The sequence below is a fragment of the Coenobita brevimanus genome, chromosome 27, assembly GCF_032717465.1.
Source record: "Coenobita brevimanus isolate Jiangsu-jjx chromosome 27, ASM3271746v2, whole genome shotgun sequence".
NCBI classification, from domain to species: Eukaryota; Metazoa; Arthropoda; class Malacostraca; order Decapoda; family Coenobitidae; genus Coenobita; species Coenobita brevimanus.
In genome coordinates, this window is record NC_136980.1 from 526,351 (window position 1) to 598,439 (window position 72,089).

The 72,089-nt window shown below is 39.7% G+C and overlaps 2 protein-coding genes across 2 annotated transcripts; one reads left to right on the forward strand and one right to left on the reverse strand.

Moving 5' to 3' along the window:
* Window positions 1-13,595: 13,595 nt before the first annotated feature.
* On the forward strand, window positions 13,596-23,232 carry LOC145394378 (divergent protein kinase domain 2A-like). Its single transcript, XM_080268249.1, has 8 exons — window positions 13,596-13,856; window positions 15,588-15,740; window positions 17,359-17,540; window positions 18,759-18,900; window positions 20,327-20,497; window positions 21,958-22,087; window positions 22,321-22,563; window positions 22,865-23,232. The coding sequence occupies exons 1-8, from the start codon at window positions 13,596-13,598 to the stop codon at window positions 23,131-23,133; spliced, it is 1,551 nt and encodes a 516-aa protein (XP_080124375.1). The 3' UTR covers window positions 23,134-23,232.
* Window positions 23,233-52,578: 29,346 nt separating this feature from the next.
* Window positions 52,579-68,602, reverse strand: LOC145394343 (photoreceptor-specific nuclear receptor-like). The gene is made up of 10 exons (XM_080268219.1): window positions 68,478-68,602; window positions 67,927-68,042; window positions 66,226-66,233; window positions 60,113-60,544; window positions 59,545-59,902; window positions 58,320-58,564; window positions 56,930-57,023; window positions 55,427-55,582; window positions 53,922-53,992; window positions 52,579-52,755 (listed from the first exon to the last, which is right to left on the reverse strand). The coding sequence occupies exons 1-10, from the start codon at window positions 68,600-68,602 to the stop codon at window positions 52,579-52,581; spliced, it is 1,782 nt and encodes a 593-aa protein (XP_080124345.1).
* Between the last annotated feature and the right edge of the window lie 3,487 nt (window positions 68,603-72,089).

Genomic DNA, 72,089 nt, shown 5'->3' on the forward strand with positions numbered 1-72,089 from the left:
TCATCATCATCCTGCCTCTTTGTCCTGCGGGCAGGTGGGGTGAGGTAGGGTACAGAAAGCCAGGAAAAGGAAAGAATGTCATTTAAAAAAAAAATTCAGGTATGTTTCTGTCAGTAAAAAAAAAAAAAAAAAGTCATTATCTGATTTAACCATATTTTATTGACTTAACATATTTTTGTGTATGGCACAGTAATAATCCCTTATGTATTATTTATGTAAATTTGCAGCATATTAAAAAGGTTGTTGTTGCTTCATCCCAGTCTGTCTGGCCAGGCAGACTCATTGACCACAGATAAGTAACTGCTTCTCTGGGGCTGTCCTACAGGTACAATACAGTACATACACTGTACACCATGCAGGGAACCAGTAGACCCCTATGGTAAACAGCCCCTCACCAGGGTTGGACTGGTATCCATTCCTTCAATGAGGTGCAGGAATATACAGTATCAGGAGGCTTGGGTCCTAAGTGGATGCTCCAACTGTTCCACCCAAGGTGCACAGCACCACCATATATAAGTTTTTCATTAACATCATTAAAAGGATATAAATAACACACTTGAGGATTGGAAAATTTATTAAAGAAGGTCCAGTATAAATAACATTCATTCAAATAGTAAGGTGCTGTATGCAAAATGATTAAGGATAAGATGCTAAGAACCCTCTTAGGCTAACATGAATACCGCTCTTTGTATAGTATACCTGTGTTCTGCTGTGGCATCTTCTGTTCATTCCTTTCATGTACATTCCCAGTGCAGAGATATTTTATCAAATATCAGAGGCCTTATAAAGAGAGTGTGTATTCATATTTTGTAGCTAGATTTAGGACCAGTATCACCTGTGGTTGTATTTTATTGCAGCGGGAGCAGTGATGTCAGCGAGATTTTCTGCACTACTCCTGAAATTAATTGTCGGCACAAAATAATGGGTCAGTTCAAGGTGTACTAGAAACACTGTAAGATTAATATCTGCTAATATCTGATTAGCAGTATACTTTCCCTTGTGATCTATGACAAAAGAAGTACATTACTGTATGTGAGTGAGGTATTCCTACATACTGAAGTTGTATTTTAGGATGCAATAGTTTCAGTTAAACTTGACCAACAAGAAGCACAGTTTCAGTATATGGGTATGAATCTCCTCTTTGAAAACTCATAACCTTGTGAAACAAGAAATAGTGATTGCATAAGTTGGAGAATAGTTTATCGATTCTAATGTACCATGTACATTTATTGCTACATAAACCAAGTGCCTTCAGTGCTGAAACAAACTCAAAAGTACAAAAATGGGCACAGTTTCTTTATTAATATACTGTACCAAAAAACTCAAAATTTGTGTGCTTCATGGTGCATACATATGTTAGTTTATGGTTTTGGTTGACTTACTTATTTATAATTTCTGTTGTACATCATGAATAAATGTAATGTTATGCAAGTTGAGAAGTAATTATGGTTTATGATTTTCATGTGAGGAATTCCTTCCCAGAACTATACAGATCAAAATTAATTGATAGGTCATTATTTTTATTTCACAGTTTTTGTACAAAGAATTATATGGAAAGTACAGTAAAAGTCCTTTAATCTGACCACCAGTAATCCGAATGTCCCAATACTGTACTCGGGATGTTTTGAGGCAGCAGATTTTTAAGTGCAATAATAAATTTAAGTGTATCAAGTGAAAATTAAGTGAATTACAGTAAGTTGCTATTCAGTGAAAACTAAGTGAATCTAGTGGATTTTTTTTGTGGGCTTTATCTGGGATTTATCTATGGATTTATCTAGCTTGGACTTGCTCTTGGACTCGGATGTACATGCTTGCAACTATTCAGCTACACTTCTATGCGTTTTTGGCGAGTAAAACAATAACTCATCATTTTAATTGTTTATTTAATGATCAGGGGCTTGAATGATGAGTGAATGGAAGTGTGGCCTATTTGATTTGGGCAAGTTTGTGCTGTCTGGACATTGCTACTCCTCACCCTGCCCTTGGGTGGGAAAGGAGGTCCGAATGATGATGATGATGATGAATGATGATGATTTCATGATCATGTACATATTTCTAATATTTTCAGATGCTCCTCCCAATAGTCTGAAAAAAACAATAGTTTGAAAGACCCATGGTCCCCGCCATTCGGATTACAGGACTTTTACTGTACTGCAGATATGTGAGGTCATCTCTGTCAAAGTCCTTTAGTACCAGAAATTAATGTCAGAAAATTGTTAAATTTGTCATGGTGGATGCACATTGTTTTGGACAACTGTTGACTTTATTTTTCTGTATTTTCATTTTATTATCTCTATTCCCAGCCATAAAGGAGAAAATATAAGGATTACAGAGATTATATTACATTCTTTCAAATTGCATCAGTGCTTATGGACTTGCAACAGGAATAACCTCATGTATATATACAGTACATTCATTTATGATTATACAATATGTGTCCTGTAATGTTCCATATTGGTGATGTCGACAAAATAGTTACAGTAGTTTGTACAACCCCTGTGTGAATAGATAGCCTGTGATGTGTGTGAAATAATATCCATTTGTGATAGAAAATTTATCCTACAGTACTTAGTATTTGTGCTGCGATTGATACATTTGACTTGTGTACCTAATCGTGATACTGGTATGCAATAGTTTGCAGTATTGAATGTGGTACTTGTTCTGATTGACATGATTGATTTTCCAAAAAGTGTTGTTAATACTGTATCAAATAATTGTAATAATATGTTTCTCTTATAAAATCATGGAGTGCTGAAAACCTTGAGCCATGGATGATTGCCTGTGTCTCAGGACTGTGGCAGTGTCTAATTTCAGTTATTTGATAATAAATATCAAAGTTCTGCAACCCCTTCCATGTATTTTGCTTCCAGTTTGGCCTTTGATGCCACTCAGCAATATCCTCAGGCTTAATTTATGGATAAAGGCATCAGTAAAACATGAAGTAAGTACAAGTTGGTAGGATGTGGGTTGCACTTTTGTTGAACAAAATTGTGGCAAAGTATGAAATATAATTGATACCCACCTTCCTCCCTATCTTGATAATTATCATCGTCCTAACATTTTGTCATGTACGATAGAGAGATCTAGAACAAAGCTTCTTGATCTTTTGAGAGACATAAATTGGAATTATACACAAGTGATTCCTCCTTCCCCCCCCTTTTTTTTTTCCTCTGTTACAGGAGCCATGAGGCTACCTGCACCCAAAGTGGTTGGCAGTGGACTGACCATATATTCATCAGTTATCACATTCTGCATTTTTTTAAAGTCCCTCATTATCCAGGCACAATTTCCTATGCTAATATTTTGGTAATGAAATGTAGTACCAGGCTCTCATACTGTATTTTGGTGAATGTAACTCAGGTCAGTAGGTTTTGTTAAGAGAAATATCTTTGATATCATTGATTATGGCTCACAAGGTGATGCAGCCATCACCCTCGTCCATTTTGACCTTGTCCAAAATTATTTCCTATTGTTCAGTGGTCAGTGGCAATCCATGAGTGCTAAGTGGAGGATGAATAATGTAGAACATGTTATATTACAAAATAAATCATAACATAACTATCCAATAATTCTGCCAAAATTGCCAAAGTGATGTTCAGTGCAGCAGGCACAACAAGGACACAAGAGAATGATTCTCTTCTTGTACTTACTCTGGAAATCAATATATTGTATTGATATATAAGTTACAGGTTGTACTGTGTCTGTACTTATTGGAGAGACAAGTATATAGCATGAACAGTGGTGAAAATTTTAAATTAATGTGTTTTATAATGATAGTATGTTGTTGAAAGTTGGCATTGTTAGGATGGCCTGTCAGTGTTACATGTCACTGTTACTGTTCAGAGCAAAGTGAAAAAATTAATTATTCTTTTATGGAAATGTGGGTTTTGTATTCAGTAATTTTTAAAAGATTTCCCTTGATTTCCTCATTCAGTTTCATTTGAGTACTCAGTCTCACTCTAAAATGGCAAAAGTACTCAAGGGTTAAAATGTTGGTCTTAGCTCTTTTGTACCAGAGATATCCCTCAACTGAATTAAATATCTTGGCATCAGCCAGAATAGAATTCATACATATCATCTGCATATTCGTAGGATTAAGAATAAAATGCTTGTACATAGTTTGTTAGTCAGTGTTTAGTACAGTACTAGGTTAGAAAAAGAACAAACTATGTACTGTGCTCTGTATTGTAGTGAATGCATCCTTGATAAAGGCTCATATATATGTTGGGTTAGGAGACTTTCTGGCCTGTCTTCCATACTGACTTATTTTGCATATTACTGCTGATCCTCGTGTGTATTATCTGTGCCTTTTTCATGGTGACATCAGTTGCAGAAATACCATGCAAGGCTAGAAACATACTAGAAGCAGAAGTAAACAGTAAGGAAGAGGTGTTTGGGAGCTTCCTTAACCTCCGAGAATATGAGCCAAAAATTGCTTAGATCTGATCAGCACAGTCATCATTCTGTTCTCTACATAACTGTAATCCATGTAACTTTTTGTATTTATGAGCAGAACTCATGATGTTATCTCATTATCTTTTTATATAGCAGAGTTATTTTTTCCTTGTTGCTTTTTCTTCCATCTTCCTGCTCCCCCCCCCTTTTTTTTCATATTATTTGTAATAAGTCCTACACTATAATGCAGTTCCGAGTATAATAATTGACTACTGTTCTGTATATAACCTTTTCTTTCTGTCATGTACCATTCCGTTCTAGGATTGACATGGGGTTGTCTGCATGGCTTCAGTAACTTCTGTGTGTTTGTTTAAAAGTTTTGCTACTAAATGCCTGGTGGATAAATTTATTGTGTGTTTCCAATCCTGCTGCATAGATGGCACCTGTGGTTTGTTTCATTCAGCACTGCTTGGGTATTTTCCTGTTTAAGCATAATGTTTCAGATTTGTTCTTTGTACTTTATGCTATATGTTACAAGGCTGTGAATCATCTGCATAACACTCACAACAACATTTTGCAGTTATTCATGCTCTTTGGAAACTAGAGCAGTCTTTCTTGTTTCATTTACTGTAGAAAATTACTTAATGCTGCATTTAAGTATAGTAATTTGGAAATAATGCACCTTAGTCTCTTGGTTAAGAGGTTACTCCAGTGTAATATAGTGCAGCTTCGTGTTTATCATGGCCTGTTCATATGCAGAGCAATTTGTGTAGCACATGTGATGTCAGGGAAGTAAGTGTGCTATATTCTGATTTATTATGAACACAGCGTATACAGTATGTTCAACTGTGCATGATGTTCCTGTGCTTTGTATATGTGCATAATAATCTCGTTTTAGTATGCTACACATTTTATGCTTGTGCTGTTTTTGATAATTTTACTCAGTTGTTCACATTTGATAGATACTAAAGATTATATACAGTACATATTTTTTTTCCTGTAAGTGCATAGAGTTATAAAGTAAGGTGCATTGTATTGAGTATATTCTAGATTATGTTTCCAGTAGAATGCTATCGAGTGTTCTTGTAGATGTTATTTTTGCTGCATGATTATAAATGCATCTGTGTTCAGAATATTAGAACAGCTTACCTCTCATAGATGCCATAACACGAGTCTTTCTACACAGCCCTATATTTTGTTTACCGTTTATTGAATATTTGTGGTTTTCCTTTATCGGTATATCTGGAGCAGCAAGGCATGAAGGAATGGACTTTGTTTTAGAAGATAATTTAAAAAGCCGTCTTGGAGTTTTAAGTCATGTTACCATATATATGACAGAAAATAAATTATTAAGAATTTTATGTTAAACAGAAAAGCAGTATGACTAGACCTATTGTGTGAAGCAGAAAGGAATCATGACAAGAAATATATTAATGTGAAACAGAAGAGAACTGTAACTGGAAATTTATGAAGAAGAGAAGAATTATCTACTGAAAATTTTGTGAAACAAGAAAAAAATATAGTTAGAGATTTTATATGGAACAAAAAAGAATTATGGTTTGAAATTTTGTGTGAAGAAAAATAATATATATGTAAGAGAATTGTGATTTTTTCTAGATTGTTTATATATAACTACATTTGTATTAAGTTTTGTTTAGCAAGCTTATGAACAAAGTAGATTTTGATGTGTAGTATATTATTAGCTAGGTGTCTGGTAGAGTTTTTTTTTTTTTTTTCTTTGTACAGCACTGTAATATGTAAGAATTGATCCTCATACCTTGTAGAACTCAGAATTGTTAGCATTATTTAATATTTGTGTAATTCTCTGTGTTTGAAAGTGCCTCATTGAGAAAAATGCATGTGTAATTGTAAGTGCTGTATTCTAAGTGGCTGTGGAGGTTTTGTAACACTTCTTCATTAGTGATTCATTCTGAAAATTACATCTTAGTTTCCTGTTGCATATTAATAATATTAGCCTATGGCACTGATGCAGACTATATCAGTGTTAAATCATCATCCAATCCCATTTTGCCCCATATAAGCAGGACTCAGGGACTTGAGGTGACGCTAGTCAGTCCAGACATTTAAAAGGCAATGATGACAAGTCTCACTCATCCCTGAGTGTCATTACACGAATGATAAACCCCAACCATCCCATGGATGGAACCCATGCAGGCTTCACCCAGTTGGACCATTTTAACTCACTTAACCACCAGGCATTATTTGGTTGTATGGGCAATATTACAACAGTATAGGTAACAAAATAAGATGTTTATTAGTCATTTATTCAGCAAATTATGTTAATGATAATCCTTTCAAGCACTAATACAGACTATGTCATTGTTAAAACAATATAAATAACATACAAAAAGATGTTGATGTATAAAATGCAAAATAAAGTTTGGAATAGTTGTTTCAAAGCCTCCTATACCACCTAGAATTTGGCCCTAAAATTTTAACATTGTGACAAATTCCACATGAAAGCTTTATAGTCATTAGGATTAAGGATCAGAATTTATTTATGCAGCATTGTGACTAATATGCCTGCCAATTCTTGCAACGGTTTTCAAGCTTATTACATTCCAGTATATTCTGTCCACTCATTCTTCAGTTTACGCTTGACAAGTAACTTTTGATGTGTACTATTTGCATGTTTCTGAGTTATTTTAATGATTGAATGCTTTCAGATACTCTCCATAGTAATTACATATTTTTGCAAAGTTTTATATTTTCTCCCACGTGTTTCTAACTTGAGGCATTCCATGTCAGTGAGGAGCTCACCCTGATTAGAGTTTTTTTTTTTTTTTTTTCCCCCCCCCCCCACAAAATGTGGTACCATGAATTAGTATAATAAGTCCTTAGTATGGTTGCTATTTTATATATAATATATATACTGTATATTTATATATACAGTATATATATATTTATATGTACAGTATATATAAAGTCCTTAGTAAGAGTGTTCGTTTTTGCCTCAGAACAGATTACTTGGTAAAATTCAATAGCTACCCGAACAAATTACCTGGTAAAATTCCATAGCTGCCAATTTAGCCCACTGGTCAATTTTTCCGTAGTTACAGTGTCAGTTGTATGGAATAATAATTGTACAGGTATTGTACTGTACCTAATATTGTGCCCATTACATTTTTTTATGTACTGTTTTGGGTGCTTGATCCTTGTTTCATGCCTATATTGTGTGGTGGAACAAGTTTGTCATTATCATTGATTATTTTTGGATTTTACAGATGTTTATATATTTATGTTGAGTGGGCTTGTCATTGCCGCACACAATGCTTCATAATGTGATTACTCTTTTACAAGGGCTTAGGTTGTCTGCCAGTTCCTTTGAACATTTTTCTCATTGCTGTTAAGATTTAAGCACCATGTTTGCCAAATCTTAAGTTAATGTTGGTGGTTATATATCAGAACTTTGCTTACATGGCAGAAGTGGAGACATCTGTTAAAGCTGCACATTTGGCAGTGTTCCTCCACAAGTAAATAATTTATGAGTCAGTCATCAAACAACACAGCGTAATCTCCAAAATATATAGTGAAATACCTTTATCTACCTGTATATCCTTTTTTATCTACAGGGTAGTTTGTTAACTTTATAAATTACAGGCTGCAATACTGTACATAAAAATTCAGTTGCCTTTTGTTATGTAAGCAGTACAGATAGAGTAGATATATTAAAGGATGAAACAGATCATAATCCATAAATACTGTACAGTATATGGTTTGAGTATTTTTAAAATTGTGCAGTATTAATACTGGATAATACATACTGTATAACTGTACCAAAATATCCCCATTTCACACTGAAAATATTATTGTCATTGTAATACAACAGAATATTGTATAATATGTTGGAAATGACATGATTCTCTGCAGTACATAGTTTCACTGAAATGTGTAATCCTTAGATTCTGAATACTGAACTCATCTAAAATTGGCATACAGGTATTTTATTTTCTTGGTAGCTTTCAGTACAATATATGAAACAGTTTATCCACACAAATAACCCAGAATCCAATCGGATACCAGGTAGAATAAACCAAGGATCAAAAATTTGAATGGGACAAAACTCATTATGGGATGCAGATAGTGACTGATCCATAGTAAGAGGTGAATAATATGGTGGAAAAGAACACACAGAAAAGAGGTTGATATTTTTATTTCTCCAAATCTTGTAAATGGGATGTGTGTAGTCCAAAGTATGAGAGATATAAAAGAATCTACCTGTAGGCCTCCTGTGTTTCCCCTCCCACCCACTTTGTTCAGATGCAGGAAAGGTGGATCGGCAAGACCTCAGTTGGTGCTGCCATGGTTATTCTAAAAAACACAGTTTCCAGTATCAATAATGCCACCCAAACTAATTCTACTGTGCATCTCCTTTGCAGGATAAATAGGACATAGCTATACAATGATGTAAATACTAGAGTTGTATCCAGTCCAGTATATCAATATTAAATCAAGATTTTATTATTTGTTAATGTATTCTCCATGCATGATTTGTAATAAATACAAATAGAATGACAGTGTGTTTCCTCTGTCAAACTGTTAAACCACAAATAATGAACATTTATCTCAGGTAAATAAGCACTGTACATTTTATAGCTATTAAATTTATTTATTACCAGTAATATTCCTTCAACAGAGTATTGCATTTTTTAAGGTACAGAACAACTCCTTAAATTGTCAGTTATAGTATTGTTTGAAGACTTCCAGTGTAATATCATTCTTTGGCAGAAATGAGCTATGTTATACTTCTGCACTGTGAAACATTATCCAAGTACTGTAATACTGTACTATGTATACTGTCACTGCATCCTGGCGAACCACAGATGGTCAACAAATACTGTACACTTAAAAGATACGGTCAGTATTGTTTAGTTGCCAGACGTTAAGTGTTTGTTTAACTTAGAGGCAGAATGGGCGGTGATATTCCTGAGGATGATTTAGAAAAGTAACAATGATGTGTATTTTATTGAAGATGGTATGAATTAACAATACATTTGGCTGTAACTGCAGAATAAGAGGAAGGTTGAAAGCTGGAGTCAAAGAGAGGAAAGATGAAAGGGAGTAAGTAGAAGGCCAGAAAATGAGCGATGTGGAAAGAGTAGGATGACTGGAGGTGGGGAGGTGGGAGATAATTGCTGGACTAGAGCACAGTAGTTGGTTTGTTCATCATATTTGGGAAGTATTATGGTAGAGATGCATGATTGATCTTGCTACATATCATCCCATCCTTTATTGTGCCATGAGGAGCATGAAAACCTGTGGTAAGGCTACATAGTCCCAGCATTTAAGGCAGGTCCCTGAGTGGTAGTATGTGAGCAATAAACCCCAGCCACTAATCAGATGTAAACCCTAATGAGCCACAACTGGATGGGGTATCTTAACCTACTAGACCAGTGGGAGTCCAGTTGGTTACGTAATTACCACCAAACGTAATGTATTGTAAATGGTTTTCTGGAGTCACCTGAAGGTGGTACTTCAACTTGTAAGTGGATGGGGAGTTCCCCAATCAACCACCTACCACTTAACTGGTATTGTAAATGTGTAGAAAACAGTGGGTTCTGGATAATGAAAAAACAAAAAGTTGGTGAGAATACATTTGGTGATGCACATAACAAAGGGTACTCCCCTTTTAACACAGAAACCAAGGAAATGGTTAAATCTGTCCACAGGTTTTAAGAGTGGTCAGTCAAGAATTTACTCCCTGAGGAGTGAGAGATTGGATGTGATCCATTTTATTAGGCAGTGGAGATTACAATGTCCTTGGTCATCACTTGTTGGTCACTCCTAATATGAGGCTTCTTGTTTATATTTTTAGTTAGTTGTTTTCCAGGGAGGGGCACTAGTCCTCTGCCAACCCACATGTTGACACGTAGGGAATGTGTTGGTTGGTTATAAGAGTACCACCCAACTTGTTAAATGATTTCCTGGTTTACAGGAAATCATTTGGCATGTCACTCAGTGTAGAGTTACCCAAATCAGAGTACCACTACACTGAGTGTGTGGATAATGGGCATCCCACCAACCACATGAAGTGCTTGAAAGGGTACTACAAGGAAGAAAGGTTGCCTTTTCTTTGAAAGCAGTGTTAAGAAATAGAGAAATGGGCATGGAAGCGAAAAGTTGCTGGATGATAGTATTGTGATACCATCTTTAACATATGGAAGTGAAGCTTGGGCCTTGTTGGAAGGACACACAAGTCAAGAGTGAGAGCAGTGGAAATGAGTTATGGAGTTACATGGAGTGACAGACTGATAAATGAGGAAGTGAAGGAGTGTTGTGGTGTGGATTTGATAGGCAGCTTTAGCAGAAATAAACTGAGGTGGTTTAGTTGTGTGGAGAGGATGGAGAGCGAGAGACTAATGAGGAGTGTATGTAAGTGGGGAGGCCGAGAATGAAATGGAGGGATGGAGTGGATAGGTATAAGAGAGAGGGGTGTGAGCTGGGGAGAGGACAGTGAAATGGTGAGGGACAGGGCGACATGGAGGGAATTTATTTGTGGGCACCCCTTGCAGTGTTGAGGCGTCTGGCAATAGATAGCTAGCTAGACAGGAATTATGATGATCTGTATCGCAAAGGCTTTCCCAGACAACTTCTGGGACGCGAAAAATTGCTTTGGCATATGTTCACCGTTAGGACTTGGGAGGTTGCTTTGACAGGCTGGTAACAACTTGCGAAATAATGAGTATCAGAAGAATAAGAGAGTTAGCTGTGAAAATTAGTTTTTTGTGATACAACATGAGTAAACAAAGTGCGACGACCGCTGTCCTAAACTCTCTCGACGAACAGTTTATTCCCCCGTGATTTTTATGCGTTATTTCTTATTCTATCATTTCTGTTACTACATTCAGAGTCGCATGTTTCTGTAATGCGATACTATAAATTACTGAACTAAGTATTATGCTCTGTGAAGGGTATTAGTGAAAAGGGAGCTTTTCTTAATTGTTCGTGAAGGGAGTTTGTGAAGACATTAGTGGGTGGGACGCCTCAGATGACCTCAAGATCTCAAGTGTGTCAGATTTATTGCATCCGTAAATGTTTGGAATCACCTAAAACTAGGAGGTGACAGCCGCTCTGGATAAGGAGAAGGCGGGAGGAGTTACTGATATTCTAACAAGTAAGTAGATTTTCAGAAACAACGGTCAAACGCACATATAACTAGGTTTCACTAGTTGTCATCAAGACTTGGGAGAGAAACCCGAGATGACAGTTGAAGTAATTTTTATGTAAAGGAGCTTAGATAGTTGTTTGAACGTATGTAGACGGGTGTGGCTTTGCATTTCTTTGGTAATGTATTGTGTGCCCATAGTGTTTCACAGAAATTAGGTCGGACTTTGATGAATATACTGTATCCACTCATGAGATCATGTTTGATGCCAAGTATTGTGAAGATCCATAGGCTTCTTTTTGGGACCTTCTGTAGGTGGTCAAAAATAAACAGAAAATCACAGTGTGATGAGGTGGAGGGTAGTTAAAACAGCAGGGATACAGTTAACTTAGGTGGTGAGGGAAGGGGAGAAAGTGTAAGGGAAGTGTTTTATTCAGTCATGCACCTCTGTGTTTTTAGTGTGTGTGTGTGTTTGTGTGTGTGTTTTATTCCTGATTGGATTAGGAGAGGTCTGTGTGACCTTCACATTACTAATTCTTCATTTAGTACAGTAGTATTTTGTTGGGTTGGGTGATTCTCCAGTTCCCAGCTCCATTGACTATTGTATCTACATTATAGTGAAGTAACCACACCTAACCTTACCTGACAAAACCTGTGTGTGTAAAATTTTATTATAATGATTTGTTTTGGTAAGTTAACAAGTGCCACTGTTTTTACCGGTATCTGTTAGACCTCAAGAAGTTCACAGTGGTTAGTAATATCATTAGCATTTGCCAGATTAAAATTGGCATGTTACTGTATGTCGTCAGCTGCGGTTTAGGTCAAGGGTTAAAGAAAATGGTAAATTACTTAAAGAAGAGCTTGTTACCACTGTTTGTAAATTACTTAAGCTGTTTACCACTGGTTGTAAATTACTTAAGGAAGAGCTGGTTAACAACTTTCTTTGTGAAATCCCATGCATTACAGTTCTGTCTATCTATATAAAGCCAGACGCCATAATCCTATAAGAGGTGGCCGTTTGTCTTTGAGTTAGTGGTTTTACAAGGAGGAGCACTAACCCACCACCAACCAACTCATTGACACGTAGGGAACACATATGGGTTGGTTATATGGTTACCACCCAGCATTGTAAATGGTTTCCTGGCTTACAGGAAACCATTTGGCTAGTCATACAGTGTAACACTGTTGAAAAGGAATGTCATGATCATCATCATTATCATGTAATCCTGTGTTGCCCCATGAGGAACGTAGGAGCCCAGGGCTAGGCAAGTTGTTCCTGACGTTTAAGATGAAAGTGACCAGCCTCACACATCCCTGAGTGGCATTATGTGAGCAGTAAATCCCAACCCCCCCTTGGATGTAAACCTACACAGGCTCAATCCCCATGTGCCGTACCGTAATTTGGTTATACTGTATAAAATTATTATGATGTGTAAGATTTTTCAGGTATTGATTCTTTTTTTTTTTTTTTTTTTTTCCTGAGGTAGCAGCATCTCTGTAAATACCATGTGGAATATCATTGTAACTTTTTGTTGCAGCACTGCAACGGAATGCTCTGTCAGTACAGTTGTAGTCTTAGGTGTGCCACCTATAGTATATTAACCACTAGAGAACATGAATCCAGGGAGCATAACCATTGTATTGTTCAGTTCTAAACTTGTTTAACACTGGCTTTAGTGCCCTATATGTTTAGAATTGTCCAGTGGGTGTGACTGTGCCTTTTGATGGCAGTATGTTGTTTGGTTTTTACAAATATTGCAAATTTTTATTACCATGAGCATTATAATTTATTTACTGAACTGAATACAGTATTTTAAACTGAATATATATACTGTGGTTACAGTTTGATGTATCGTACAATAAATAACATATTACTATACTGTACTTCAACAAAATTATCTTTACAGGTTATGGGCTTTTGACAGTGAATGGTAAACAAGTCTTCTCAAGGAAAGGCAAAGATATTGTTACCAGCCACTGACCACTGCCTTATGCTGTGCACAGAGGCCAGTCATGGTAACTTGTGGATCCCAGACAAATTGATATAGCAGCAGAGCCCAGGAAACCCAACACAATGCAGCTGTTACGCATCCACTACCAGAAGCTGTTCCTGTGTGTGTCGTTTGTGATGGTGGTTCTGGTGGTGGTGCGGGTTTGGGATGACGATGCCACCCAGCCCCACGCACCACCCGCCACACCGGACAAACGAATTGGTGGCGCACAGGAAAACAGTATCAATATTGACTCTCCGGTCTTGGCACCATTAAAGCAGAGTGCCAGTAAGAAGGCAGCTGGCACTAACATCTTTGCTGATTTGTTTCAAGAAATTTCCAGGGTAAGGTACTGTAGGTTAATTATGGTATAGTACAGTAGGTTAATATAGTAGTTTACAGTAGGTTAAGTATGGTACAGTATAGTAGGTTAATTTTGGTACAGTACAGTTGGTTAATTATGGTACAGTGCAGTAGGTAAGTTATGGTACAGTACAGTAAGTTAATTATGGTATGGTGCAGTAGGTTAATTATGGTATTATGAAATACTGTAATTTGTCAGCATTTTGATAGAGTCACTCATTAGACATCATTGTTTTTGCTTATGGAATGGAATTAAGTGTCCAGTAAATTACAGAAAAGTTCTATATCAGACCTCCATTGCCTACCTATAAAGCCAATTTGCCAGCCTCTCCTAATTCAAATAAAAAAAGGCTTGATGCCTGATATATTAGAACCCATACCTGACATAAAGGGAGGACTGATTGTACTCGTTCCATCAGTGCTGTATCTGATATCTTCATTATACTTTGGCTAACAAAAGATATGAGACTGTAGAGCTGTTTTCATTAGAAGACAGTTTCTTGTATGTACAGTATAGGTACACTTATCATAGTGTTTGTGTTGCATTCATGGATGGATGTATACCTCCTGAGCTGGGAACATTATTTCCATCTTAGAAAACTATAATTATTTCCAGCAGTGACAGACTCTTAAGACATAGTTGTGGAATGGGGGAATAATTTCATTGCCATATATGTTATCACATAGTGAGATTCTGGTAAATGCATTCTTAGAAGTCAAGTGGGCTGAGCTCCCACTGTAGTAGTGTTGATCCGAAACAGCATGGAGGATAGAAAGAGTGACTGGAATTGAACTGTATAAATCAGATAATCAGTTAATACTGTACAGATGTGTTTAAAATGTGTGTATACAAATAATAATAAAGGTTGAACATGGTAACTGATTAGCAACTGATACATGGTGACAAGTAGATAAATAGGTGTGAGGCAAAACTGGAAAAAGCTTAAGTTACATATTCCTCAGCTGTTTCATACATGAAAGTTTTCCTCCCTCCCTCATGTTTTATATTGGATTAACCTTCTCGGAATTTAGATTTTGGGTGAGCCAACATCAGGGTAACCAATATTTTGTTATACAGTACGCCCCTTCACAAAGCTATGAAAGCTAGTGCGGTACGACATAGTTCAAACTCTCAGATCTGAAGTGTTTGAGTCTGAAGGCCTTACGGATATTGAAATATTTTGGAAATTTGATTCATAGTGGTTGCTGTGAGAAAATCAAGTAAAAAAGAACCTACAATACCATGAACAGTAAATTAAATGATGTACTATGTATTAGTAATATATCATCTGCAGTTATATTTGTGGAGAGAATGGAGAATGAAAGACTGACTAAGAGGGTGTATGTAGGTGAGGTGGAGGGAGGGAGAGGGAGAGGTAGACCGAGGATGAGGTGGAGGGATGGAGTTGAGAGGTATATGAGGGAGGGGGGTGTGAGTTGGGGGGAGGGGAGTCAAATGGTGGGTGACAGAGTGACTTGGAGGCGTTTTGTCTGCGGCCACCCTTTGCGGGATTAGGGCATCGGGCTATAGATATATAGATAGATAGTTATATTTGTCTACAGATAAACTTTGTCTTTTGATATGCACTGATTGTGTGAGGACAGATGACTTCAACATCCTGTATTGCCTGAATTTGGGAAAGTGGAAATTTAAAAAGATCTGATGTTCAGATGTGGGAGGTTTTACCATGTACTGTAACCACAATTTTCAGGAGGAGACATGTCCATTGTGTTTAGGGCATGACCTGTGTGAGGATATTATGGCCGGCTTCCTCACCCTGACCTCAGACACCCCACATCCAACCCTGGATGGGGGAGTGATATATGAGGCAGCTCTGGGAGGCCACCACAAACTCAATGTTAAGGTGAGAGAGGTTTGGTACTCAAGGAGGAGAGGGTGTTGAGGTTTTAGACAAGGAAGAGACATGTGATAGGAGAAAGAGAAAATATTTAGGTTGTGTAATAGAGTGGTGTTAAAGGAAATATGGCTATATCTTTCAGTCCACTCTCTGTACTCCACATACATTCCTCAGCAGTCCCATCTCCACTGCTCTAACTCTTGACTTTTCATTTTCATGCCACACCATAGTCTCACATCCATATGTTAAAGTTGACACTAACACTCCTTCATGTAAGCCTCATGCACCTGCAACACACAAGCCTCTGTTTCTTATCAAGGCCTTCATAGCAGCAGCTACTTTCCCTCCTTGTGTCACTACTTTCCATTTTTGCACATTTTCCTCCCTTTTCTATCCCGTTTTGCAGATATTTGAACTCTCACCAATTCCAGGCTCTCTCTATTCACTGTAACATTGCACTGGGAATCACCTTCTCTCTCAGTAACCATCACTTTACTCTCTTCTATATTTACTCTCAAGGCGCAATGCTCAGAGACATCAACAAAACTCTGCACTAGTCTGCCAAGTTCTTGTCCGGTATTTGCAAGTAGTACTGTATCATCAGCATACAACAAATATGATATAGTCCATCCATCACCATTCATTACCAACGCCATCCCCCTCTCCATTACTAGTGTCTTTACTTCTCTCATCACCCCATTCATCAAACATGGAGACATAACACAACCTTGTTGCACGCCCACGCTAATTGTGAACTATTTACTTGGTGCCCATTTATCCTTACACATGTTTCACTACCATCACAAAAACTTGATGGCACCTAGCAGCAACCATCTACACCGTACATGTGCAAAGCCTTCCACAATCCATCTCTGTCTACTTTGTTGTATGATTGTTCCAGATCCATGAATGCCATAGACACCTTATAGTCTTTCTCATAAGCCTTCTCCACTATCTGTCTCATTGCAGATATTTGATCCACACATCTTCTGCCACTCCTAAAGCCACCCTATTCATCACTCACTAGGATTTCTGATATCTCTCTTACTTTCTCTAAATTGTAATCATTCTTCCATATCCCTTCCCTGCCACACTAGGTAAACTTATGCCACGATAATTCTTGCACTCACTTCGCTGACCTTTATAATTGTACAGGGGGTACAATCACAGCCTTTTTCCACTCTGCAGGCACAGTTTCACTCATCTATGCCTTCTTACGTGTATCCAACATTAATAATAATAATAATATCTTAAATATCGGGACCAACTGGCTAGCCCCGGGCTTCTATGCTCCTCATGGAGCAATGTAGGATTGGATGAATGAATGATGAATGAATAATAATAATAATAATGATATTGATAATAATAATAATACTGTAATAATAATTCACCCATCCATCATCCAATCCTATGCTGCCTCATGAGGAGTGTAGGAGCCCGGGGCTAGGCATGTTGGTCCTGATATTTAAGATGAGAGTGACCAGCCTCACTCATCCCTGAGTGGCATTATGTGAGCAATAAACCCCAACCATCCCTTGGATATAGACCTGCACCAGCTCAATCCAATGCAGTAATACTGTACAGTAATAGCAACAACAACAACCACCCATTCCTCCCCAACCAGATACCCCCAGCGGAATTGTTAACCAACCTGGATGCTGGTGTGTGTGCCAATGCGAGCCTAGAGGTGGGATGTAGTGTGGCCTCGGCTGCCCCTCGCTCGTTTCTAGCCAGTCGTGCGTCTCTCACCCCCACCACACTCACACATCTCCTGCACCTGGTTAAAATGCCTCGATCTCACTACCCGTAAGTGTTTGTGTCTCAGTTAAATTTTTCCTTCTGTTGTTACTGTCATTTTTTAACTTTCACTACAGAGAGAGAGAGAGAGAGAGAGAGAGAGAAGAAATAGAGAATACAACTACTGTATGAAAGTGAATGATAGAATATGAGAATGAGAATCAAATAGGTTGATGGATAGATAGAGATAGATTCATAGATAAATACAGTCAATTCAGGGGGGAGGCGGTGGTTCAATCGGTAGAGAGTTGGCCTGCAGTCCTAACGGACCCGGGTTCAAATCCCGCTGGGGCAGGGAACAGTTTAAGGATTTGAATTTCACAAATATCGGACTTTACTGATCTACCAGAAGACCCGCCGACATGTCATAAAAATACCCCTGCTAATACCAATACACCAATCCTGTATAAGACAGCCCTAGCATGTATTCTGTATGGACGGTGGGTGTTAGTGCCGAAGTGGTGACATGTAGAGAGGTGTATGTATGTAGGAGGACTACTGGGCCTTGAAAACAGGCTGTGAAGCCTATGCCCAGAGTTGGTCACATAAAAAAAAAAAAAAAAAGTTATTTTAGTCTTAATACCTACTGTGGCCTTGAAATTCCATGAATTATATATAACATAACGTATGAGGAAAATTACATATGAGTCTAACCTCATGGCAGAGTTGCCCCATACCACCATACTTACACCCGACTAGTCACCAGCAAACACTAACACCCTGTCAAAACAGTATGTAATGCATGTATTTAATGGGAATGAACAGTACTGTAAGGTTCTTACCTGACTCTGACTGACGTCAGTTTTTAATTGGACTGGGGAAGGGGAGGGGTTCCAAGGCTTGAGGCACAGCATGGCCTCTCATCATGAGGCGAGTGTGGTAGTAGCAGGAACAACAGGGCAGACTGGTGCGCCTGCTTGCCGCAAGGCATGGGTGGGAAGTGCTGTGATTGGCTTATCATGCTTGAATATGGTTGGCTTCCAACAACGAGCGTCAATGATGCCACGACCTGGAAAACTCATTGGAAATGAGTCACTTGTGATAGTGACCATGACAATCAGACTGGTTACCGCAACATATGAAGTGATCACGGTTTAGCTGGAAAAGTATTGTACTGTGAATTAGAAATTCATGACTAAGAAACCCATGATATATGCGAGTTGACTGTAGATAGAGAGTGAACGAGTGAGAGATGTAACCCATCCTTTCATCTTGATCACCGCTAAGCCTGCTGATGTGCCCAACCAAGCGGCTGCTGGCAGTGATGGAACGAGCGTTTGATGACAACGGTGATGGTAACCTCAGTACTGAGGAGCGTCTGGCACTCCTCACATCCCTCACTGCAGCTCCTGATATTGTCGTGCTTAAGGTGGGTTGTCTTGTGACCACTTGTGTCCCCCCCTTTCGATCTCTTCGAGTAATTTTTTTTTTTTTTTTAAATATATATACAGTGTGACCTTGAGGTTAAGGGACTGAATAGAGAGGCTGCCAGAGACTAAGCAGTGTGGAGAGCTGCTATTATGTAACCAAGGCTAGTGCATGGAAGCCTACTGGAGCTTTTATAAACAAATGAAGTGAATGAATGAACTCACATCTCTCACTGTACTTTCAGATATTGCTCTGTGTAGTTGATTTGTCGTCAAGATTCTTATTTGTTTTATTTAGGGTGAGATTCAGTTTTAGTTGCATGTTTACATTGTTTGGTTACAGATGCAGTTACCATTTCCTGCCATGTCAGAACCAAATGAGATCTTACCAAACTAATCAGCAGTAATCACAGTATATGAGTTGAAATTTTGCATCATTAGTTGACCAAGACTGGAGCTGGTGAATATGAAGTGATAGTAGGTTTAGGCCAGCTGTGCAACATTCATTGAAGATTAGTCCATATTTTGTTTTTGTCTCCCATATTGGATGTCAGCCTTTCTTTTTTTTGAATGGGAAATAAGGTTAAGATCGTGATTAAATTTGTAGATAGCTAAAAATGATGTAAATTATATGCTGGTACCTAACCACTTCAGTTTTTTTTTTTTTTTTTTTTTTTAAACACTCTTGTTCAGTTTAGGAATGGTTGACTCTGGCACAGCAAATGACTTGCAGTGGACTTAAAGCTTATCATATTCACTGAAAGGATGTATTTTTACTGTAATTCTTGACAACACTCAACAGTTTTATTCAGCCAAGGAGGAGCCTCTCATTGTAATGAGGTTAATGAAAGTTACATCTAACTCATCTGGTTTTAAAAATCAGTGCCACCATAAATAAAATCATCTGAACATTGCAATAATAAAAGTGAATATATGTCACTGGATTGAAGGGATCAACCAAGTACCAGAGCCTTGTAATTACTTCCTAACAGCTACTGGAAACTGTTAAGGAGATTAATATATGTAATAAGACCTGTAACAGAGTATGAGTCTCAGGTTTGGCTGAGTTGCATATAAAGTGACGATCATGTGGCTTGGTACCAAACTTTTTGTTGCAACACATCATATGCATGGTTAATAGAGCAGAATACTTACAGCTTACAGGTTTAGGTTGATGCCGTATACCCTTTTTACATTAATTTGGCCAAAATTGCCATCGCCCCATCGTGCATGTTCAGTAAGAATAGATTGACACTAGATATTGACACAAGTCACGAAGAAATGCTGCAAAAAGAACATAACTCCGTAGTACACGCAGCTGCATGAAATAGGCCGCAAAAGGATGAAAATCTTGACCAGGTTAAGTTAAAAAGAGTATAGTTGTGTCATTTTATTGAACACCTAACTTGCCTTTCTCTCTCATTTCAGCTTCTGACAAAAGCGAATCTCAAGGTGGGTCTGCCGCGTGTGGTGGGTGTGTGTGGTCGGGCGGGTGTGACGGAAGGAGAGTTGACGCCCCTCACCGGATTGCTGGATGAGACCTTCAGCGTACGAGCATCGCTGGCTGCACAGCTCCTCACTCTTGTTGATGATTTCATGGTGAGGCTGGCATGGTTGATCCCTTATGTACCATGATGTCATTTGCATTGTGTTATTGCCACCACCAGACACTTTTCTATAGGTAAGGAAAAGGCATGCCCCTCATTAGTTCTCCCTCTATCATGTTTTTCTTTTCTCTTGTTTTCTGGATCCTATCTAACCCCATCTTTAGGTGAAGAAAGGAGGTTGAGATGATGATGATGATGATGATGTTGATGAATTCGTGTACCGTGAATACATACAGTAAACATATGGGAAAAATTACATATGGGCGGCACCCCCTTTCATGGGCATCCCTTGAGACGCCTTCCAGACCTAAGTATTGTACTATACAGGGAAAATATGTAAGACATATTACCTAAGATAAAGTAAACCTACAAGATCATGGCTTTGCTAGGTAAATCATTGGTGGTAGGTGGTGGCGACCATCATCCACTCACTTGACGTAGTGTTGCCTACTTCTTCCTTAGCCTTTATCATTCTTTTTCTGTGCCTGCCCTCCTCTCTTCCTATATCTCCCATCTTTCCTGTCACTTCTTGTTGCTCTTCTTTCCTTTACAGGTGGCTTTACATCGAGTGACAAGCCAAATGGTTTCCTGTAAGCCAAGAAACCATTTACAGTGCTGGGTGGTAACCATATAACCAACCCATACGTGCTCCCTACGTGTCAACAAGTGGGTTGGTGGAGGGTTAGTGCCCCTCCCTGTAAAACCAATAACTCAAAGTCAAATGGCCACCCCTTACGGGATTGTGGCGTCTGGCAATAGATAAATAGATTTTGTGTGTGTGTGTGTGTAGGCCTAAAAGTATCACACACCCCAGATTTGGGCCACTTTTTGCTGCTCGTCTCGCTTACAAGGACTTTAAAAAAAAAAAAAAAAAAAAAAAAAAAAAAGGTCCTCACGTACAAGGGGGATCGCGTACTCGGAACTCGCTTACTGTGGGGATGTACGGTACTGCATATATATATGTATATATAGGCATGCTTTATCAGCTTGGGAGAGATCCTGCACACTGAAAAGATTGAATTAATATCCAGTGACCATTTGTGTGCAGTTACTATATTTTTTTTGCATACTGATGTCATTCTGTGTAGCCTAGGGGAGAAGACTCAGATTGGATTGGTTGAAAACTTGGTTAGGAAGATTAAACAGTGCTTTATAGTCCTTATACCATATATACTACTTTTAGTATTCAAGTTTATAGTTCATAGTTCTTATACCAATCATATTATTGAGGTTTGGGTTCTCATTTCTTATACCAGGTATAGTTTTCAGGTTTTTGGTTTTGTGTGATTTCTGTATTAAGTCGTCTTATACTGTACTGGTATATGTCACTGTACTGAAGCCTGTCGTTGTGCCTTTGTATATCTTGGTCACTCATTTGTCTGAAAGGTATGAAAGGGATTGATTTTTATCATTTGCCAGCATAGCTGATGCATTGAGTTGCATCATTGACAGGAGGAGGACCCTGACTGGTACCTGTTCAGTGAGTCATGGGTCAGTGGGGGTCTGGCAGTCAACAAGGATGGGGAGGTGGTGCTGACAGACCTGGCAGGGGTGGCTGTGGTGGACAAGTCTCTCTTCAGGGGTGAGTCATGCCCTTGTTTCTGAACTGTGTAGCAAAACTATGTGCAGTATTATAGTGTAGTTTGTGATTTTCAGAATAGGTTGATTTAAATCCTTTTCTAATTCCTGGCCTTGGTAGGTTAACCCTCTCTTTCTAGATGACATCTGTATTAGCTTATTTTTTTCACCACTGTATAACCACAAGAATAAGTTTAAAAGAACATCACCCAGATTCAGTAGGTTAAAAACTGACAGATGAGTACGAGGATGAGGGTGAGGTTGGGGGCAGTGAGGTGTGCAACAAGGCGTGCTTCCAAGCCTTCCGGACTGAGGTGTACAGCCAGGGGTCCGATCCAGACCAGACATGTGCACGCCTTGAAGATGTGGGCAGTCTCATGTATGCGGCTGTATGTGCAATGATCCTTAGTGACATGAAGCAGCACAAATACACGGACTTCTTCACCTCCGACACCCCTCAGGTGCCTCGCACCATCAAGGGTAGGTTTATTTCTTTTTATGCCCAGAAGTACCTTAGATAAATCCATTCATCCACTCATCCATCATCCAGTCCTTTGTTGCTCCACCCTTAAATAGATACAATATATACAGTATATAGTTTGAATGGTTTGCCTATGAGGTGGATGTGTGTAGTTTGAAGACTTGAGTAGTGATTGAATGTTGGTTTTACTTGACACTCCACGTATATTTTTCCAACTAATTCAACCCATCCCATGTATTAGTGAAAAAGATAATGATGATGATGATGCTATATAGCCATTGTTTTTACTTGGCTGCACAGGTCTGCTGCACTCCATCCCAGCATCAGATCGACCCACCATTGAGCAGCTTCTTTCCGAATGTGTGGAGGAGGTGTCACCAGGGGGCAGGTTACAGGCTGCCCAGGACCTGCGTGACTACCTCTCTGACTACCTGATGGATGAAGAAGAGGATGAGGAGGATGGGGAAGAGGAGGAGGAGGAGGAAGGGGAAGAGGGAGATGAGGATGTAGGGGAGGAAGGGAATGATGAAGGTAAGAATGATGATTATGATTATGGAGATGATAGTTGAGTGGAAGCAGAACAAAGAAGTTGTGAATCTGGTGAGAAGTGAATGAATGTGTGAGGGAGGGAGGCAGGAAGAACAGAAAAGTGAAAGAAAAAGAATGTAGGAGGAAAGGAGACAAAAGTGATGCAGTGGATTATGTAAATATATATGAACAAAAGAGTAAAAGAGAAGGGAAGTGAGGAGGAGAGAAGAGATAAAAAAGTGATAATAATGAATCATGTCAATATAGAAGAACAGAAAAGTAAAGAGTTGAAAAAAGACTAGGAGAAGAGAGAAACAGAAGAGTAAATGGAAAGAAAGATAGAGGAGGAGAAACAAGTGATGTGTGGAAGAACAGAGTATGCAAAAGAGTCTTTCAGAATAATAACAGTGGGTGAAAGAAGTGATGGAAGAAAATGTGGCAGGTGCAAGATTGTGTACAGTAGTTTGCAGCCTCACCATTACCAGGTGGTGAAAAATTTATTTAATCTCATTTTGTAAACTGTACAGGCACCTGGTGGTAAAGTGGTTTGAATTTCCCAGCCAGAGTGATTGCAGAGGTTCAGTCCCCATTAGATTATTCTATTTTTTTTTTTTTTTTTATACTAAAGGGAGTAGGCTGGTCATCTATCTTCAGTACACTGGACCACAATAGTCTAGCTTCAGACCCCTACACTTTGAAGCAGATACAAAGAGATTGGCTTTTTTAGTTTTTTAAACTGTATAATACTGTAGATATACATACTGTATGCCTTTTTAAATGGGTTTTTTATATTACTGAACAAGGTATTTTTCAGTTCTCGGGGACTGGGAGTATAACCAGTTGAATATGGATGATGTCTGTTTTAGTGTACTTTATTCTTGCTGCTTCCATATGATTTTTTTCATCTTAGGAATAACCTCTCATACTTAAGGAGTTAATATTGGCTGTATTAAACTCCTCTATGTACAGTCTTCCTTAAACTGAATAAATTTATCTACAGTAGTAGTCCCACATCCATCAGAAATGTAAACCTGGTGGACTGTAGGCTAAAGTTACCCTTTTCCTGCATTCCACCATCCTTGTTTTGGGGGATAAGGAGGGGTTGAGGGATGTTTTTATAACGGGGCAGTGGAGCTGCCCATTTTCATCAGTGCTGTCATTTGAAAGCATCCCTCTGCAGCACAGATCTGCAGGTAGTGAAATGTAAACAGAAAGTATATGCAGAGGCTGAAAGAGTTAACCTGTTGAGCCTGGGGTTACATTTTTTATATAATTCTTGCTCTGTATCTATTTGTCAAGTTTATTTAACTTAGGATAGCCTTAATGAACCCCATTAGTATTAGAGGCATTTCATGAGTTAAATAAAATTGTCTGGTTGCAGTAAGAGTATCTAAAAAGAATGTTGTCTGCATTCAAGAGATTAAGGATTGATGTGTTTTCATACCTTGTTACTGAATTCCAATTTGTCAGTAGCAGAGACTATTGTAATCTCAATTTTAGTAAATTTTCTATATGATGTGTATTTTTTGCAGTTGTTCTTGATACCTTCAGACCATTTTATTCAGCTTTGGGAACCTGTAACTGTGAATGGGTTAATGAAGGCTTTATCTCACCCATACACTTAGAAAACTCTGTCCCAAACTGAATGACACTGTGTAAAGATGACAAGAATGAAATTGAAAATACACATGATTGATGGAATTAAAAGTGTACTTGTTTATTGTGAAGTGCCATTCATAGTAGAATACACTGTAGTCAGCTCTGTATAGGCCCATTCTAGTAGAGGATGTCTTGTTTGGGTTAATTCTTGGTATCTCCAGAGAATTTTTAGTTTAGTGATTTCTTGTAGCAGTGAGGTAAGTAAAATCTCTGTTTAACCTTCCCATGTGGAGAGGATGGAGGGTGAAAGACTGACGAAGAGAGTGTATGTGAGTGAGGTGGAGGGGGGAAGAGGGAGGGGGAGGCTGAGGATGAGATGGAGGGATGGGGTGGAGAGGTATATGAGAGAGGGGGGTGTGAGTTGGGAGCAGGGCAGTGAAATGGCGGGGGACAGGACGACGTGGAGGCGATTTGTTTGTGGCCACCCCAAACGGGATTGAGGCGTCTGGCAATAGATAGATAGATAGATAGTTAGAAAAGTCTCTCCTAAGCCGAATAAAATCATCATGGTGGTAGTAGTAGTAGTGTACTAATCGTAGTTTCGTTTGAAATGTGAACCCAATGGACTGCAGGCTTAAATTCCCTTCAGCAGTTCACCTTCCTCCCTTTAGGGGACAAGGAAGTAGTTGGTAGCAAGAATAATATATAAAATACGCCACCTACCTCGTGATTATTTTATTTAGGGGAATTTTGTAGCAGAGAATTAATGAAGCCTCTGTTAAATGCATCCAGTATAAAAAGTCTCTCGAGTTGAATAAGTTTGTCTTGAGGAAGCAAAAATGACATAAATTATACATCAGTTGACTGAAAGTTATCACTAGAATTATTGTAGAATGCATTACTTCAGTGGTCTGGAAAAGTATCTTTTGAGAATATATACAGGTTGACAGAGTTCATCCTTGTAGTTAATTTCTAGATTTCAGGTTTCATTCTTCTCAAATTTCATAATGGCATTACAGTGTTTACAAATCCCTTGAATGCGATGGCGTCTTTTCTCGGTTTATATTTTTATTTTTTTCCAGACAGTTTCATTCACATTAGGAGAGACTTGTGAACCGGACTGAGTTAGACATAGCCATTATTAACCCGTTCACTACAAAATCTCTTCATTGAAATCACTAAAGCCATCAAGGGATATCAAGAATTAGCTTACAAAATGCATCCTCTTAGTGAAAGTTATAACTGAGAGAGCAAATCTGGATGCAAGTTCCCAGTTTCTGAGCATTTCTTCTAAAGCAGTAGTGAGCATAAGATATGTTTACTGTTTGCTATATTACAAAGTGTATTTTAGTAGTGAGGTAGTAGTTGTAACCCCAAGGTCATCAGAATGTGATCCCAGTGGACTGCAGGCTGAAATTCCCCTAGCCTTGAGACACTATCATCCTTTTGGGGGGATAGGAGGAAGTTGAGAGACATTTGCATAACTGGGTATCTCCATTGCCCAATTATAGCAGTGCCACCACCAAACGATATTCCTCTCCAGCACCTAGTAGCAAGGTGCAGAAGCCAGAAACACAGTGCTTTCATCAGCAGTTCCACAAATAACTGGTATTGACTGGGGCCTGCTTACATCTTTGCCCTCAGAGCTTTGATCGTATCCCCCCCCCCCCCCTTTTTTTTAATGGACACTAACTGGATAGTATGGGATTGGCTGATTTTTCTGTGGATGTAGTCTTTGTCAGTAATTTTTGTATTTTGTATTCCTGTACAAATTCATGATCTGATGGATTGGTGGGGTTATTGTAATTTGAGAAGTGTAATCTTGGAGGGTTGTGGTCTTTATCAGTAACTTTTGTATTTTGTATTCCTGTACAAATATATGATCTGATGGATTTGTAGGGTTATTGTAATTTGAGAAGTGTAATCTTGGAGGCTTATTGTAATTTAGTACATTGTCATATTTCGTGACAGAATCACAGTTTGCAATTTATTAACAATGTGTACCAAGAAACAGAATCTTATACAAGTATAAGAGGGTAAGTTGGTGAAAGGAACAAGTCTTGTCACAGGTGAGAAGTGTTGTAAGTGATGCAACTGTGAGAAAGTATATGGCAGTTTTTGTATTTAGTAGAATTGCTGGTACAGATAATCTGAACTTTATTTTGAATGTTGTGTGAATTTGAACCAGAGAGAGGTATGTGTATGATTCCTATTTTGAATGCAAATATGAGGAATGGTTGAAATTCTAATAAAAGAATGTCTGTCCAAAATATTCATTATGGATATGCGTTTAAACAATAACAGGAATGTGGCACAGTAACAAAACAGTATTTGTTTATTGCCTACAGTTGATGAATGTGTGTAAAACAGCACTGATACTGTATTAATCAAGTCATTCATAAGGTACATATCTCTGTGTGTAGTATGTGTTGCTCAAGTGTCCTTTGTGGCTAATTGTTTACTGAATTGCCTTTAAGTGTCATTTCGTTTATTTTAAAAATTGTGTCACTTCTTGTTCTGAAACAAACAGTATTAAGCACTTTACTACTCATGCCATGGTTAAGTAAGTGATCTTTTAAAAAATTTTGAAAGTTAAAGAGGCAGGAGCAGCAGCATAAGGACCCTATTTATTTATTTATTTTTTAGGGGAGGGAATAGACATGGGTTCTATCTCTGTACTTGATGTGTCACTCTCTTTTACTCTTGCAGCTGGCTAGTTATAAAATTTACAGCTACAGAGACCAGATTACAGTAATCATTCTTTGGCAATAGGTAGATTGTATTGTTATGAAGTCACAAACAAATAAGCTCACTGTAACATAGTAAGTGTACATTACAGTATAGAAAGCCTGACAGTTGTTAATCCCTTCAGTACATTTTTTTTTCTTTTTTTGCAGATAGTTCTCTTTGGCTTAGGAGAGAGTTTAAACTAGAAGGTTAGATAAAGCTTTCAGAAACCTCACCACATGTAAGGGTCTCTCCTCTGCCGAGTAGAGTTGTCTGGTAGTAACATGAAGTAACTGAAAGGAATTGGACATCCTCATTGTGAATGATTATGCAATACTGTAGTATACAGTACTGTTTATTGGGCAGTGCAAAACAGTATTTCAATCATTATGCTTCATTCAAGGATACTGTCATATGCTTACATAGTTGATATCACTTGTATTGAGTTGTTGTATTTGAGATACAGTTTTGTATAATTATAAATCCAGTTACAATATCTCTTGTAGCATTGCATAATTATGATTTCCTGTATTTACAGGTGAATTTATATGCAGTATGGCAAGATGTTTTGAGACGAGACAATCATGATGTGTGACTGGAGGTGCAAATGAATGAGTGTTGTAACATTTGTAGGTTTGGTTGTGTGGTGAGTTGTGAATGAGAGATATGAGATCTACTTAAATTTATGCATAGAGATTATTTAGCCCCTTATATATGCAGAAGTATATGCTGTATCGTTGTACATTGTAAGTGTCACTGTGTGGTAAACAAAAGAAAGCAGTTTTTAATATCTTCTCTTTAAGGATGGTTATTCATCCATCCATCATCTAATCCAACGTTGCCCCATGAAGATCGTAGGAGCCCGGGGCTAGGCAAGTTGGTCCTGGCATTTAAGAAGGATGGTTATTACAGCTTTTAAAAGTTAAATCTATTTATCATTCTGTCTGTCTGTTTGTCTATCCATTAGCATATGCAGCTGTTTATCAGTCTTTCTATATCTAGCTATTTGTTTGTTTGTTTTTATAGAATTTTTATCTATTTAATTTAGTATTCCATATTTAACTAATACTGTGTAGGTATTAAAAAAGATTCTCCAGGGTGATTTAGATAAATTTCTCTTTGATCAGCAAGAGATATATAGAGTGGGCCACCGGCATATGTGAGTCTGCTTCCACTCCTCTGCACAATTTCTCATGTGTTGCAGCGACAGTTCAGTCAAAATTATAATTACCTAGCCTACATTTATACCCACACCAGCAGACTGAGCCATTCCTGCTGCACATAAGATCCTGGTGGGCTAGTTTCTAGTGGAGTTTTATTTACAGACCGCCCAATATACGATACTCAGATAACTAAAAATTAAGTGATATCTGGTGACAGGCATTGGAATGGGAAAGGACACCGTGTACAGCATTACAAAACCAATGTAAAGTTAAATTATTGGTGTGACATTCATAGCACAAAGTGGCGTACAGTGTTTTTACCTTTTCAGTGTGGTGATGCTCTTATGTTATATTCTTGTTCTCCAGACAAGTTTATTTAGCATTTGAGGAACATCTCAGTTTATATTTAGCTTCAGAGGAACATTTCAAACTGGAGAGGTTAGATACAGCCCTCATTAACTTCTGTACTGGAGGGTTCGCCCAAGTAGAATAAATTTGTCTGGTTGTAACAGTAATGACTAAAAAAACTAAAAGTAACATTGTGTTGGGTATGTTTGTATTTTTAACTTGCATGTATAAGAATGTACACTGAGATGTCGCTGATATTAATAGTATATTGGCAAGCTAATATGATATTAACAACTAGTTACTATTGTGTAAGTGAATGCTATACTGTATATTTATACGAGTACAATGCAGTGCAGTATTGTTTGGTAGCTTTTGAGAAAATGTATGTAAAGTAAATTTTTCCCGGTTTGTTTATTGTCAATATGGGAGCTTGATTTGGAGGACTTATACCCACATGGTGCTGGAGAGGGATGCCTTCATGTGGTGGTACTGATATAGCCAAGTTACTCAATTGCCTGGGTATACAGACATCCCCCAGCTGCTTCCCTATCCCCCAAAAGGAGGGTGATGGACTGCAGGCAAAGATCATCTTAAGCCTGCAGTCCACCAGGTTCATGGTCCTGATGAACCAGGGGCTACAGCAGCTACTACTACTGCTACTTCTGCTGCTATACCTATGTAGTGAAGTTGTGTTTATGGTGAGGATAAAATCAGCAAAGCCAGGTGGTCTAAAGGTTAAGGCACTCCAGCCAGATGAGACATTTAAGGGTGTAAGTCCTAAAAATGGTTGGGATTATTGCTCTTACAGTGCAGCACGTGGGTGGGGTACTGATCACTCACCTTTAATGTTTGGTCTGAGTAGTCTAGCTGTGGGACCCAATGATCCTGTTAGAGCAATAAAAGAATGGTTGAAACTTCTGTATCCTCACAGTAAGCACAATAAACAGTACTGGAAAGGGATGCCATCTTGTGGAGGCAGTGATATGACTGGGTGTCTCCACTGCCTATGGTCCTTCCAATTTATCCAGATTGTTTGTGCGTTGTCCCTCACGGGACCTCCCCTACGTGTGACGTTGCCACAGTTTCTGCTGGGCCTATTATCGGGTTAGAGACAAAGGTTAACCCTCACTCCCAGCTCTCTCTCTCTCTCTCTCTCTCTCTCTCTCTCTCTCTCTCTCTGCATATAAAATCAACATTTTATGGAGATTTATTTCTTTAAAAAGTCTACTGTATACAGTTTTATGAATAATTAGAATTTGAGGAAAAGCCTTTTGACTTTGTCTCTCTCTCTCTCTCTCTCTCTCTCTCTCTCTCTCTCTCTGCATATAAAATCTACAGTTTATGGTGATTTATTTCTATAAAAAGTCTATACGTTTTTATGAATTATTATAGTTTGTTCTGGTGACTTTTGTGTAATGCAGGCTTGATTGAAGGAAGAGCAATTTCGTCTGACTGTTACTTCACTCACGTTGGTGGCCTTTGCTGTTCAAGCAACAGCCTTTGAGGGATCAATTATAGGTCCCCTGTTTGCCTTCTCTTCTAAAAAATACTTATTTACGCTGTAAATAAGTTCTTTTTCTCAACTGTGGAGCAGACAAGGGCAAGTAGTAGGGGTAGGAGCTTATCTTTTAATGGCGGTCAGAGAAAGTGACCTGCGGATTGACACCTGACCTACCCTCACTGACACCTACAAGCGCGACAACGTTGGAAAGCAACGTTGCCAAGTGTTGAGGTATTTATAAAAAGTCATTGTTATTATTAAATACAATAGGCATTTTCTTACACTAAATAGCCATATTAGAGAATTTTATATATATATATAATGTAAATAAATTTCATTTAGAAGTAGCAAATAGCTGACATGAGACAGAGAGGTGTGTTTTGGTACAGATTTGGCAGCGTCACTCGAAGGGGAATTCCCGTGAGGGACAACGCCCAAACAATGTGGATAAATTGGAAGGACCATTGTTGTGTAAACATCCCTCACTTCTCTCCCTATCCCCAAAGTGGAGGATGGTAATCTGCAGGAGTAGGGGAACTTCAGCTTGCAGTTCACTGGGTTCACCTTTCAGATGAACCTGAGGGTACAGCTACCACTGCTAACAGGTGCAACTGGCATAATCACACAGTTAAGACAACATCAGCATGTGAGTCTCTTTCCTCCATTTGAACATAACAAGACACATATACATAACAAGAACTTGGTTTATACACAGATAATATGTAAGGGAAGATTTGTGTATGCATTTGTAGCTGGTATGGAGTGAGGGTCAATCCTTTATACTGTAGTAATTAAGGTGCCTGGTGGACTTGCAGTTAACCCCTTCATGACAGTTATATATTTTCCATTTAATCCTTGCTGCCTCCAGATTATTTCACTCAGTTTAGGAGACTATTTTCAAACTGGAAGGGGTTAGCTACAGCCGTATGGTATTCAAGTCTGTCAGTACAGCACAACCTTGGTTTGTGAAAATTGATCATGTATTGATTGATCATATAATTAATTACTGATTTAGCAATCATACGGAAGAAAAACAATTGTACAATGGGCTCACACAGTGCACTAGTGGATGGGCAGTCCACAGCCTTGCACACTATGATTTTGCGTACTGTGAATACATAATCTTATGGTAAAAATAACATATGGGCGGGACCCCTCAAACCTTGATATTTTTTAACCTTAGAGTTATAATAAGGGGGAAATTTTTAAGATATGTACTACAGATACAGCTAAAATAACAAAAATATGGTCAGTCACCTTAAAAACAGTAGATGACAGGCCTGATGGACTTAAATAGCAGGGGTTCTGAGGCACAGCAACATGCTTAGAGTGCCCCCACCACACCAGCCACACCACTACATGTGTTTAACAGTTGCCAGTGTTGTATTATTCTAGGCTCTGACGAAGAAATGCAGCAACAGTCATTATGGTGGGGGTTGCAGGTATGCCAGGTGGAGCAGGTGAGTCAGGTGGGCTGTGGAGGTGGAGGAGGAGGCAGCTGGTGAGTAAGGTGGGGCAGTGGGGGTGGAGGGGATGGCAGTGGGCAAGTCAGGGAAGGTGGTGAGGGGAGGATGTTCCATCTGCTCTTCGCTGCTGCTCACATTTTCAGCAATTTCTGTCATGTCTTCCTGTTTGTTTCATTCCTCGTCTTGTTATGGACATATTTGCAGAATAACAACTTGGCGTTCGCGAAGTAACTGTTATTCAAGTGAATCCAAACATGATAGAAACTGGGTATCCATTCTAACATACCGTTATTGCCGAAAACGTTATTGTTGAAGTCATTATTGGCGAGATCTCACTGTAGACTCCTCTTGAGCACCTTCCCCATGAGCCCCTAATGTCACGATGTCACGATGGGCGTGTTGTGCGGGGAGGGGAGGTTGAGTAGTCTGGGAAAATAGCAATTTGGGGGCCACTTCTTGCCTCTGCCTTGTGTAGTGTGGGCTAAACTCGCGAATTCAAAGTTTTATGGTTATGACTTAACGTTCTCCCTACGTGTCAAGTGGGGTTGGTGGAGGATTAGTGCCCCTCCCTGTAAAACAGTTAACTCTAAGCCCTTGGCCACCCTGTTTGGGATACATGGCGTCTGGCAGTGAATGAAAAAAATTTTTGGTCACTTGTGTACTATATGATTCGCACACTGTTATCATGTGTACTGTGTGAGCCCACTGTATAGTGAAAAATTGGGCATCAAGGAGATTGTACAGGTATAAGCTGAAAAAAGTAAATTGAAAAAGGTTTAAATTCTTATTGATGCTATAAGTGAATAATTGTATATTGAGTGTGTGTGTAATGCAGGTTTACCAGATGTGACTAATGATGCTAAATAAAATCATTTGGTGGCAGTATGATTAAAGGACAAAGATGTCATCATAGTGAAGGCTTAAAGACACCAGCCAGAGTGATGAATTTGCCTTGCACACATGGTTCAAAAATTCATGAGAGATGGCTTGGGATTTTTTATTTCTGTAATGCCTCAAGGGATGTAAACTGGTCACCTATTGTTCCACATTGTAGTAACCACGACTCAACCCCCTATGCCTCAGAAGAAGTAATATTGGATTGGCTGTTTTGTTAAAGACTGTAGATAAACTAAGGAAAACTTAACATTCACATTTGTATTGATAGTTGGAAGCTGAGTTTGGTGGAGGTCAGGTTAAGGGAAAATATTTGAGAAATTAACTTATAAACCAATATATTCTGCATCATGTAATTTAGTAAATTTATATACAGTAGTATGTATTGTGTCAGTGGACAATACTATTGAAATTATTATATATTGAATGATTAAATATAAGTCCAAAAGTCTTCCAGGAGGAATAAATTGAAAATATTGTATGTAGAAAGGATGAGTATGGAATTTGTGGTATTGTAGCCCAGTATTTCAGTCTCCTTGGTTGCTTTAAGTACAACCATTCGCCATATCATCAATCATAACCTTGTCCTGCTTGTGAAGAAAGTGAATAGGATCCAGAAATAGGAAAACGTAAGCAACACTGGTAGTATAGGAATTGAGTACTCAGTGAAGTGGATTATATGTCTGTTTACTTATCATGCAGGCCTTCAGAATTCCTGGCACCATCATCTCTCAGGCAGAATTACTCTGTTATACTAAATGCAATACTTCCTTGTGACATTCCATAAAGTTGGGTCTTACCAAGATATTTGGGTAATGATTAGCACAGCAGAACATTATGTACTATATTTAAGGAGCCCCATGAAGACACTTTGAATGCTTCAGAATTGAAATAAGGAAAATGGAGGTTAGAATATAGAATTTTGGACATGTGGTGCCCTGGGAGTTCCTTTCTGTAGTGCCTCTTATGCTGCTGCTCCATGGAGGAACTGAGGCACCATGGGTAGAAATATTTGTCTTACTTTAATTATTGGTTTACTGAGTTCTGCGTGTTCAGAATTACTCCCTGGAGCTCCTTGTTTATTGTCATGATACAGATGTCAAAATTATTATGAATATAGGAAAATGCAGATATTCATTTTACAATATTTCTTCCTCCTCCACCTCCTCCTCCTCCTCCTCCTCCTCCTCCTCCTTCTTCTCATCATCATCATCATCATTGTCGTCGTTATCGTTGTCATCATCGTTGTTGTTGTCGTCATCCTGACCTTGTCTCTCTCTAATAAATGGGACGGCCAGGATTCAGAAATACAGTTTGCCACAGGGGTATAGGAAGTAACTCCATGTTGTGCAGTATTTTTGATAAGTGGAAGCATAAGAGATGTAGTGATATTAGAGGTAGTCTGGAAAATAATGTTGATTTTGTGTGTGTGGTGTGTTGGGGAGAGCATGTGGAGATTGTCAGGTGTGAAAAAATTGATCTTGCTGGTGAGTCTCTTGAGTGTGTGGAAAGGTTTTGTTGTTTGGGGGTCATGTTATGCGCTGGAGGTGGGGCTGGAGCTGTCTTTGTGGCTAGGGTAAGGAGTGGTTGGAGGAAGTTCAGGGAGCTGTTGTCACTCCAGACATTGAGACGGCATTCCCTCCGTGCTGAGGGGTCATTGTGTGTGATATGTGTTAGTGGAGTAATTCAGTTTGGTATTGAGACCTGGGCAGTAAAGGAAGAGGATATTCGTAGTCTCAGACATACAGAAATGACAGTGACTAGATGGAAGTGTTTGCATCCTTGAATGCAAGGCCTTTTAGGGCTAGGCTTATGGTGGAAGAGTTGAGAGGAAGGATGGGACTGGAGTGCATTGGTGTTGTGATGAGGAGGGGTAGATTGAGATGGTTTGGGCATGTGAAAAGGATGAAGGATGACAATTGGGTGTGGAAATGAGAAGTGTGAATGTTTGGGGTAGGTTGCAAGAGGTAGACTGAAAAAGACCTGGGATAAGGTCATAGAGTGTGACTCAAGAATAAGAGACTGAATAGGGAGGCTGCCAGAGATTGAGCAGCATGGAGAGCCACCATTAGGTTACCTAGACTGATGCATGCAGGGACGTTGGAGCCTTTATAAACGCTAAGAGTAGGAGAGCATAAAATTATGAGAACTCTCAACAGTTTCCAGAGATATTTTTGTGGCCTATGGACTGCAGGGACTTAAATGACGTGTGAATGATCACATGGTCCATTTCACGGGGTATTCAGTTTAGTCTTCCCATGTTTGTATTTTCAGTTTCCTTGGTTCTGGATCCTACTTCACCCTGTATCTTTAGATGTGAAAAGAAGGTGAACATGATGATGATGATGATGATGGTACACTGCTTGTGGATTAGAAAGTGAGAAGTCTACATGATGTATAAATTTATTAACACTGTTCTGTATTACCCCATAATTTAGCAGTATCCTATCTTTGGTACTCTTTGCACTTGGTGAATCATTATTTTTGGATGTTTTTGGTCAAAAGCAAAAATGGTCAGTAGCAGTGAATGGTAGAGAGGTTTTGTGAGGAACTGTGTACATACCACAAGTGAAATCACACCAGATGCAAATGTTCATCGCTTCCTTTTATACTTGTTGTAACCGTTGAGAATTATGGCCATATTATTAAGACTGAATGTATGAAGATGGAAGGTAAGCCCTATGTTTCTCAGAGTCTTCAGTGAGACGTGTGAGGAATTAGTGTGGTTAACATTCACATCTCGTTGTTGTGGCCCCGGCTGGTCTGGACGTAAACCTAGTGACCTGCAGATTAAAGTTGCTCCTCTTCTGTCCGCCATTCTCCATTAGAGGGATATGGAGAGGGGTGAGGGATGTTTGCTGTCTCATTTCATACCATTTTTAACAACAGAATAGCATGGCCAAACACATGCTGGTAATCTCTGTTATTCATTTTAATAATACAGTACTGTACTCATCAGATATTGAGGGTTTTTCCTTTTTCTTCATAATTTCAGTTTTAAAGAATATGACCATAAGTAAGAGAATAGTGAGGCATATGTCAATGCAGTGTATATAAATTTCCCATAAGATCTGAAGTATGTTACAACTTCCCTTTTTATATGCTGCGTGTTGTTATGCACTGTAATGGTCAGGGTTGAATTCATGTGAAACGATCGTGTTTTGCTGTTTTTCATACACATAAATGTTGTGATTCCCTTGATGTTTCATGAGGTCTGTCCCCCGTAGCCTTAACTGATATTAATACATACTGACCTATATAAGGCACCTGGTGGTATAGTGGTTAAAATGCCCAGTTGGAGTGCATGTGAGGTGACTGGAGGTTTTTTATTATGTATTACCACAAGGGGAATAGGCTGGTCATCTATCCTTAAACGCACTGGACTGCATTTGCCTAGCTTGAGCCCCTACACCCAGAAGTGGGTAACATGGGATTGGCTGTTACCATTACCATTAACACGTACTGACATAGTAAGTAAGAATGGCACATACTAGCTGAAAGGATGATACTTCATTTTGCTTCACTCAGCGCAAAGTCACAGACTGTGCAGATGCTTATGCTGAAAACCTGGATGTTTACAGTAACCCTTTGACAGCTATATGTTTCTCAGCTGAATAAAGTCATCTGGCATTACCTAGAAATAAATACTATACATACAAAGTTCTAAATCTTGTCCAGAATGCCATTTAAAAAGGTTTTGACGATTGTGCTGCACCAGAATTTGCTGATCTGAGTAAAATTACCTGGTACCTAATATCAGCCAGACTAAAATACCAGTACACAGTAGATAATATGCAGCTGATAGGTTGAGGTGTTGCAGCTTGTTCACTGATTGTAGCTTGACCCAGTTTTTTTATCCAGTAGATCAAGAACCTCATTGTTATTCTTGTGGGCGTAGAAGGTTTTTCTAGCACCCCTTCCATAGTTAACTGCTTCATGCACTGGAGTAGTATGATAGCCCAACCTTGAGCCTGTACACTTGAAGTCTGTAATATAGGAATCATTGTTATCATAGTGTTTACTTCTCAGTATACTTTTATAAATTATTTTCAATTCATAAACTATTTTTGTTTCGTATTTCCACCTTTTAATGTGGATACGGTTTATAAATAACATGTAAAAGAACATTGGCATGGCATTTTCAGATATAAACCGCTAAGGAAGAGATGCTTAGGAGCTTTCTATGCCAGCAAGAATATAGTCCCAGTTAATAATGATCCCATTGCACCTTAATTCAGTTTACAAATAATGCAATACATTACACAGGGCTGGGGATATCAGGTGGTTGTATGTTGTATACCATAATCTGTTTGTCTTCTTTAACACTCCAGGTTTTCTTACTCTTGCAAAGGTCAGCAAACAAATTCTCACCTGCATCCACTCAGTCATCCTCACCTGCAATCCATAGCCATTGTAGTGCAAAATGGTGACACTTTCAGCCACTACTTACGTTTCATTAACTCGAACTGTCCAGATGATGTCCTTTTTAGTTTGTTCATGCTGTCTTCTGACAATTTTATTCAACTTACGAGAGAATTATCAAACTCTTGGGGTTAGATATAGCTTTGTTAACCCTTTCTTAACTATAAATCTCCACTACAGTGAATAAAATTGGTTGGCAGCAGCAGGGGAAAAAAAAAAATCATCATTGGCTTGAAGGAGTTCACAATGTTGTAGCAACACTTGGGTTACTGAGGGAGCTTTAACAAGCTTTTTAAAGAGTGGAGTTCAAGATGTTGTGATATTAAGAAAAAAAAAAATAATTGTCCATAAGGTCAGGACAATAAACTTACAGTAGTTTCTTGTTCATGAGAAATCCTTCAGATAATGTTATGTCATGCGCAGCAGAGTACAAAAATGCTGTTTGAGTTCAAGAATACAGTATATATTTATTGTTACTCCCATGCAAACATTAGGCTTATATTGTAATTGAATGATCATAGTTACAGTAGATGCTCAATTTAAGGCACACCAATTTAGTAGAAGCCTGAGATAACGGATTTTTTTTTTTTTTTTTCCGGTATTTTTCCCTATTTAAGGGGATATTTCTGTTAAAATGAGTATAATTCCTTTAAGGAAATCATGTGTACAATAATGCATTTGTGGGGGTATTAATTATGGGTTCAGACAGCTGTGTGTAGCCTTGAGAGTTAGCATAGTTTGCTAGGTTTTTAGCATAGTTTGCTAGGTTTGGGTTGTCTTCAAGGGTATGGTGGAAAGTACAGTACCTCGAAGTACTGGAAAATTTCCCCTTATATTGAGCCTTGGTTACGAAAGTTGATTTAGCAGAAAATTTGAGATAATGGAACGGGGAATCGAGCATCTACTGTATTTATATCGTTCAGTTGACACCCATATTATGACTGGAGAACTTATATATTCCATTATCTTCCCTTCTGTAATTCCAAGTGTTCCAACAACCCCACCTGCTCTCTATGGCTGTTACATAGATGACAATAATTGATATTAAAGTTGGTGTAGCCCTGACAGTTATCAAAAGTACAGTGTATGGATATTAATACTTTATATTGTTGACTGTTACCCCATTCACACCTCGTGATATAGATCCACAGGCAGTCCTTGTTAACAGTATGTTGATTAACTTCTTTTCTATGAGAGATCTTTTGCAGTGATTATAATTGTCTGGTGGTAGCGAAGTGTAGTCATTCTGCCAAATGGATAGAGTGACTTTAATGAGTGACCTTTGTAAGATGATTAAATTGGATTAGTGGTACCACGAATAAATTTTTAAAAGCATTATTCTACCAAGGAAGTTAGTGGAGTTTTTCATAATCCATTTAGTTTACAATGTTTTGAGAGATACGTGCATACATGCATATGTGCTGTACATCATCTAATCTTGTGTTGCCTCCTTTCATTAAAAATTTGTCATTTTACCGAAGGGGTTAGTGAAGACTGTTTCCAAGACCATGATAAGTGATTCATGTGATAAAAAAAAAATCATCTGGTGATAGCAGAATCAAAATTGTAAAGACAGTATGGTTGCAAAGAAATTAAATTCTTCTCATTATGAAAATTCCTGATCCTCTAACATTACATAATCAGGTAAACTTGCTCATGTATCTTTGTAAAGTTAGTGTGAAGTCCAGTTTGGATACTTGATATACTTATAATCTTCCTAGCCATGGCACAGAAGCATTTTGATCACTTAAAATCAAGTCACTTAAAACATTGGCTCCAGGGATGTATTTTTTATTCATTTATTTAATTATTTTTTCATTTTCATTCATCATCATCTGATGGTTTTATTCAGTTTAAGATACTGTAGATTTTTCTAATTGGAGGAATTAGTTATAGCCTTAATAAACCCCTTCAGTATGAGATGCCTTTCCTAAGTTGAATAAAATTGTCAGTTAGCAAGAAAAATAAACTAAAAAAAGATAACATCTGAATTAAAGCAGCACTTGGATTACAGTAGGATTAAAGTAACATTTATCTTGCACATTTTCTGGATGTTACTGAGGACTGCCTGATTCACTCTTTCATTTTTGAGAAGTGCTAAGTCAAGTTTGTCCATTCTGTTTTGAGGAGAGTCTATTTTATGGATTGATGACTTTATTGAGATATGTATATTTGATAAAATTTAATTTTTTAATTTGTCATTCTTTTGCATAAAACTGTAAACAGTCTGTTCGTTTTTACTTGACCTTTATTCATCAGTACCATCACTGTGGTTGGTGAGGGTGTCCATCATCCACACATTCAGTGTAGTGCTGCTGTTTGGTGACTCTCTGCTAATAGATTGACAAGCCACATGGTTTCCCATAACCTAGGAAACCCTGTGATATTTGGTGGTAACACAGCCAACAGTTGGATGCCTGGTGTTGTAGTGATTTAAGGCACTCCAACTATATGTGGCTCATAAGGGTTTAAATCCAAGGACTGGTTGGAATTTATCACATAATGCCACCAATCTCTCTCTCTCACCCTGTACACACACACACACACACACACACACACACACACAATTCATGTTAAGATTAGCTTTTTATCTCCTTGCCTTATCTCATTATCACTGAAAGGTAGGGATGCCAGTCAGTTGTGGCGACATCTCAGAGGAAAACCTGACACCAAGTTGAGGGAAGAGTTGTTTGAAGGAGAACTGGGAAGAAAGACAGCAGTAAAAAGGAAACCATAAAGAAGAAGGGACAGAAGTGGGATGGAAAAAATCAAGAGGAAAGAAAACAGTGAGGTGAGCTAGGATGGAGGAAAACAAAGGAGACGAGACGCAAAAGAAAAGCAGTTGTAAGGAAAACCAGTTCGATGGAAAGCAGTGAGGAGGGCACCAGGAGGGAAAAAGGAAAGCAGCAAGGAGGAAGAAGAACCAAGAGAGAGGGAAGTGGCAACTAGAAGAACTGGGAAGAAAGGCTGCAGCTTGGAGGATAACAGAAAAAAGAAAAGCAACAGGAAGAAGAAAAACAGTAGGAAGGAGAACCAGAGAAAAGTAGTATTAAGAACCAGGAAAAACAGGAGGAAGAAAAAACAGGCCGAAGAAAGCAGTGGGTGGGAGAACCAAAAAAGGTGGGAAACCAGGGAGAAGAAAAACAGGACAGAGAACCAGGAAGAAGAAAATAGCAGGAAGAAGAAAAACAGTGAGAAGGAGTACAAGAAAAAAGACAAACAGTGGCTGGAGGAAGAACAGTAGAAAGTGGAACCAGGAAGAAGAAAAGTGGTGGCAAAAGAATAGAAGCAGGAGGAGAAAAAAATGTAGGAAGGAGAATAGGGCAGTGGGAAGGAAAGTTGAGAAGGAGAGAGAACCTGAGAGAAGTTCACCACCATGATGTCAATGGAGATAAGTGAGGGCAGTGATGATGGTGATTTTCGGATGGGCAGACGGTGAGTTACAAATGTTTTACCGGTGGTCGTAAAATCAGAAATCATGTTCATAAAACTCAGAAGTCATGTTTTTTGGTTTCTTAATCAACCATCTAATGCTTAACCAATGTTCATAATAACCAGAAATCATTGTTACTGGTTTATTCTTGCTCCAAAAATTTTACTGTTGATCATAAAAATCAGAAGTCTTTTTCTTTGCCAAATTTCTTCCTACTTTTTGGTGATTTTACTCAGCTTTGGGGAAACCCTCTTAAAATGGAAAAGTCTCACTGAAGTTTTAAAAAATCATCCTTAGATAGCAAGAACAAAATTATAAAATGAATATAGTCATCTCTGGTTATAGATCACCTATTTACCACTCTTGTTTGCCACAGTAAATTATAGATATGCGTATTAAAGTTCCAGGGCTACTTGTATAGCTGGATGAGTGTACCATTTCTCCCATTTTATTGTACCAGTTACAGTACATGGAAAAAGTTTTAATATTTTGCAACTCATCCTTCACTAGTAATGACTACATGTATCTTAATGAAGGAGTTAATCTCACACTTTAGCATCTTTTTTTTCTAACCTGACAAATATCTCTGACCTCTTTCAGTTCAAATGATCATCACGTGTTGTAACATTAGACAGTCAATTTGATCACTAACCAGGGAGACTCATTCTTACCTCATAGCTGCCTCATCAGATTTCATACAACTATAACTTAGTGTTCATGCTGTGAGAGTGGTTCAATTCTGTTTGGTAAAAAATATATATATATATATATATATGTACATACCATACCTTACCTTTTCCCTAGCCGCTGTGCGTTCCTGGTCAACTTCTGGCGGTCTCGGACTGGGATGGAACGCTGGATGGTGGTGGTGGTTGTGCTTGGATACCTCACCATCCTTGGCCTTATTATTAGCATGGCATGTCTTGGCAGTGAAGGTTTGTGTCATTATTCTTATGCTTTTGAGGACACTGCATCGCCTACACTTCCACTGTCTTTTCACATTTTAAGAATATCCCAGATGCATCAAATAGCAGAGAAACTTGGGCTGGCAAATATACCAGGCCTCTTTTAACTAATCAGTAAAGCAAAGTGAGAAGTAGTAGAGATAAGATATTGGACAAACTTTTGTCTCTTTTTAAAAATTGCCTTCAGCCATAGCTTTTTATTATTTTGAACAAAAGGCAAGGAAAGGAAAGTATAGAAGTTTCCCATATAGTTTTTCTTGCAAATAAAAAATCCTGAGTTATGAAAGTTGATTGTAAATTTGGTAATGAAATTGAACTGTGCTCTTTCTAATGCCAGTCTCGTTCACAGTGAACATACAGGATGACGAGATCTCCAGGCTCCAGCGTCAACTGGCCCAGTGTGAGGCTGGTTTGACCACAACTGTTTCACCCAACAATATCACCATCACACTGTTGTCACCGTCACCACACCTACATTGACCTCTGCTCCTACACCAGGGACATAGGCAGGTTACCAGCCCTTAATATCTAGGACTAATTAACTAGCCTTGGGGAATTTTCACATCAGAGTGAGTAATATAAGGTTATATGTTATCTTTTATACTGATGAATTATTGGATTAATTGACAAAGAGATACTTCAGAGCAACTTAAGTTTGACATGATAGGAAACAAGTGAAATATATGTTAAATACCCACAAAGTAAGAGTGTTGTACTGCATGTGTATTTCATCAAGTGTCATTGATTTATTGGAACGTTTAATACTTTATCAGTGGAGAGACTGAAGGAAGATAATTGTGGTAAAAAATTAGGAGTGTGGATGTGGATGGAAGTAGAAAGTAAGTCTGTCTTAATAAAATATGGGACCAGGTGCTGAGAGACAGTTTTAAAGGTTTGGGGTGTAATGAGGCGGTCAGTAAGTGATTGTACAGCACATCTTACAAATACAAGCTTGGAATATGCCAAAAACTTTGATGATAGTAAATAGGAGAATTTTAAAGGGTACTTCCTTCACCACCTTGCGGAAATATGGGACTGGTTGTTTAATTTATTAGCAAATGAATTTTGGAACGAAATATTCCTCAGTAGGGTGGAAGAAAGACTGAATGTTTAGAGTGAGCCCTGGATATGGAGGAAATAGAAAAGGGATATGTGGAGTGGATTTCAGGCATGTGCCTTAGTACTTCCATTGAATGCCAGAAAACTTTTCATTTTAATTTCTCTACAAATAAGTAAATATTGGATAGTTAAAGCCATTACCATAAAGGTTTTGCTTTAAGCTTGAGTTCCCTTGTGTTCAGCAAAAAAGAAATATTTTTTTATAATATTAGTGATAAATGATGATATATCCTTGTTTTTGTAATGTTTAGCTTGATATTATTGGATGTGGTGTAGTGTAAAGTACAGTACTCATCTCATAATTTTATATAGATGGTGATCTAGTGGTAGCTATATGCATTTTACACTAACTTTATATAAAGTTGTCATCCTTTTGTATTAAATACCGAGTTGTATGAAGAGATTAACACTAGATTGTGAAGCTTTTCCTGAAGTGTCATTTAAAAGTTGTAGAGCCATAGAATGGTCATGGTCTGCCACTGAACTATGTGAAATAAGCAGATGAAAATCTATGCCATGTTAAAATGAAAGAACTATCTTTGACCCTTGAGTGAAAGAAAGCATGATCCATCCTCAGGTGGGTCAGGGAACAGTTTGAATTTCATTAAAAGTTTCAGTGGATTTATCACCAAACCCACTGACATGTCTTAATAATGCGTCTTCTAATGCCTGTAATATCACACCAGTACTAGACAAGATAACTTTAGCAATTTTGGTGTAGATGGTATGGTTTCAATTTCCAGGTTATGACATCAGAAGGTGAGTGGTGTCCAATTTGGTGCATATAGTCTAACTCAGGGAATTATTGTCTAGTACTGTACTGTTTATGTCAAGAGTGTTGGACATAGAAAAATGTGTATGTACAGTACATAAATAATGATGTTATAAGTAGGTAATGTAGTACTTGTATGATAATAGATATGTGTTTTGTGCTCAAATGTTGCATGATCATGCACAGATTGGACAGACTGGGGTAGTGCAACAACAACAATAACTGTACAGTAATACTGACATCAGTAAACAGAATACGGTACTTGTATATTCTTGCGGGTAATTATACTTAGTGCTCACTTTATATATACGGTATGCAGTATTTTTTTATTACTTTTATATTCAGAAACTAAAACATATATTCAAATTTGCTCAATCTGTCACAACCAGTGTGCATGTTTAAAAAAAACCTTACCCACTGGCATCTTGGAGAAGGGAGGGGCCTTCTTTGCTCCCCCATCAGATGTATTGGTCAGTAAAGCTGTCAGGTTGAGATATGCTTATTCTGTGTTCAATTGCAAACATTAGTATTGTTCCACTTATAATAACTGAAATGAAACTTAACAAATTAATCACTAGTCTGGCCAAGATTCTATCCCAGGTCCCCGCACTCCAAATGCCCGCATGTTACCACTGAGCCAAATTGAGGATCCCCATTTTGCCTATGGGCAGTTGGTGAACTGCAGGAAAAGAGCAACTTCATCAACTGGGTTCATATCCAAATGAGCCTGAGATCACAACAACAACAACAGTAGCAACAAGAACTTAATGGAACAGGGTCATGGCTCCAGCTTGAATGCTAATCCGTGGTTGTGTTTTGTAATGCAGTCCCTCGCACTGACATACACACACACATGCACACACGCACGCACGCGCGCGCGCACACACACACACACACACACACACACACACACACACACACACACACACACACACACACATATATATATATCCCATGCACCTCACTCTTACAGCACAGACAAACCTTTAATATAACATCAGCAAAAGATATCTCTGGGAGCCCCTTGCTGAAGTGGGTGGTGTTTGAGAGTTCAGTTCACAACCAGTTGAGGTAGGGTCACCACCACCACCATAGAATGGTCACAGGTGAAGAAGCTTAAACTTATTTATGAACTCTTATTTTCATCATCAGCTAAGTACTATTCTGTTACTAATTTTTCTTATCATGGGAGTATTGATTTACTCTGCATGGTGATATGAGGCTGAGGATGACACATAATTATTATAAAGGAAAATTTTGCAATATTACTTTTCCTGAAGGAAAGGTAATACTGTACTGCAAAATTTTCCTTTATTATTTTGTGGTAGGTGGGGGCACTCACCATCCACTCACTTGATGTAGTGCTGCTGTTGGGTGTCTGCCCTTTCCTCTCCACCATTCGTCTTTCCTTCCATCCTCTTCTGTCTTTCTTTCCTTCATTCTTTCCTTGTCCTTCTGCCTACGGGTAACTTTACACTCCCTCCTCTGTCTTTCTTTCCTTCATTCTTTCCTCTTCCTTCTACCTGTGGGTGACTCTACATTGAGTGACATGCCAAATGGTTTCCTGTACACCAGGAAACCATTTACTATGCTGGGTGGTAGCCATAAAACCAAATTTTGGCTCCTGGTGGTTTAGTGTGTAATTATTGTGCTTCAGTCGGATTGAGCCGGTGAAGGTTTATATCCAAGGGATGGTTGGGGTTGATTGCTCGTGTAATGCCACTCAGGGATGAGTGAGGCTGGTCACTCTCATCTTAAATGTCAGGACCAACTGCCTAGCCCTGGGCTCCTACACTCCTCATGGGGCACTGTAGGATTGGATGATTGGTGGATGGACCTTTCCTTCAGTTATATCAGCCAGTCAGCTACAAAATGGGCTTTAAAATGGGCTATAGTTGTACCTCACATGCTACCTTCTGTACTCTACCCTATCCTACATCACCTTATCATACCCTGCCATACTATACTGTATTACCCAATGCTATGCTACTTTTCCTGCCTTAACCCACCTACCCTACACTATATTATGCTACCCAACCCTACTGTACACAGCCCTATCCACATCCAACATACATACACACTTACAACATACTTTTGTTTGCCCCCCACCTCCACCACCCCACTGCTTATGACCATCCTCACTCCATATCTCTACCACTTGGGTGATAAGCCCTATCTCCCCGGCTTATCACATTATCTTCCACATGTGAGCAAGTCAGTCAGTTGCAGCCAGATCTGAAAACAGAACCCTACATCAGTTTGAAGACACATCTTTGGGAAGAAGAATCAGGCAGAAGTAAAGAAGCCATCAAGATGTCGATGGTAATGGGTGACACCAGCGATCTGCTGACAGGCGGACAGTAAGTGATTTTAGATATACATGTACATTTCAAGGTCATTGACTGTACTAACGTATGTAGGTCCATTCATGCAATGGCAACTCTCCATGTGTTGCAGTCTTGAGTCATTTCTTGCTCCATCTCCCAACCCAGAGGTTCCGACAAAGGACCTCATCCCATGTCTTCCTTGGTTTTTCTTTAGACTCTTCCCTCTGTATTCAGACCTGTGACCATCCTCATCCAATTCACCTCCTCCTGTACTTTAATACACCCAAACCATCTCACTGTATTGGTTGACACCACCTCGCAGATATTTCTTGTGCCTTTCTTGCAGCACACTGTCTTTAGTTCTATCATTCACTGAAACTACCCATTCATCTCAACATCCTCATCTCTGTGTGGTCCAGTCTACATTTATGCTTTTCTCTTATAGACCAAGTCTCGCTGTCATACAACAAGACAATTAAACATAAGCCTTTCATGATTTCTTGACCATGTTTCATCCCATCCTCTGGTGAGAAAAAAGGTCAGGTTGATGATAATGATGAGTCAGAAACAATACATTGATATAGATTGCTGTATGTAATCTCATTCATGGTAAGATTATCCCACTCCTCAGTCAGTCATTACATGGAAGTCTTATTTCATTTGCTTTATATGATGATTCCTTGTTTGAGACAGAGCATGTAGTGGTAAGGAAATGTATATCATGATAGGTGATGGTGGAGTGTGTGTACCGGTACTGTATTCATTCTCCCTTGTATATCATGGTAGGTGATGTTGGAGTGTGTGTACTGTATTCATTCTTCCTTATCCCCATGTAAGGATGTAGTGACCTGTCTAGTGTTTAGCCAGACTGCTTAATCCATGAAGGGATGGCCACAAATGAAATGCCTTCATGTCACCCTGCCCTCTGCCATCAGCCAACCATCCTTCCAACTCACACCTCTCTCAGTCTCCATCTCATTGTCAGTCTCTCCCTCTTTCTTGCATCATATAATTTTTAGTGTATGTTGTTCTCTTTTTTTTATCTTAACAGTCTCAGTAAAGATGTGGGTCATTCACACACGTGATAAGACGGTCAGCTTTGGGTGTTTGTGATCATAATTATACTCCTCTCACTTTAACTTGGCCTAAAATTCCCATTTCTCCACCATGAGTGCTCAGTTTTAATGATAGATTAATACTGGAAAATGGTGCTAGACATGAAGAGGTGCTATGGAAGAGATATAGAGCTGTAGCATTATCTTATGTGAAGGAGCTGTGTGATGTGGACTGCAATAAAAACGAAAATCTATGCCATGTTAAGGTGAGAAAAATTTTATGTACTGCAATTCGTTTCAACCCCTTCACTATAAGGGGTTTGAACATGAAAACGAAATTAGCCTTGAAGTTCCGAGATTAATAAAAATACCATACATGTCATCATGCAAAAGAAGTTAATGGTAATTGTTTCGTACCCCTTCACTTCAGGAAATATCCAATAATTCTAGTAATATTGTCTTAAGGTAGGAAACATAAAATATAAACAGAGTAATCTTATTGAGAGGGATGGTAGAGACTATTTATATTCCTTTCTTTACAAGATGCTTTCTCTTAGCTGTATCAAACCAACCAGAATATAACAAAGCTGTATAAAATCAATAGTACTGTACTGTATATCAAAGCCATGATCATACTCAGCACATTAATAATACTGTACATATATCTAATTTACACCATCCTTTACTTTTCACCAGTCTCACGCATCCCCCATCTCATTGCCAACAGCACCTCGAGTCTGGTTAATTTCTGGCGTTCTCGGACTGGGATGGAGCGCTGGATGTTGGTGCTGGTTGCGGTGGAGTCCATGGCTCTAATTGGCTTCATTATTGGGGTGGCTTGTCTTGATGCTGAAGGTTGGTATATTTATATTTTTAGTTTTGTATTTACAGGTATAGTCTCAGCAGTCCTTTCCTTGAGGTCCAACAGCTCTGTTGTGTGCCACACCCCTTCACATATCACCCGCCATCCACATTCAATACACTACAAGCTGGGACTGTCTCATTCAGGACTGGTGTGGTGGTATTAGCAGAGAGGTTTTTGTAACATAATGGTGGGTCATGTGGAAGATCAGTAACGTTTGTTTGAACTTCATATCAAACTGTTCCCTGCCACAGCCAGGTATCAAACTTGCATCCTGATTGACACCAGACAGATTCTCTATCCACTTGACCATCATCTCTCTCTGTCATACTATTTGTACTGTTAACCCCATTCAGTATGATACCATCTTTTTAGTGTATTGTTGTTCTTTCACAATCCAGCATAAGAGAGGCTTTTCAAATTGGAAGGGGGTCAGATGTAGCCACACTTTATTAATCCAATCAGTGTGAGAAAGCATTTGTAAGTTGAATAAATTTTAATGAAGCATTATTCTTTATATTTCTTTCTATGTAGTCATAGGAATATTCTTAAACTGTGTGTTATTGCAAAGAACCTTTCTACAAAAAATGTACAATATTTACCAGCAGTGTTGCTATTACAGTGCCATGAATTGTTTATGTGAAATATAATTCTTCCAAATTAAGTATTGATTTTATTGTCTACATTTCTACCTTGTCCCAGTGATAAGAGAAAGAGTAGAATATTAATGTGACAGCATCTACATGCTACTTTGTTGTAATGTCAACAGAAGTAAAATGTTAACTTTGCAGTCCCTAAATTTGCATGTCATTCTAATGACAAGAAAAATAGTACAATATCAACTCTACAGTCTATGCATTTTCACCTTGTCCTGATTTTTTTTTTCCCCTTCGCAGTGCGCTCAAAGGACACAAAGATCTCACAGCTGCATCATGAACTGACCAACTGTGAGGCTCAGTTGACTACCCCTGCCGCGACTTCCACAACGACATTTCTCAGCACTTCCACCACTACAGTTTCTACACCCTCCACTACAACTGATCCAGTCTCCACCACAACCTCCTCCCCACCCAGCACAACTTCCACCCCTGAAACTTCACCCACCACTCTTTCTTCCACTACAGAACCCACTTTGACCAGTGACTACTCCACCAACAATACTTCTGAAACCAATGACTTAACCAGTGAAACCCCATCCCTAATGAGCACTCCCTCCTCTACTGAAACCACTACCACCACCATTTCAACTGACCCTCTCACAAGCACTCCTTCAAGCACTACAAGTTCTAGCACCAGTACTGCATCGAGCACCAGCGCCCCTCGCCCCCAACTCCACCAAAGTTCTCATATAATGAAGATGAGGTTGCAAGAAGTGCATGATCCTGCTCAAAGAGTTCTATATGTCCCTAAAGTCTGACACAGTAATTACATACAGTATACTGGGTCTTCATTGTGCTTTGCCACTTGTTTTTTGTCCTTTTTAAAGTAAATTACAAAACGACTGCCTATTCAAACGCTGATGCTATATACAGAGCTGATTTTGCCAGTGTTCCCCAGTTAACATATCACATGTATAAAAAGTTTCTGATAAGTGGGACACACCCGTGATATATAATGAGGACAGACTGTATTACTGAACCATGATTGTTGTGTGGTGGCTTTGAAGTAGTTAAGGCTAATATTGAATGAATGTACAGTATAATCATATTTTTATACAGTGTGCACTTTACTGTACTCTTTTAGTTTTTAAAAGGGCACATACTGTATTTAGATAAATAATTAATAAGCAAGTGGTAGGTGGAGCCACGCACCATCCACTTATTCAGTGTAGTGCTGCCTTTGGGTACCTCTGCACTGAGTGACAAGCCAAATGGTTTCCTGTAAACCAGGAAATCATTTACTAAATTGGGTGATAACCATACAACCACATGATGCCTGGTGGTTTAGTGGATTAATACACTCTAATCAGATGGAGCCTGTGAGGGTTTACGTCCAAGGGGTAGTTCAAGTTTGTTATTCACATAATTCCATGCAGGGGCAAGTGAGGCTGGTCACCCTTTCCATAATTATTGGGACTGAGTAACCTAGCCCTGTGTGCCTATGCTGATGGGGTAAAAAAGGGTTGATGGATGATTCAACGTACTCTTAATCAGATACTGTACTTCCATTTTATTAGTCAGTATAAAGAGGTTGTTAATAAATAGTTAACTCAAATATTCCTTCATAAAATACAGATGTGGATCTCTCTCTAGATATGCTTCTCTCTGATTTTATAGAGTATTCAAAGACATTATTATCTGGCATGGCTGATGTGTGAATGAACTGAATGGTCTATGTCACCGGGCAAGTTGTTTTGTAATTCTCCTACTTTATGTTTTTTTTTGTTTCTTAATTCATCCTCACTTCATCTCATAGGTGGAATTTTGGGTTGGGACGATGATGATGAATACTATATTTATTTTTTTATTTTTTTTATTTTTTTTTCATATCACAGAATACATAACTTACCTCATGAGACAGGAAGAAGCCATAACATCCATCCATCCATCCATCATCTAATCCTACGTTTCCCCATGAGGAGCGTAGGATCCCGGGGCTAGGCAAGTTGGTCCTGGCATTTAAGATGAGAGACCAGCCTTACTCATCCCTGAGTGGCATTACCTGAGCAATAAACCCCAACCACCCCTTGGATATAAACCTTCACCGGCTCAATCCAATTGGAGCACCGTTATTACCCTCTAAACCACCAGGCGCCAAAATTTGGTTATATGGTTACCACCCAGTGTAGTAAATGGAAACCATTTGGCTTGTCACTCAATGTAGAGTAACCCATAGGCAGACACAAGAGGGAGTGCAAAGTCACCTGTAGGCAGAAAAAAGAGGAAAGAATGAAGGAAAGAAAGACAGAAGAGGATGGATGGAAAGAAGGGTGGAGGAGAGGAAAGGGCAGACACCCAAGAGCAGCACTACATCAAGTGAGTGGATGGTGAGTGCCCCCACCTCATAAAAATATGTGAAATGATATTATGAATAGCAGATTATTGGAACCACAAATTGTATGAAGGCAGGGCTTTTCACCAAAACTTCAAGAATAATTATCAACTGAGGCTCTGCATGACAACAGTAATTCTTGATTTTGAGAGAGAGAGAGTGATAGTACTTGTACTGTAATGAATATAACAGAAACGATGAAAAATGTTTAATGACTGCTAAGTAATAGTACAGTAGCTGTGGCAGTTCTAGCAACAGCCTAGTAGTAGTAGAAGTAGTAGTCTAGTTGTGGTAGTAGCAGCAGCAACGGTACTGATAGCTGTAGCAGCAGCAGCAGCATCACTATTTTGGCAACAGTTCATCCAAGAATGCCTTCATGCACTGCTGTGAGAGGATATTGTGAGTATTTAACATAATTTTCTACCATTTTGACACTGGTGAATACTATACACATCTGTTTTATTTCCTTGTCCTCAATTTCATATTGGTATGGGTTACTCTAGTACATTGTTCTTAGTAATTTCTGATGCATACTACTCCTTTGGATGTATGTTATCAGTATCTCTATCAGTGTGGATATAGTTTGGAAAAATACCATGCAAGATAATATTATGCACCATGAAAGTATAAAGAAGTGCCAGGAGTATATGTTTATGAGGTAATGTCCCTAGGCAGAAATTGCTAATTTAAAAATATGTCTTGCCTTCCAGTTTTATTCCCTTGTCACACTGAAGTAAGTCATCATAATCATAAACCACACGAAGTAATACATGCTACACTGGTATATACATATATATGATTTTTATCACAAAATATAACTAATTTCACTAATGTATACAAATACCTACATGGAACTTCCCTAACCAAGTGATTATATACAGCAACACTTAAGTAGTTAACACAGTTATTAGACATATACATAAACACATCAATATCAGTATGTGGTGGAAAAGAGTAGTATATATATTTTTTAACCGGCCACATCACAAGTTCAAGCTACCCGCCAAATATTTGAATTACCAAGTTAATTCTGTTGCTGTTGTCGAATTACTTTCGTAGTTATATTTTCGTGAAATAGACTACAGGTATTTTTCAGCCGTAATTACGTTAGCAAATCAAATATTTGATTGGAAAACGGCAATACTTGAAGTTAGAGGAGCTAGAGAAAAGTTAGATATGACTCGTGGTGAGCTTAGAGGATAATAATATAAGGTGTTATTACGTTTTAGACTAATCTGACAAAGACTAGAATACGTTGCACGCAATGTTAAAACTAATCATTACTCATGTGGCTTTAATGAGACATTGCCTTAATATCTCGCCATGTTTTCATTCATTCATAATTAAAATGAAGCTTGACTTACAAGTTTACAACACAAAGCGACATGTTTACATATTCGTCAGTGGCTGAATCCCTTTTTTTTTTTCGTGTGACTAAAAGATGCTTCATCTTTGGCTTCTGCTGAAATTCAAAAGCCAGTCGTTAAGTGAAACTTCAGAGGTACTAGTAATATTGGAGGAACCAGATATAATCCATGACTTCAGATGGTTTATACGGATTTCGGCGAACTTGAGGTGAGTACGGCGTCAGGTGGACTCGAGACGGTTTCATATGAACTCGATACTGCTTCAGACAAACTTAATACGCCATCAGGTGAATTTCAGAAGCCAGGCAAAGTTAGCGCGGCCTTTATAAGGGCTTCAGGTGAATTTCAGAAGCCAGGCAAAGTTAACGCAGAATTTATGACAGCTTTATGTGAATTTCAAAAGCCAGGCAAAGTTGTCGCTGACTTTATAATGGTTTCAGGTGAATTTCAGAAGCCAGGCAAAGTTAACGCGGCCTCAGCTGGACTTGAACATGTCGCAAAGAACCCGCTCGATGGGTGTGTTTCCGACGGTGCGCTTGAAGAAGATTTCCTGTATGGCGGTGGCTGAAATGTGACAGAGGGCTGGGAGGAGGAGCAGCAGTTTCCCGGCCCTCACTCGACCCCCAGCACCGCACACCTTGCTGCCCAGGTACTGTTGAATCGAAGTTTATTATTATTATCATTATTGTTATTATCATCATTATTATTATTATCATCATCATTATTATTATTATTATTATTATTATAATTATTTAATACATTACCACACGGTCGCGGGTCGTCCGAATTTCCTGTTCAAATGGGTCTTTCACGGGTTGATTAGGATGATTAGGGGAGAGTTTTGGTCTCAGAAGAATTAGGGCTTCTAACTTTAAGTGTAGTGGCAATTCTGGGTGTATAAAATCATTGAGGGGTCTGGGGGCGAAGTCCCCCAGTTAGGTTAGGTTGGTGGGTTCGTCTGTAGACAAGCTGCCGCGGCAGTCCAGGCAGATTCCTTACATGCCCTAAAAGATGTATGTTTTTTCTTCATAAGTTATGTTGTGTGAAATTAACAAACAGTCATCAGTGTTGCTTATTGTACTAAAATTACTTTCCTTAAGATCGTGAGGAGTAAGAAGACAGGTGGAATTGCTGCGCCCGTGTGGTAAAGTTTTACCTATTTTCATTATTTAGCTTGTGAGTAGGAGTAGGATTGCATTATTACAGCTGAGAGTAACAGTGTGTGGGCAAGTTCCAACTTTCTGACCATAACTTCTTAAGCATTTGATGATAACTGAACATGTCTAACCTATCTGTAGCGTTGCTAAGCCTGTTCTGTAATATGGGATGAGGTAGAATAAAATCAACATTCACAGGAGTTCCACAGATAGAAAAAAAAAGAAAAAAAGTTTGCTCACACTTTCGCCTTCACATTTGTAATTCTACGACCGTACGTGTACAGGGAGACACAGACATAACCGGACTTGAATAAAAAGTGTAATAAACCGTCAATACCAAGGAGATTAATTTAAATTTGAGGTAAAAGGCGTAAATACAAGCAGGTTTAAAATAAAAAATATCACAACCCCCCTCTCTCTCTCTCTCTCTCTCTCTCTCTCTCTCTCTCTCTCTCTCTCTCTCTCTCTCTCTCTCTCTCTCACACACACACACACACACACACACACACACACACTATTTTCTACCCACTTCGCCGTACAATCCCCTATCTCATCCTGACCCCTGCCTCATCGTATCTGACTCTGGCTTACCCTGTTACCCCTCCTTCACCCAGCCTCACTTGTCTTATCCTGCCTTACCCCGTTCCCAGCCCTGCCTCACCTCGTGCAACATAAGCTGGGTTTGGTCTTGCAGTACCTCCACTCCGTACCCATCTCGTAGGCCTCTCGCTTCTGTGTGGAGAAATGGTTGGGTGAGAGAGAGAGAGAGAGAGAGAGAGAGAGAGAGAGAGAGAGACTGAAAACAAAGAAGGAATAATGGAAGCGATATGTGGGCTGATAGATATAGATAGAAAGGAATAGGCAGCTAAATTGACTGACTGATCGGGAGAGAGAGAATGAAAACAAGGAAGGAATAATGGAAGAGATATGGAGACTGTTAGATATAGATGGAAAGGAATAGCTAGCTAGGTTAACTAAGAGAGAGAGAATACCATCATACAAACCAAACAATACCATCCGCACGACCACAAATGATATAAATTACCGTACCCAATTCAGAGACATCCACACCACATGCTGTACACTGGCAAGTCGGGTAGATAACAGGAACAAGCGTTATATTTACATAGGTATGATTGTTAGCACCTTTAGCCTTTGAGCGTCCTTTGTACAGTGATCTATGTGTACTGTATGTTTCTCAGTTCCTGTCGATGGGGCGTCATGTGTGTGTCTGTGTGTGTGTTTTACTATAGATACTGTCAAACATTAATTTTAGTCAAGTCCTATAGTCTTTTCACCTAACCTGGGAAATTTTCTTCATGTTGCTGCTGATTTCCCGTAGCTCAGTGGCAGAATAAGACAACACTAAGGCCCTTCATGCTCTCCATAGCACTTTTTCGTGACTAGCACCGTATACAAGTGTCAATCTCTTGTAGCTCAGCACTCAAGATGGAGGGATGGCAAATTTACGCCTAGTAATGTGAAAAGAGTATAGATTGGAGATAAATATTCCGCTCCTTCGGCTTGCCCCTAGGAACCGGGAGCGTGTGTGTGCTGTTGCGTTAGGCTTTTGTTTTTACTTCTTTTTTTTTAAGCTATTTATATGAATTTTCGTACATGTGTTTCATAATATTTCATGTATATTATTGTACTTGGCTCCTTTGTAATGTGATCCTGTGGGCAGTGAATTTGTCTGTGTATCTGTCTGTTGATCTATCTATTTATCTGTCTGTTTGTCTGCTTGTCTGTCTGTGTCTGTCTATCCATGTATGTATCTGTCTGTCTGTGTATCTGTCGGTTTATCTGTCTGTCCGTCTGCCTGTCTATGTTTATGTATCTGTCCAAGAGTATGTGCGCGCTTGCGTTGTGTGATAAGAAATAGGATTATCAGCATTCACCTGGTTTGAATAGTTTAGACAGGTGTGTGTGTGTGTGTGTGTGTGTGTGTGTGTGTGTGTGTGTGTGTGTGTATTTGTTTTATTTCTCTGTACTAATACTCTGAACAAACACCATCTAATATTACTCGGAATTCACACACACACACACACACACACACACACACACACACACACACACACACACACACACACACACACACACACACAAGAAGACAAAGCATGACAGTATCCGAAAAATTTACCATGACCAAAAACAGAACCCCCCCACCTGGTCTGAAGAGGATAAGTGCTTTGAGGCAGGCGTACTCGGTGTGGTCCACTCTGAGGGCGTGTAGGCGTGTAATCACCTCCCTCATCGCCTCCACCGCCCTCACCAGACTCGCCTCTCTCTCACCACCACCGCCAGCGCTCCTCACAAGGCTGCCTGTACGTCCGAAGGGGAATGTAAGTTAGGGAGGGGTCGTAGAGGAGTTGAGGGAATGGAAAAGGTTAATGTTAGGATTTTAGAGCTTTTTTTCGTTGACTCAAGGTATGTTTAGATTTAATAGCCCGTTTCCTGAGGCCCAGCAGTCTTCTTAAGTGCCATACGCCACCATACACCTTACCCTGTCACCGTGTCAGCACTAATACCCACTGTCCATAATGGGTACATGTTATTGGTAGGGCTGTCTCATGCAAGGCTCGTGTATTCTGTTTGCGGGGGTGTTTATATGACATGTCGATGAGTCTTGTGGAAAATCTGTTAAGGTTTATTTTCACGAAATTCAAACCATCAGCTGCTCCTAGCCCGTCTTGGGTTGACCTTGTTTCAGAACTTTGACTACTACTCCAGTCTCTTAACCAGTCTCTTAGTTCTGCCCTCAAAATATTACTGTCACCAAAACGCGGGTTCTTCATTGTCGCGGTTTCTGCTGCCAACCTACTGTCATTCTTCTATCTCCGGGACGGGTATAGGATTTCTTTTAAATTAGCGTCCATGCATGATGCTAAGTTTGACACGTCTCTAGCGGTCTGCTTTAGGTCACACGATGAGTTCTACCTTACTTTGAGGTGAACTTTTCCACTAGATGTTTTTCGATTTATGTCACACAATTATTCGCCGGCCAAACACTTGTTCTCACAGGTGGAGTAACAAGTTGGCATTACGATAGTGCTTTTGTTCTGACTCCGGCCCCCCCAAATCGACCCAGTACAGCTCAGTTGATGGCCAAGTGTAGTCAGATTGGAGGGTCATTTTCATCAGTAACCATCCATTCCAACCTCACAACAACACTTATCGGATTTCATGCATCATTGAAGGTAGCCAGGTTGTATAAGTGACCCAGTTCCGTCAGGTAAACACAAAGGGAACTATACTGCCACAAGCGCTACATACAAAGGGAACTATACTGCCACAAGCACTACATACAAAGGGAACTATACTGCCACAAGCACTACATATAAAGGGAACTATACTGCCACAAGCACTACATATAAAGGGAACTATACTGCCACAAGCGCTACATACGAAGGGAACTGTACTGCCACAAGCACTACATACAAAGGGAACTATACTGCCACAAGCACTACATACAAAGGGAACTATACTGCCACAAGCACTACATACAAAGGGAACTATACTGCCACAAGCACTACATACAAAGGGAACTATACTGCCACAAGCACTACATACAAAGGGAACTATACTGCCACAAACACTACATACAAAGGGAACTATACTGCCACAAGCGCTACATACGAAGGGAACTGTACTGCCACAAGCGCTACGTACCTTCATCCAGGGGGAGGGACCACTGCGCCGCGGCCACTACAAACAGTTCACTCCAGGACTCCTCCAGAAGAATGGCCTGGTCACGGAAGGGTAACTGAACGGGAAAGAAATACCAAATGTAATATGCCCAGGAGCAGGCTTAGTGCAGACCCACAGGACAGGTGAGAGGAAGTACTGAAGCACCTTTTCAAGATAATAGGAAGTTTGGTTGCTGACTGTCTTCCTTTGTTGATCTGATACTACAACAAACTCTCATTTTTACTATACTTCATTCACTTTAACGAGGCGTAGGCTAAATGTGCAATCTCTCCATCTTGAATGCTGAGTTGCAACAATATATAAACAGCTATCCACGAAAAAGTATTATGGAAAGTATTAGCGTGGTATTATATTATTCTGCCACTGAACTACGAAACAGAGGCTGCACAAGGACGCCAATCCAAGCTAAATAAAAGAGTGAGGCAGAGTCCAACACCATTCACAGCAAACCTGGGTCTCCGTATTATTTCATAAACCATTGCTTAAATTGTATAGGCCTTTTGCATCATTTTCTACTTATATTCCCTCTTGTTAACTGTGTGCAAACGTGGGTAGGGGCGCGTCACTCCCCCAGATAAAGAAATTTGTGTTTTTGGGCCTTGTGGATCTGTTGTTATTCAGGAGCCTTTGAACTTGTACTGAACGTGTATGAGTTAGTTGTGCACCCAGGGATGAGAGAGAGAGAGAGAGAGACCCACTACAGTATTCCCTTCGTGACTTACGTGCTCAAACATAGATGAACATTGATTAGGTGGGAATGCTGGTAGGAGGAAATGTTGGTTGGAGGGAATGTTAATAGACGGGAATGTTGGTTGGAGGGGATATTGGTTGGAGGGAATGTTGGTTGGAGGGAATGTTGGTAGGAGGAAATGTTGGTTGGAGAGAATGTTGATAGAAGGGAATGTTGATAAAAAGGGGTGTTGGTTGGAGGGAATGTTGGTTGGAGGGATTGTTGATAAAAGGGGGTGTTGGTTGGAGGGAATGTTGGTTGGAGGGAATGTTGATAAAAGGGGGTGTTGGTTGGAGGGAATGTTGGTTGGAGGGAATGTTGGTTGGAGGGAATGTTGATAAAAAGGGGTGTTGGTTGGAGGGAATGTTGGTTGGAGGGAATGTTGATAAAAGGGGGTGTTGGTTGGAGGGAATGTTGGTTGGAAGAACTGTTGATAAAGGGAGTGTTGGTTGGAGGGAATATTTGTCTGTCTGTCATTCTCTTTATCTATCTGTCTGTCTACATGTATCTCAGTATCTATCTTTCTCCGTCCCAATTTAGCTGTCTTATCTACCTATCTATCCATCTATCTATCTGTCTGTCTATCAATCCATCTATCTGTCTATCTATCCATCCACTCACCTGCATAAAAGATGGAATTGACCTCGCCCACTTCACGCCCAAAAATAACAGCTTGGCGGCATTCTCATAAACGCTATCCGTGGGCGAGATGACAAGGGCGCCCGCCTCCACGCTCAGGGGCGGCGCTGGGTGGGGCGTGGGCGGGACCGTGGGCGGGCTGGAGGGCGGCGGGGGCGGGGTGGGCGTAGTCGTGGGCGCCGGACTGGGCGATGTGGGCGGGGAAGAGGAGGAGGTTTCACGTTTCTCTGCTGTTGGGAGAAGGGATGGGTTAGGATGAGATAGATAGATAGATAGCCAGATAGATAGATAGATACCGTAGATAGATAGAAAGATGGTGTGGTAGTGTGTTACAGTAGTATTGTATAGTAATAATAATAATAATAATAATGATGATAATAATAATAATAATAACTGCAATTGTAATGATGCTAATGCTGAAAATAATTGAAATCTAATAAAGTTCCATCTGACTTTTCCTAAAATTTTTTTCCCTCTCTGACTTGGCCCAAAATTACCACCTCCCCATCTTGAATGCTGCGTTATAACAAGGAAGCGTCACGAAAATATGATGCTAGTCATGAAGAAGTGCTGTGGAAAGATCGAAGGGCCATAGTAACCCTCTCTTCCTGCATAAAATAAGCCGCCAGTGGACGAAAATCTGGGCCAGGTTAAGGTGACAGGGGTGTAGTGACGGGACCAACGAAGGCTGTATCAAACCGTTAAATATCGTTAAATATGAACACCCAGGCTCCTCTGACTCACTCTCAGTTGAATAAAATCATGTGGCGGAGGAATAAAACACTAGAGTTGTCCCTAGAATGAGAGAGGTGGTGGAGGCCGTATTGAAACTCTCAGGTTTATGGCTCACTCATTTGAATACTGTACAATCGTCTGAGGTTAGATGGGATTATATTCTGGGAGAAACGGGAACTTCAAAGATACATCAGTTTAAAATAATCGGGATTTCCAGAGAGATAGCTATAAATAAATAGATAGATGGATAAAAAGATAAAGTAATAAATAAGTACATATATAAATAGATAAAGAAAAAAAGTCTAACCATTATTTCCTTTGTAATATGTTGAAAGGTAAATAATTGATGATGTTCTTGTTGAGGATGTTGTTGTTGTTGATGATGATGTTGATGGCGTATGTAAAAGATATTAAAATGGCCCGGACGTGGCAGGAATAAAATAAGAAAAATAATAAAAACCTCTGTTTTTACCATTATTTCCCTTACCATTATATCCCTTGTAGTACGCTGACGGAAAAATGGTGAGGGTGTTCTTGTTCAGGCTGTCGTTGTTGTTGTTATTGTTGATGGTGATAGTGGTTGTGGTGGCGGCTGTGGTGGTGGCGGTGGCGGCGTTGTCGGAGCTGCTCACCTCCGCCTCACCGCCGCTCAGGGGAGACGAGGGGGGACGGCTGAGGGAGGATGAGGGGGGGCGGCGTGGAGGGCTGAAGGCTGAGCGCTCATTGGCTCCCCTGCATGATTCCAGGACCCCGCTGATTGGTTGGCGCTGATCGACCGTTGGTGGGCGAAGGCTGTGGCGCTCCGGGATTGGCTGGTTCAATCCCTGGCGCTCTGTGATTGGTGGATTCAAGCCCTGATGCTCTGTGATTGGTGGATTCAAGCCTTGGCGATCTGTGATTGGTGGATTTAAACCGTGGCGTTCTGCGAGTGATGGATTTAAGCCTTGGTGCTCTGTGATTGGTGGATTCAAACCCTGGCTCGCGGGGATTGGTGGATTCAAACTTAGGCCTTCGGGGATCGGTGGTTTGAGTCCCAGGGCTTCAGAGAGAGGCGGCTTCAGCTCCAGACGCTCTACCACAGACTGAGGGAACTCGAGTCGTTCCCCAATGGGCGTCTTGGTGTCTGTGGGCGGGGAGGGTGATGGGCGTGGCGGTGGGTCTGGATATGGGCGTACTAGGGCGGCTAGATGTGGCTTAAAAGCTGAATTGTGGCTTAGGTGTAGATTTAAAGGCGCCATGGAGGGGGTTAATGGTAGAAATGGTGGCTTGAATGGGACTGGTGGTAGGAGGGCTGGGTAGTATGGGGGCAAGGGAGGGAGACCGCCACCCCCACCCACGGATACGGGCGTGAAACCTGCCGTCCCAGGGAGGTCCGGGGCGAACATAGGACGCTTCTGGCACGACCTGGGGGCTCTCTCGTGCTGGACGGCTGTAGGGGAAGGGAAAGGAGTTACCGGTATATCCTTTGTACGCTAACTTGGCCTAAAATTGCCATCTAGAATACTGGGCTATAACTAAATATTACCACAGGATTTCGGTGCTGTGCTTCCTTTACACTAACTTGGCGCAGATTTTCGTCCTTTTGCAGCCTATTTCACGTAGCTGACTGGCAGAAAAAGATAGTATTACAGCCCTATGACCTTTTCATAGTATTCTTCGTGACTAGCATCGTATTCTGTTGATAATCTATTGTTACAGCTCGGTTAGCTATGGAGTTGTGTTCTGGAAAGGATGTAGAGAGGTAGCATTATCTTTCCTGCCGTTGAACTACGTGCATTAAGTTACAGTAGAACAAAACCCTGGGCCAAGTTAATGTGAAAGAACTATAGTTTGTGGTATAGCGCTTGTCCCTTACCTGACGAAACAACTTTAACCTGTTTTGGTGCAGTTGATGGCCAGGTATACACAGATTGAATAGCTGATTTTTACGGTATTCTCTTCACTTTAACCTGGCCTAAAACTGACGTATGTCCATCATAAATTCTGAGCTTTATGAAGGGGCTGACACAAGACAATGGCGGGGTCTCAAAGAGGGGGTTAGGATTATTGATTTCAACTCTGCGCCTGCCTAACTTATCCTCGCCGTACCAAAGCACCATCCTGCCTTACTACCCTGCCTCACCCACACACCGCTCTGCCTGTCCCCTTTACGCCGCCTTAACCTATCCCGCCTCATCCTGCCTCACCCATTCACCACTCTGCCTTATTTTTTTACCCTACACTGCCTTATCCCGTCCTGCCAGACTCAACCATTTTTTATTTATTTTTTACAAGCTGTGTTTACATAGAGAAAAAGAAAAAATATCGTATTCTGTGGAGAAGATGGAGAATGAGAGACTGGCAGGGAAAGTGAATGTGAGTGAGAGGGAGAGATTGAGGATAAGATGGAGAGGTATATGACAGAGGGGTATATGAGTTGGAGAGAAGGCAGCGAGATAGCAGAGGACGGGGTAACATGGAAGCAGTTCGGTTGTGGCCACTCCTTATGGGTTTAAGGCGTCTGACGATATATAGATAGATAAACAGAGGTAGACAGATAGGTAGATAAATGCATAGACAGAAAGATAGACAGACAGATAATTAGGTAGACAGGGAGATAGGTACATAATCAGTAGACAGATATAAGTTACTAATGCAAACAATGTCAATATTTAAAAGAAATTAACGAAATGAAAGACAACACTGCAATATACATATCTAAGGGAGACATTATACAGTCTTATACAAATACTAATACTCCAACTGCTCATTAAATACCTGTTACCTTCTGCGTTACCCTCTACCTGTAATTTTTCTCACCTTTATCTACAGTAACGGTAACAGCATACTTTCCATCCTGGGGCTTGGTAACTTAGGCAAAATAAATCGCTAAAGAGGTGGTGTTGCGTAGCCCCCTGCACCCGAGAGAAGGCATACTATTCTCTCTCTCTCTCTCTCTCTCTAGTTCTTTATCATTGTGTGTGTGTGTGTGTGTGTGTGTGTGTGTGTGTGTGTGTGTGTGTGTGTGTGTGTGTGTGTGACAAGTTAATGGAATATAAGTGTGAATTCTGCTCGATTTGTTGTTCTCGTGTTAGCAATACAGTCACGTGTGTGTGTGTGTGTGTGTGTGTGTGTGTGTGTGTGTGTGTGTGTGTGTGTGTTACATTACATAAGTATTGAATTAAAAGGACCATGTGTGTGTGTGTGTGTGTGTGTGTGTGTGTGTGTGTGTGTGTGTGTGTGTGTGTGTGTGTGTGTGTGTGTGTGTGTGTTACATTACGTAAGTATTGAATTAAAAGGACCATGTGTGTGTGTGTGTGTGTGTGTGTGTGTGTGTGTGTGTGTGTGTGTGTGTGTGTGTGTGTGTGTGTGTGTGTGTGTGTGTGTGTGTGTAGGAATGAATGACGATGAGTTGACAGACAAGGCAAAGAGAGAGGATGAAAGGGAAGAGAGAGAGAGAGAGAGAGAGAGAGAGAGAGAGAGAGAGAGTAAATAACAACAGTATAGAGTCAGCTGTTGCCACTTGTCGGCCTCTGAAGGGGACCTGTCACACACACACAAACACACACACACACACACACACACACACACACACACGACATTCTTTAATTAACAAGCCATTTATTATTATTATTTTTATTATTATTATTATTATTATTATTATTATTATTATTACTATTTCCTCTCTCTCTCTCTCTCTCTCTCTCTCTCTCTCCGTGTTGCACTTTCTCTGTTTCATTCATTTTTCTTTGTATCACACACACACACACACACACACACACACACACACACACACACACACACACACACACACACACACATACACAACTAACACTCCACTAGGGCTGCCACTGCTAATGCACCTTTTATGTTTCACACTCCTCTCTCTCTCTCTCTCTTTCTCTCTCTCTCTCCTTATCTTGGCTCTCCGCTTTCCTTTCTCGTCTTTTTCCTCTTCCTGTTCTTCCTCTTTCCTCCTCTTCTCTTTCTCCCTTACTTCCTCCCAGCATCCTTCTTTCTCTTCTTTCACATCCTTCCCTCCCCTTCCCACTTCTTCAGCCCTCCCCCTCGTCTCTCCCTTTCCTCTTCTCTTCTCTCCACTTCCTTTTCCCCTTTCCCCTCCTTGCCCCTCCATCCCACAACCAGCTGTCTCCTACTCACTGTCTTGTCTACCTCTCTTTTCCTCCCTTTTCCTCTTCCTTTCCTCCCATTCCCTCTCCTCCTCCTCCCCTTCCATCCTGGGAGGAGGTACTAACTTATGCAGACCAGAATGGACAGGTCTTGTTGTGGACCCTCCTCGCCGCCCCCCCCCCCTTCTGCACTCCTTCCCCTCCCTCTCTTCACTCTCCCTTTCCTTCCTCTCCCTTTCTCCTCACCCACCCTTTAGCTTGGGAACTTAGTCATATGCCTCCCCCTCCTCTCACCACTCCTTACCCTCTCCCTCTCTCATATATATATATATATATATATATATATATATATATATATATATATATATATATATATATATATATATATATACACCGTATAATTAAATTAAAAGATGCTGCCGTTCTATAAAATACTAGCAATATCTAGGCCTTTTCAGGCAGCATTTTGCGGTTACTGTATTATACATGACGGACATAGCTATACAGTATATAAAGCTAAGGTTAAGTATAGCAGCTGAGAAAGTTGATACTGAGTCCAATAATCCACTTGTGGGTATAATGGCTGAGGCTGTGATGATAAAATGATCACCCTTTTGTACTGTATGCACGTTCATAAAGCAAGTATTATACCTAGTTGCGCCTTAATATCCCTTAGTGTGTCACAGATACAAACTATGTCAGTATAAATAACATCCTCCTTGCATAAAATAAATAAATCGCTCAGGAAGACGGTTACGAAACCTTATAGAGCCTCCAGTATGTCCCTTACCCTAATCCATTTTTTTTTTTTTTTAACAGAATACCACAACAAAATCACCTGGTGGTATGTGTTGCGGGAACGGCTCATTCTGCTGGTATGGGTCAGGATGTGGCAGCGGGCGAGGGTACTCACAACACTGACAGAGCCGTGCCCGCAACACACAAGAAATCGAATGTTGTGGAAGGGGAGCGTTATACCGTATATGGACCACCGGGTATAATTATCTAATGGAGTAAGAAACCAAACACTACACTCTCTTCACTTTAACTTGGCCTAAAATTCTCTCTCCATCGTTAAACTCTGTGTTGTAGCGAAATATTAACACTAGACTATGATGCTAGTCACGAAGCAGACTGAGCCAGTGAGGGTTTATACCTGAGGACTGGTTGGGGGTAAATTTCTCACAAATATCACTCAAGGGCGAGTGAAGTTGGTCACCATCGCCTTAAATGACGGGACTGAGGAGCCTATCCCCGGACACCTACACGCATGTTGAGAGAGAGAGAGAGAGAGAGAGAGAGAGAGAGAGAGAGAGAGATTCAGTAATGAATGGATGGTCAGTCATCGTTTAACTTTGAAATCTAATGCAAATGTTTATATAATGGTGCTTTACATTTAATTTCAATGGTTCGTGACATTTATAATCGTTCAGCTTTGTAATCGAGTGTAGATTTTTATTGCAAAACTAAATATTTGCCTGACAGCTGATAATTATTTTATAAACAGTGGTGAGACACGTACGGCAAATAGGATGACGACATTTGAATCCTTTCCGTCTCCCGCCCTGAGAGAAATCAAATCAGTTCCTCGTAAGTTTAGAACAATTGCTGTGAAAATAGATAATCTTCGAACTGAAGCAAATAAATATTTTTTAATTGCATCAGTATACATATAATGGTGAGCGGCCGTTAATTTATTTTTCTATTTAGATCGTGAAAAGAGTTGAACTACAAATTCGTACTTGGAGCTAGATGTCACCTCGGAGTCTAGTAAGCAGGAGACGTAAATGTTCGCGTGGTATTTGAAATTCGCAATCACGGGCTACACAGCGCGTATATCGTAGTTTTATATACCTAGTGATAGTGTTGAATGTTCCGGGAGCAGAAAAACAAGACAAGGAGGATCTGCAAATAGAGGTACAGTGAGGATTGGTGTGATAAAGTGTGGAAGGTTGTCATTGTTTATGGGAAAAACTGATGCGGACGTTGTTGTGGTGACAGTGTGGCGTCTGATCAGCAGCGTGTGTTAGGCCTTTGCTCTATAAATTGTATGAAGCAGATGTTACTTTTTTACCTTTGCTTATTCACGTAAGTTACCGTATTTTTCTCCCTTCAAAGTGGGTAGTGTCAAATTAGCAACGTTTTGAAATGTATTTACACCGATGTTACGAAACCACCTTTTTGCAAGTTCGCGTAAATTATTGTTTTCCGTTCGTGATCTTTCGTAGGACAATAAAGCTTCATTAAATTTTTCAATATGAAGAGGCCACTTACTGTATATTTCATTAGTGTTACCATTAAACCATTAATTACAAGATAACCCTACACAACCTGCCGTCACCCCCTTAGAAATCGTCAGGCGATAGCAAGGATAATATAGACGATCTCGGGCTGAAGGGGTTGTTTACTTACAGCACATTTTGAGTACAGTACTGTCACCTGTCTCTAGATCAGTTAGTTGCGTTTGCACTTATTGTAGTTACGTAGTTTCGGTCTGAAGGTTTCATTGGTAATGCTAGAGAAACGGAAACTCAGTCACTTGTTAGTTTGTTAAAATAATAAGCATTGTTTGTTTAACAGTACAATACAAGTAAACAAGTGATAGCCAATTTATATCGTTTAATTATATCCATAATCACCTACCGGTATGTCTGAAACAAATCCCGTGTTTTCCATTTCTCTTTCATAAAGAGAAAATATGATAGATGGTATGATTATTGTAATGTTACCTCCGGGTGTAATAGGTTACTGTAGTTTAACTCGTCCTAAAGTTATCATATCCATCTTGAATGTTAACATTAGATTAACACTAGAATAGCCTATGATCCTAGTTATGAAAATGCAATGAAAAAGATGTTGAGCAGAAATATTCTGCCACTGAGGTTTGCGAATTACAGCTGCAAAAAATCTGAACCAAGTTAAGGTACACAATATTGGTACTTGTATTCTTGATTTGTATATTTCAAACAAATCCTGTCATGGTGTTAGTTTTTGTTACCTAGTAAGATGTTTAATAAATGATAAGCATGCTTCTATAATGGTACTTTCTGGTCTAAAAGGGTACAGCTGGTGTTAGGTTTTGTAATATAAAATAGGCTAATCGGATATCTGACTTCGTTACTAATGAGAAGGTAGTAGCAATGCTTTTAAAATACATACCCCCTTCCCTAAGTATGTGGACAAAGATTTTTTTAATGCAAGGAAGAAGGAACCAAAGGCCTGCCCGTAAGATTGTTTTCTCCAAGGCAAAAAGAGAAACAACAAATTCAAGATCTGTTCATTTCAAGGATAGAAGTTAGGTTTTAAAATTTTTGAATACTGTAAATGCAGTTGCTCTACTTTTAAATCATGTCCATCCACTTCGTGAAATTCATTTAATAAAAAATAGTACTTATACCTGCTTTAAAATATATATTGCAGTTATTTCCTTAAACTTATTCGACGGATTTGTACAACGCGGTGTTTTCCTGCTTAATAGTGTACTGTAAAAATGTTTTCCTTTTTTAGTAGTGCACTAGACTTTTTTCCTGTCTTAGAAGTGCACTGTACAATTGTAATTAATTAGGCTAATGTGAATCACGACAAACGTTAGATAAATAAATCCTAATTAATACATATCAGGTTGTAAAATCTTGAAAAGTTCGTTATCAGAGGGAAAGAAGTGAGTTACGGTATGTTTTATGTTATACGGTAAAAATATATATATATATATACTGTACATTAGCTTGTGTGTGTGTGTGTGTGTGTGTGTGTGCTTGTGTGTGTGTGTGTGTGTGTGTGTGTGTGTGTACTATTGGCTGTTCAGGTATTTTCACTTACTGTATGAGTTCAAAGCTTACAGAAGTTACATCGTTTAAACATTAATTTTAAATTTTTTGCCAAATAGTCATATGCAATATCAAAGCTTAGCACTTGCGTACGTTTAATGTTATTGCACACCCAGTAACTATAAATCACTAACTATACTGGTTTCACCCTAACTTCGCCTTTTTTCATCATATTTCACGTAGCCTAGTGAAAGAAAAAGACAATACTACGGCACTCCATCTTTTTCATAACACTTTACGTTACTAGCACCAAAATCAGTTCTTAAATCCATTGTTGAAACTCAGCATTGAAGACGGAGGTATGGCAATCTCTCTCTCTCTCTCTCTCTCTCTCTCTCTCTCTCTCTCTCATTTTCCTCTGCACCTCACTGTCTGTCCATCTCCCTCCCCCTCACCCCTCTCACTCAAACCCTTGTCTTTTTCACCACCCTTTTCTCTTTCTCCCCTCTCACTCCCTCTCCCTCTCCCTCTCCATTTTTTCTCCTGTCTCCTCTCACAGCCCTCTTTTGCTTCCTGCCCCCCCCCCTCTCTCTCTCTCTCTCTCTCTCTCTCTCTCTCTCTCTCTCTCACACACACACACACACACACACACACACACACACACACAGACGGTTTTATTCAACTAACTGAAGTCTTTCCCAGCTAGCGAAGTTATTTATCTGTTTATTCTTGTTTGTTGTGCGTTACCCAGAATGTGATTGTGAGAGTGAGAGAGAGAGAGAGAGAGAGAGAGAGAGAGAGAGAGAGAGAGAGAGAGCAGGCTAAAGCAGCATTGAAAAAATAATACAAAAATCGGGAAGTGTAACTGAGAAAAAGACGAAAAAGAAACATAAAATGCATACCATTATTTTTCATGAGAGAGAGAGAGAGAGAGAGAGAGAGAGAGAGAGAGAGAACCATACAACACTCTACACTTACCATCCTTCTTCATGTTAACATCCAAACACTTCTTAAATCTGCAGGCCTGACACTGGTTCCTTCTTGTCACGTCCACCACACACCTTCCTGCCTCCTTACACACGTAGTCCAGCGTCCTAGGCAGGGGAGAGGCGAGGTTAGGCAGGTGCATAGGGAGGTGGATAGGCAGGGGAGAGGCGAAGTTAGTCAGGGGCATAGGGAGGTGGATAGGCAGGGGAGAGGCGAGGATAGGCAGGGAGGAAGAGGGGGGGAAAGAGAATAGAAGGAGGTAGGGAGCGATAGAGAGGAGAGAGGGACAAAAGGTAGGGAAGAAGAGAGAAGGGAGGTATAGGTGGGTAGAGAGAATGAGAGCGAGGAGCCCAGGTTACATCGTCCTAACTTGTAAAGTAAATCAATTTTCCCCAAATCGAGATATAATTACGTATAGCCTATACAGTTATCATAAATATCATCATCATCATCATCATATCACCACCACCACCTCTTATCCAACCCCAACGTAATGTTTATAAATGTAAGAGAAAACGAGGTACATTTAAGGTGTGACTTACTTATTACGATACCTCCTGATGGACCTCTTGAAGAAGCCCCTGCACCCGTCACAGGAGGGGACCCCGTAGTGTTTCCCTGATGCCTTGTCCCCACACACACGACACGCCGCCTCACCACGCTCCATCTGCCGGGGATAGGGAGAGATAGAGGGGGTAGATAAAAGGAGAGAGAGAGAGAGAGAGAGAGAGAGAGAGAGAGAGAGAGAGAGAACGTATTCCTGTTGGTCAAGGCTTCGTAATACATCTACGTTAGCGATTTATTCTATTGTGATCGCATTTCCCTCTTCTGTGTTACTTTTACACACGATATCGATATTGAAAAGATAGGAATGATAATGAGAATAGAAATGTGTGATATGTAAAATAAATCGGTGAGGAAGAAATGCTAGGACATCACCTTTGCCGTAGAGAATACATGATCATAAACAAATAAGGCACAGAAGAAGTACCTGAATGGAGTTGACGTTACAGCAGCACCAGCTACGAAACTTGGGTGTACTACTACGTCGTAAATTAGTAGTATAGGATGAATCTGTGAAACGGCCAATAGGTCGGAGTGGAGATGTGTGTGTTCTGAGATGAACTATTTCGAAGCTAATGATTGTGAAAGTAGAGAGTGAAGTATATGTGAATTAGGTATGAGATTATAATGGATTATATATAAATGAATTGTGAGAACGGATTGTCACGTCATTTTATATACCGGTATATACTGTGTATTTATACATACACACACACACATTATATATATATATATATATATATATATATATATATATATATATATATATATATATATATATATATATATATATATATTGTATGTGTACTTGAGAGCTTATTGGGGAAATAACTATTTCTGTGTAGTTGACGTACGGTCTTCGCTGCGTTGGCGACCGACCGGGGCAGGTTACTGATGGAATCGAGGTCAGCTCACGAATTACGTGGTGTTCAGGCAGGCAGGCGTGTGGGTAGACAGGCACAGGCTGAGGTAAAACTGGGCAGGCAGCGTACTTAAGGGGCAGGGTAAGTGAAGTAGGTTGAGGCACCGTGGACGAGGTAGGCAGAGAAAGGTAGATGCAGAGGACATAAAGGGTATTAGTAGACTTGTGAGAGAGGCAGGTTAAGGCAGGGTTGATGAGGCATGTTATGGCAGGAATGGTGAGGCAGGCAGGGGCAGAGGCAGGAACAGGCGAGGTATAACCAGAGAAACGAGGCAGGGAGGTGGAGAGATGGGATGAGGCAAGAGCAGCCAAGATATTACTAGAGAAGCAGGGTGGGGCGTAGATGTGTGTAGGTGACCTGCCGGCTCTCTTGATCTAATCTGCTGGGAGAGAAGACGGCTGTTCGCTGATACTGTGATCCCGCCAACACCTGTCACTGTACACTACACTCATCACTGCTACCGTGCTTTGTAATTCACCGTTAGGACCAGTAATACCATGCTACCTATTACCATTTTTCGCCATATTAGCCTATACCATTAACACCAGGCTCTCTACTGGGCAATATTGCTATTGTTATACTCTTTTCACCTTGACATGACCAAGGTTTTCGTTCTATTCGTAACATTTCACGTAACTTAGTCTAGGCTTCTTTAACCCAGAGAGAGAGAGAGGGAAAGAGAGAGAGTCTGGTGAGTGAGGAGTAGGGTGGATGCTGATGGTGGTAGGGGATGTGTGGATCAGTTATTTAGCATGGAACAAGGCACCGTGATAGAAGGATAGAGTTATTTAGTGTTATAGCTAAGGAGTAGAGAATAACAATGAGAATATACGTGTTATCAAGGCGTTTGGTGAGTGATGAGCAGGGTGGATGCTGGGGGTGGTAGGGTGTGTGTGGAGCTGGTATTATCATGGAAGAAGACGCAGGAAAATTAATACGTTTACCTATTGTGTCCTTGATAAGGGCAGAGAATAACAGTGTGTGATAATGTACGAGAGATATGAGGGTAGATGCTTTTGGTGGGAGGGGATGTATGGGTCAGTATTTTACATTGAAAGAAGAAGCAGTGAAATTAGGTAAGATGTGGGGCATTATAGTGGATGAGAGTGGACGAGATATATACATGTCTGGTGTGTGGTGGATAGGGTGGGAGGGGATGTGTGGATCAGTTAATTACAGTGAAAGGAGAAGCGAAATATAGACGTAATTATTTGCAAAGTTATAGGTACGGTGTGGAAAATATAGCGGATGAGAATGGAAGAGATATACCAGAATGGGTGTGTGATGGATGGGATGGATGCTTATGGTGGGAAGGGATGTGTAGCTTAGTTATTTACAGTGAAAGAAGAAGCAGTGAAATATAGGCATGATTATTTACAGAGTTGTAGGTAAGGTGTGGAAATTATTATGGATGAGAGTGTATGAAATATATATAAGTGTTTAGTTTCTGGTGGGTAGGGTGGATGTTGGCGGTGGTAAGGGATGTGTGGCTTAGTTATTTACAGTGAAAGAAGAAGCAGTGATATATAGGCATAATTATTTACGAAGTTACAGGTGAGATGTGGGAAATAACAATGGATGAAAATGTACTGAATATATAAATGGTGTGTGGTGGATACGGTGGATGCTGCTGGTGGTGATAGGGGATGTGTGGAGTATTTGTTTATAGAGAGGCACGTGTTTTGTGAAATTGTAAGGCGTCCCATAAGGTAATAGTGATAATGATGATGATTTTGATAATAATAATAATAATAATAATAGTTGTAGTAATGATAATATATTAATGAAAACATCAGCAGTAATAATAATAATAATAATAATAATAATAGTAATAATCGTGATTTTCATCATCATCCAATGACAGCAAAACAGACGCCATAGTTCTCAAGGTAATGGGCAAAAACAGGAAACATATAGGCATCTGAACTAATTAAGCTTAATTATGACAAAATAACACCTAAATCGAAGTACGAGAGAGAGAGAGAGAGAGAGAGAGAGAGAGAGAGAGAGAGAGAGAGAGAGAGAAGCACCTTACGTAAAATCCTGTTGGCCTTAAATTGCCATCTCTCCATTTCGTTCTTGGGTTGTAATAACGTTAGAATATGTTGTGCCAGTCACGAAGAAGTGTCAGGAAAAGGATGTAGAGCCGTAATAGACTGCACTGGGACGAAAATCTACGCCAAATTAAGGTGAATAAAGTGTAGGTGCAAAGTTACCATCACTGTGTTGAATGCTGAGGTGTAGCAAGGGATTCGAATGTGGTCCTAGTCACGAGGAAGTGCTGTCGATAGGATGTAGAGCATTGAACGAGCTATGTATAACGAACTAACAGCGAAATCGACGTGGAAAAAGAGTATAGAGTAGCACAAAAAGTTTAATAAAAAGAATAGTCGACTTACTATCGTAGTGATCTATAAAATAACAAATTGCTTTCGTTAGGGAAATAAATGTTGATTAATTTTGGGAGGGTTACCAGATTATGATGATGATAATGATGATGATGGTGGTGGTGGTGGTGGTGGTGGTGGTGATGATCCTGATGATAAGGAGGAGGAAGAGGAGGAGTGATAGGAGGAGGAGGAGGATTTATTTATTATTTATTTATTAATTTGTAAGATCTCAGGGGATTTTAACTGCTTGGAGACGAGTGTAAATGAACTTCTGAAC

What these genes read in the sequence shown, in the direction of transcription:
- LOC145394343 (XM_080268219.1), bottom strand. Translation starts at nt 68,602, where the DNA reads ATGGAGCGTGGTGAGGCGGCGTGTCGTGTGTGTGGGGACAAGGCATCA. An exon ending in ATCAGGAGGTATCGTAATAA is followed by an intron (nt 68,043 to 68,477) that starts GTAAGTCACACC and finishes TCCCCTGCCTAG; the next exon opens with GACGCTGGACTACGTGTGTA. An exon ending in TGAAGCCGCCTCTCTCTGAA is followed by an intron (nt 59,903 to 60,112) that starts GCCCTGGGACTC and finishes CCAATCACAGAG; the next exon opens with CGCCAGGGATTGAACCAGCC.
- LOC145394378 (XM_080268249.1), top strand. Translation starts at nt 13,596, where the DNA reads ATGCAGCTGTTACGCATCCACTACCAGAAGCTGTTCCTGTGTGTGTCG. An exon ending in TGTTTCAAGAAATTTCCAGG is followed by an intron (nt 13,857 to 15,587) that starts GTAAGGTACTGT and finishes CACAATTTTCAG; the next exon opens with GAGGAGACATGTCCATTGTG. An exon ending in ACCACAAACTCAATGTTAAG is followed by an intron (nt 15,741 to 17,358) that starts GTGAGAGAGGTT and finishes CTCCCCAACCAG; the next exon opens with ATACCCCCAGCGGAATTGTT.